We start from the raw sequence: 51,728 nt of genomic DNA, 5'->3' as shown, positions 1-51,728 counted from the left end.
TTGATTATTTGGGAAGTGGCCACAGCACAGAAAAACCCTGCCTACAATATTCTTTCTTCCAGCTCTGCTGTCACCTGGTGTTTAGGCTTTCTCACAGGTGTGTGTGGTGGTTTGAAAGAGAAAGGTCCCCAAAGGGAATGACACCATTAGGAAGTGTAACCTTGTTGGAGGGAGTGTGCTATTGTGGAGGTGGGCTTTGAGGTCTCATATATGCCCAAGCTATCATCCAGCATCTCAGACCACTTCCTGTTGATGCAAATCAAGATCTCTTAACACCTACATGCCACCATGTCAATAATGGGCTAAACGTCTGAAAATGTAAGCCACCCAAATTAAATGTTTTGCTTCATAAGAGTTGCCATGGTCATGGTCTCTTCACAGCAATTGAAACCCTAAGATAGTGTGTGTTGGACTCCTTCAGTCAGCTTCTGCCCAAGTGTTCCCCCTTGAAAGCTACAGCCAGGTGGCACACATCTGTAATCTCAGCACTCTGGAGGCAGAGGCAGGAGAATCTCTGTCTTAGTATCCTATTGCTGTGAAGAGACACCATGGCCACGACAACTCATAAAAGAAAGCATTTACTGGGGGCTGGCTTACAGTGCCAGAGTTTAGTCTATCCTCGTCATGGCCTAAAGCATAGTAGCATGCAGGCAGACATGGTGCTGGAGAAGCAGCTGTGAGTTCTGCATCTGAATCCTCAGGCAGCAGAAAGAGAGTCAGTGGCCTGGATTGGGCTTTTGAAACCTCAGAGTCCACCTCCTCCTAGTGACACACTTCCTCAACAAGGCCACACCTAATCCCTCTCAAACATTGCCACACCCTGATGACCAGGCATTCAAATATAAGGGGGGGGGGCAGGCATTCTTATTCAAATCACCATAATCTATCAATAAATCCTCTCTCTCTTCTTCTTCTTATTCCTCCTTCTTCTTCCTCCTCCTCCTTCTCCCTCCTCCTTCCTCCTCCTCCTCCTTCTTTTGGTTTTTCAAGATAGCTTTGGAGCCTGTCCTGGAACTCGCTCTGTAGACCAGGCTGGCCTTGAACTCACGGAGATCCGCCTGCCTCTGCCTCCCCAGTGCTGGGATTAAAGGCGTGTGCCACCTCCCTGCTCTCTCTCTTAATTTATAAAATGTGATTATTTTTATGTTATGTTTATGGGTGCTTGCCTGCCTGTATGTCTGTTTACCACATGCATACCTGGTACCCACAGAGGCCAGAAGAGAGCACTGGATTCTCTGGAACTGGAGTTACAGTCATGAGCTGCTGTGTAGATTCTGGGAATTGAACCTGGGTCCTCTGGAAGAGCAGCCAGTGCTGTTTACCACTGAGCCATCTCCCCAATCCAGGGTCTCGCTCTCTCTTTTGCTTTTTGCTGTTCCTTGTCTACAGAACTCACTCTGTAGACAAGGCTGGCCTTAAACTCAAGGGATCCACCTCCCTCTGCCTCCCGAGTGCATCACCTGCCAGACTCCAACCCAGGGTCTCCTAACCAAGCTCAGTTTGGAGTGCTTAGGGTCTTTCTGGGACTTAATTGCTTTGCTTTATTTACATACATGCTACCCACCTCAAATTTCATTCACACTTACCTTCAGGTAAATTGCTGCCCCCTTGTCCCCAACTCCCACAGCCAGGCATCCCCATACACATGGGAGATGGCCACTCCCTGGCAGTCACTGTCTTTTCACATGCCTTCCTCTAAAATTGTGGCCAATCTTAGCTCTGTTTTCTAAATTTATGTAAAATAAAGCACTTGCCTAGCGTGAGGCCTCAGATGGATACCCAACACCACAAATAAGCAAAAACTGATGCAGTAATTGCCCACATCTTGGTCATCCTCACCTGGAATTGCATCAGGCTCCACAGGAGTGTCCTGGCTTTCATTTTGCCTCATTAAATCTTATCAGGTGAGTTGTAGCCAGAGGTGTTATCATTTTAAAATAATTATTGAGGGGCTGGAGAGATGGCTCAGTGATTAAGAGTGCATACTATTCTTGCAGAGAATCCAAGTTGTTCTTGCATAGGGCCCAAGTTCAATTCCCAACACACATGATGTTTCACAACTGTCTATAAATCCAGCTTTCCTGTGCACAAGTGGCATACACACTGGGTACATAATTTTAAAATAGCAAGATAATTTTGAAAGATTCATATATTTCTGTGTGTAGACGGCAGTGTCTTTATGTATAGGTATGTGTAGTACGTGAAAGCTAGAGGTCATTGGATCCCTTGACTCTGGAGTCTCAGGCAATTGCGAGCTGCTTGATCTGAGTGCAGGGAAGCACATAGGGCTTCTCCGGAAGAGCAGCATGTGCTCTCACAGAAATAGGAATCTTCCCAGGGAGTAGAGCATGTTTTCATTTTGTGCCTTGACTCTGTTCTTTCTTTAAGCTGTTAGTCCACTGAGAAGCTATCACCTGACATCACATCTGGACCACTCAGACAACTCTTGGAGTCTAAAGCCTTGTCTTCCTGTGTTCATCACTGGCCTGGCCTCCCAAGGTTTGATGCCCTGTTTTTAGCATAAGTTTGTGCTAGGAGAGGGTGGTGACTTAGTAACCAGTGCCCTAAATCTAACCAGGCACCATTTGGGTGCCTAGTAATTCAGTCCTTCCTCAGACCCCAGAGGTCAAAGACTTAGTCCTCCAGGACTGTCCCCAATTCAGGTTTCAAGGGGAAAGTCAAGTCACACTGAAGAGTGGCTGGCTATGAATCTTGGGTACCCACACCCCCTCCACAATTTCTGTGACTCATCAGAGCAATTCACGGGACTCCGGAACTTAAGACTATAGAGGGTGTGACTCAGAAAGAGGCTGGCTCTTTTGTACATCCCTTCTTTCTTCCCTCTCTCCCTCTCTCCCCCTCCCTCCTGGTATTGGCAGGAAGAAAGCTATTCTAAAGTGACCCCTGTGTCCCTCCCATCTGGCTATCAAACTACGGAAACAATGGACCCCAGATAACTACAGTTTCCCAGGGAGAAGTAAAGGGCTGAATGAAGGCTGGTCCTGGCCAGAGGAAGGGATTTCTCTCAGTTCCTTCTGACAACTTGTCATAGCATGTGGCAAGACAGACTTGGGTTGGGTACAACAACTTGGGCTGGACCCCACTCCTTTTGGCCTGTTTAACCCAAGCCTCTTGTTGGTACCCTGAAGATGGATTTGGGGATGATGGCCCCTGGACTTCTTTATTTATTCCAATTCCCAACAGAAAAGAGTAAATCTTTTCTGACTTCAATGAATAATTTTAGTCTAACCGTAAAAACTGGTCACATGCTTTTTTCTAAAAAACCAAACTGAACCTAACAACCCGTGGCAGCTACTGGGGCTGGAGGCAAATGCCTTTACCCACACCCCTTCTTTCTTTCTGGGAGGACTTGAACCCAGGCCTTGCACACAGCTCTACCATGAAGCAGTGTCCCAGTCTCCAAGTGAATCGTTGAGAAAGCGGTGGCTTCCAAACCATTTTATCTTGGTAACAGGAGACTCCAGTCTGTCAGTGGAGAACACAACACTCTTTTTGCAGGCTTTTGGCCTCCTCATTTTTCTTTTAAAGATTTATTTATTATTATGTATACAATATTCTACCTGTATGCCAGATGGTTGTGAGCCACCATGAGGTTGCTGGGAATTGAACTCAGGACTCCTGGAAGAGCAGTCACTGCTCTTAACCACTGAGCCATCTCTCTAGCCCCAGGCTTCCTAGATTCGAGGAAAAAAAAAAAAAAAAAAAAACTGGGAAGGTAACTAGAAGATTGTGTGTGTGTGTGTGTGTGTGTGTGTGTGTGTGTGTGAGAGAGAGTGAGTAGGAAAAGGCAAGCTGGATCTCAGCAGCTGCCAGGAAGAGGGAGATGGGCATGTGGAGGAGAAAAGGCTATCCTCTTTTGAGTGAAGAAATCAGACAGGCTGAGTAAGGAAGGGTAGGCAGCCACGGGGTGTGTGTGTGTGTGGTTCCCCAAAGAGAAACGGTAAGAATTTCAGATGTCTGGGCAAGTGGGTTGAGGATGTGAGCTGGAATCTGAAAAAGGGACATAGAGGAAAGAGAAGCCAGAAGGCAGGCTTCACAGGCAGCACCAGTAAACCCCCTGTCGCGGAACTTGCTTTGGTGGTAAGAAGTAACTCCCTGGGGAGACAGTTGTTCCTCCCATCTTCAGCATTTTTTTCTAGACTCCATCATGCGACCCCATGAGCAGGCGGTCAGACTTGAATTAGCTACAGGTAATTACCCAGGGCTTTACTGAGCCTTTGAATATCGCTCCAGCTGTATCACATTTCTTTCCATCCTCTGGCAGTTCCCATGAGGTTGGGAAACAGGAATTTTCTTCTTAGCATGGGAGGCCTGGGCACGGAAGGAAGGGTATTATCAACAGAGCCATGTGTGAAGGGTGAACACAGCTGGTTAGCTGCTGGGGCTTCAGAGTCTAAGAAGCAAGTGGGATATTTCCCCTTTCTTCAAGGTTATCCGGGACACAGGAGGTGGAGCCCAAAGATGAATGGAGAGGGGCCTAGCCTTGTTGACCTCCAAGTCTATTGACACCTGACTAAGTACCCAACACCGCCCTCTATCATACTGATGTGTCTGAGGGTACAGCTCATTGGCTGAGCCTGTAGCAGAAGCGCAGTGGATGCTGAGGAAGGGGTGTTTGACTGACCAGCATCCAAAATGGATGTAAGGGGCCCAGGTGCTGGGTGAGAAGAACAAGGCCATATCCAGACACGCCCACCCTGTCTGAGCCTTCTGAGCATCACTGGGTATTGTTCTGGCTGCCAGGCCCATGTACCGTTCAAAGATACAAATTGTACATTTTAGAAAATGTATGTGTGTAAGTGTTTGCCTCCACATACATATGTGTACCATGTGTGTGCTTGGTGACCACAGAGGTCAGAAGAGGTCATGGACTCCCCCGACACTGCAGCTGCAGATGGTTGTGAGCCACCATGTGAGTGCTGGGAACCAACCCAGCTCCTCCACAAGAGCAACTGGTGTTTTTAACTGCTGTGCCGCCTGCATCCCTGGAACAGTTATTCTAATTGAGTTGGTGATGCCATCCAGGCATCCAATTTAAGAATTAAAAGATGGGCTGGAGAGAGGACTCAGTGGTTAAGAGCAGTGGCTGCTCTTCCAGAGGACCTGGGTTCAATTCCCAGCACCCACATGATAGCTCACCACTGTTTGTACCTCCAGCTCCAGGGGATCCCCGCATATATTGCAAAACACAAATGCATATAAAATAAAAATAAACAAAAAAGAATTAAAAGGCAGGAAAAGTTGGAAAGTCAAGCAATGCCCAAATTAATCCAAAGAGGACAATTTTTTATTATAGTTTAAAAGCAAAACCTGGTCCGGTGATGGTGGTGAATGCCTTTCATCCCAGCACTCAGGAGGCAGAGGCAGGCAGAGCTCTCTAAGTTCAGGGCCAGGCAGGTCTGTCTACATAGTGAGACCCTTATCAAAAACAAACAAAACAAAACCCCTTCTGCATCTGAAGAAAGGGAATAAGAGAAGGGGAAAACACCATATTCCCTTTGAGTTAAACCAACATGGGGTAGGAGGCAGATGCTCGCAGCCTTATAGGAGAGAGTGGAATTTTAGAAGAAACTCAAAGTATTAGCAAAAGCACACTTACAATCTGACAGGCATCCAGAAGGACTAAACAAGGGGAAAGAGAAAGACAGACTTGACGGAAGCTCATGGCAGCTTGTAGGAACAGTTCATGGTGTTCAGGAATCCTGGGAAGGAAACGTACAGTATCTCATCAAAGGGGTAATTAGTCTGTCTATCCTTGAGCACAGCTTAGGCGAGCCTGTCTTCCTAGGGATGGCCCTACCTTGCTGACAGGGTAACCCTGTGGCCTGGCTGACCAGGTTACCTCTTTCACATTTTTCATAGTTTAGGATTCCATCTTCTTGACCAGAAGGAACTAGTGTTTCCTTAAGAGCTTGTTGCTTCCTTTCCTGGCTCGCCCTAATCCTACAGGCTGGGTAACTGCTGGGGACCTCCCAGATTCTTCTCTGGGCTTGATCTTTGTCTACAGCAGTGGTCCAGTCTCAGATGAGAAACGTGTGAGGGGACAGTGAGAACATATTGGCTCGAGTGGTCCACTAGCGGACTCATGGGTTCAGCCTTGAGTAGACAATACTAGCTGTTCCCGGTGCTGGGCAGTGACACCATACCTTCCTTTGCTGGCGGTGCTAGGAACTTTGCCCCACACTGAGGGAAAGAGGCAGCCTGTCAGAATGTTGTCAGGAGGTGGCCTGTAAGTGCCCTGGGAACTGTTAGTTCTTACCCTCAGGATAGGCCCCCTGGGCGAGTGAGCAGCTGCCTGGGCTGGAGTCTGGGTCACTGGGAGATGGAGGTATCGTCTCAGGGCTGTCCCCAGATTGAGGTCCTGGGAGTCTACTAGAAGTTACTTGAATTTATTGAGCACTGTCCTCCGCCTCACTCCTTACGGTCCTCAGGTGGACCTGTCCATTAAGGGTCCATTAAGTCAGGAGAAAATCGCAGCTGCCCTGAGGGCAAAGTTGGGACGCATGTACCAGTTGCTCACACTGGCGCTCAGGTGTTGGGATAACGTTGCCACGGGGATCCTCTCCCCGCCCCTAAGTCAGCTGCAAGGGGGTCTCCCCACTAAAGTACCCCCTGAGCACAAAGCAATTTGGGTGTACCAATCCCTCCTTCTGAGTCTGGGAAACCTGTCTCAAGTTTTCACCGACGGGATCGGAGAGCAGCGGTCAGGATGGGTGGGGCGACCGCTTCCCTTCCCTCCCACCTCCTCCCCACTGGGGCGGGGGTTCCGGGAACCGGCCGGGGCGGGGCAAGGAGGCTAGGGCCCCGCGGGTCGCTGAGGTTGCGGAGGCACCGCGGCCCTGTGCTGGGTCAGTCTGCTCGTCGGTCTGTCTGTCTCGCCATGGCTGTGCCGGTGCCCTCTCTGCGGACCCTGTTGCTGCTGCTGCTGTTGCTGCCGCCGCCTCCGAGTGGTGAGCCTGGAAGGAGGGGGCGGTGTGCGCTGCCCAGGGACCGGGTAGGGTCAGTCACTTCCTTTAGCTGTCTATGGAACGAGCCAGACAGTGCCAGCCCTGGAGTGCTCCGACTTGACCCCCTGATAGCCGAGGGGGCGTCTGCGAACCCTACCACTGATTTCATCCTGTCACCTTACCTTCCTGAACTGATACTGCCCCGGAAAAATGCCACCTTTGTCGAGTCCATAGTGGTTAGGCCCTACATGTTCCAGGGGCTGGAGCAGGATTCCACACATGCGGTTAAGCTCCAGGTGGGGCCTCAAGGCTGCCTGGCCCCTCCTGCAGAGGTTGTCCCTAGCAGCCTGCTTCCTGGCTGGCAGCCCTCCATCCACTGCCTCTGTAGCCCTGGAGAAGATGGGCCCTGAGGCTGGCCTCTCATGGGGAGGAGACACCGCTTTCCCTTGCTACCCTAAAGGCTCACAGGCTTGGGAGGGTGGGCTGGGGCCTATTGTGATGGGAAATGGAACAACCCTCTTGCCCAGGCACGGGAAGCTAATGATTCCGTTGGGATGGTGGCTTCCTGAGGGAAAGTGGCTGTGTTTCCTGAAGGCTGACACGAATTTGGAGAATCTAGGGTAGGGAGATGAGAAGGGGGACTCCTGCACCCAAAGTCAGCCTACCCCTGGAGTGGGCCTGTGGAAGGCCGGGTCTCCAGTCTAGAGAGCCTTGCTCTGTCTGGAGTTCTGAATAGCGTTTATACCTGGGACCCAGACATTGATACTTGTACTTAGTCTCAGCAATCCACAGGCAGAGGCAGGAGGATTCCCTGTGAGTTTCCCAGCCAGCCAGGGCTACATAGCAAGACCCTGTCCTAAAGGCAAAAGGAAAAGTCCCCTTGGTGTACCTGTTCAGGCTGACTCAGGTACAGCCTGGCTTGTGGCTGTGGCTGTACTCACTTGCAGGTGGCCGGTGGCTGAACAGGGCCTGCAATGGTCAAAAATACCCATTCTACAGTTTTGCCCAGAGCAAGGTTCTGCTTGGTGCTACCACAACAAAGCAACAAAGATGCAGCCCTCCTTACCTCCAAGTTATCTTTTCTTAGGGTCTCATTCTGACAGCCCCAGGGAGCATGCTCAGTTACTGATCTGGCTGGACCAGGACTGCATCCAGACAGATACTTAAGCAATTGCCTGCAGATGCCGCCTGATGCACTGGGTGTTTGATGTGGGGGTCTCCAGGCTTGCTAGTGTAACCTAAGGACACACGGGTAAAGCTTGTGGGTGGCCAAAGCCCTTTGCCCTTCTGCACATCCCTCAACATGACTTCATTTGTTCAGGTTTGCAAGGGTACCACTTGCCCTTAGGCTGAGAGCTTTGTGATGGTTCCAGAGTGTCACATGGTGGTACCGAGAGCACAGAAATGTTCTAATGCCTCGCCTAGGGACAGGTGCTTCATGGATGCTTATGTGTGGAATGTCACTGCATTGGTTAGGGTTCAGCCTGCTGGTAGGGGGTGCTCTATGAGGCAAGGGCCCCCCCCCACTGCATTTGTGCCCAGCAGGTGAGGCTGCTATGGAGGTAATGAGGATTAAATATTGGACAGTCCTGTGCCTGCAAGTGCTCAGGTGTGTTCTGTTCAGCCATACACCTTCTAGGCTTGGCAGCTTCTGGGACCTTGAAAGACCTTGAAAGAAGAGTGGAGTCATGCCTGGCATTGGTGATGCACGCCTTGAGTCCCAGCACTCCGGAGGTAGAGGCAGGCAGATCTCTGTGAGTTCGAGGCCAGCCTGGTCCACAGAGCTAGTTCCAGGACAGCCTCCAATACAGAGAAACCCTGTCTCAGAAAAAAAAAAAAAAAAAGTGGAGTCACAGGCTTGGGGGGAGGGGCAAGAATGGTTGGTGTAATCGCCTTGGGCCTTTGCAGTTGACACTCTCTGCCTTGAGGTCTTGACCATAAAGTAGGGGATTCTGAGAACAGCAAGTAGCCCAGTGAGACTCACAAGTAGAAAAGTCAGCCTTCTACCAGGAAACCAACAGACTGCCAAGGGACGGAGGGTATCTTTTAGAGTGCCCTGCTGTGGGAAAGGGCAAAGGCTTGGTAGGAAGTGTGGTCTACTGAGGTGGCCTAACACATGCTTGTGCCTGGAAGCTGCAGCGGGCAAGTCACTGTCATTGGCTGGGGTATGGATGAGACCTGGTCTATGGGACACAGGGGAACAGTGTGTTTTTGCTTCAGCCCAGGGTGAGCTGTGCAGGCCTGTTGGTGAAGACAACCTGATCCCAGCATCCTGCCCTGATTTTTGCTGTGGTTCCTGTTCCAGCCAGTATTGCTGCTCTGATGTGCTGAAGAAAGTCCAGTGGAATGAGAATATATGTACTGAGCCAGAGGCCAGGTGGGTGCGGGACGGGGTGCAGAATGTGGTCCATCTCCTGGAGAGCGAGTGCCCTGCCCTCATTGAGCCAGTGTGTGAGGACCTCAAGCCTTGAGAGGGGCCCAGTGGCCTCAGCTGGCTTTGGCTGTGGGTGTGTACTTTGACCCACAGGTCCTGAGGGTGGGCACCTGGTTACGAGCATGCCCCACACTATGTCTGTGCTGTGGTCACGTGTATGCTGTGCAAGGCACAGGGTGTGGATGTGTGCCCAGAGTGGGCTGGGCTGTGTCCTCCTGGCAGAACGTTCGTGTTTATATTCTATCTTTGGTATAGACTGTTGTCATTGGTGAGGACCAAGATGCGTCTCAAATCATCAGGTTGAATTTTTCTTCACGATTGGCCACAGAGTTACAGTTTTCGTGGTCATACTTGGTTCCTAGCACGTTGTCATCATTGTTTTGCACAAGGCCAGAGCATGCCATCTGTGTCCACTTCAATGTCTGGTGGCCATTCTATTCCCCTCCCATCCCACGGGCATCCTAGTCTACTGTGTTTGAGGTATATTCTTAAAAATCTGTATTGTTTGGAGGATGTTCCAATGAATGCCCTCACTCTCTGAGCTCAATACAGTGTTAATAAGGTGGTTGTCTTTCTTGTCAGTCCTTCTTTGGGACCACCAGCCCCCTCCCCAGTAATGACACTGAAACTTTTAATTATGAAAGCTTGGCCTTTAGCTTAGACTTGTTTTCAACCAGCTCCTGTAACCTAATTAGTCCCTATTTTTCCATCTACTCTCTGCCACGTGGCTCTTTACCTTTCTTCAGTATGGCATGTCTGACTTACTTGGAGTCTGCTGGCAAAATCTGAGCACCTAGATTCCTCGTCCTGGTTCTTCTCTCTGCCTATCCTCTCCTGCCTACCTATTGGTCATACAGCCTTTTATTTATTTATTTATTTATTTATTTATTTATTTATTTATTTAGGTTTTTCGAGACAGGGTCTCTCTGTGACTTTGGAGTCTGTCTTGGAACTAGCTCTTGTAAACCAGGCTGGTCTTGAACTCACAGAGACCCGCCTGCCTCTGCCTCCCGAGTGCTGGGATCAAAGGTGTGTACCACCACCACCCAGCCCATACAGCTTTTTATTAAACCAATTAGAGGGCACCTTAGGCAGAGACACATCTTTAGAAGGTACAAAAATAATAATGTCAGGCGGTTGTGGCTCATGACTTTGATCCCAGCATTCAGGAGGCAGAGGTAAGTGAATCTCTGTGAGTTCAAGGCCAACCTGGTCTACAGAGCAAGTTTCAGGACAGGCTCCAAAGCTACAGAGAAACCCTCAAAATAACTGATCCAAAAAAAAAAAAAAAAAAAAAAAAAAAAAGGAATCAAAACTATTATCCCACAAGAGTTGTCACAGCTGTGTCATTCTTTGGTGTGAGTCCAAAATTGTTACCATCAGAGGCGAGGCGGCAGCAGTGGGCATCCATTCTTGTACCCCTTCCTCCTGATTTCATGAATCTATAAGAAGTTCTTGGGGTATGCATGGAATTGGCTGTCTTTATATATATTTTTTTTTTTTTTTTTTTTTTTTGAGAGAGAGGTCTCACAATGTAGCCCTGACTGGCCTCAGATTCACAGAGATCTACCTGCCTTTTCATCTAACGTGCTGGGTTTTAGGTTATGTGTCACCACGCTTGGCATAGAGATGTTGTATTTTAAATTTTTTTCATTATGTTAATTTTATTACTTTAAAAAAAAAAACTTGTTATAGAGTTTCTCTGTGTAGCCCTGGCTGTCCTGTGTCCTGGAACTCCCTCCGTAGACTAGGCTGTCTCTGCTTACTGCCCCCAATGCTGGGATTAAGGTATGCAACAACAATGCCTGGCTTAAAAACTTATTTTAAGATAGATGTTGCCCACACTGGTTTCAAACAACCTTCCCATCTCAGATTACTTAGTAGTTGATATTGTAGGTACATGCATTAAACCCAGTTTTTAGTAATTTTTTTTAAAAAATCTGGTGCATTTATTCCATTTAGATGGCATGACTCACCTAGGGTGTAGTTCAATAGAACACTGAGCCCTGGGTTCTGTGTAAATGGAAGTTTCTGTCCCTCCCAGTCCCACAGCTGTTTAGTCCCAAATAAACACACAGAGGCTTACATTAATTATAAACTGTTAGCCTATTGCTCAGGCTTATTACTAACAAGCTCTTAAATTAACCCACAAGTTTTATCCCTATTTAGCCACATGGCTTGGTACCTTTTCTGAGTAAGGCATTCTCATCTTGCATTCTCTGCATCTGGCTGGCGACTGCTCTCTGCCTTCCTCTTCCCAGAATTCTCCTGGTCTGGTAGCCCCGCCTATAATTGCTGACTGGCTGCCAGCCAATCAGCATTTTATTAAACCAATTTGACAAATCTTTACAGTGTACAAAAACATCTCACATCAGGGTTCAATTGCTAGTACCTCAAAAAGGGCCATCAAATGTATTGTAGTTGTTAATATTATGAAATTATATTTGCCATTTTACTTAGCTTTCTGTTAGTCTCTTATTTTGTACTTTTAAATTTCTTACATTATTTTAGCTTGGTTTTATTCCCTTTATTTTACTTTTAAAAACTTATTACTTTATTTCTTTTTCTTACCTATTGCATTGATGAGATGTATAGATACCCATGTTCTTAATTTTTTTTTTTTTTTTTTTTTTACTTTTATGTGTATCTGTGTTTGCCTGTGTGTGTGTGTATCATGTATGTGCAGTGTCCTCAAGAGGCCAGAAGAGGGTGTCAGGTCCTCTGGAGATGAAGTTGCAGGTAGTTAGGAGCTGCCTTGTGAGTGATGGAACAGAACTCTATCCTCTGCATGTGGAGCTAGTGTTCATAAGTGCTGAGCCATCTCTCCAGCCTTACACCCATGTTTTATTTCCAATTTTAGGAATAGAATGCTAGCTTTTTGGAGTTACCCTCTTTTCATGTGGAGAGTTCCTTGTTAGTCCTACTTTTCTTGGAGTTTTAATGATGGAGGGGTTTGAATTTTTCAAGATGCCCTCCTGCTGTTTCCTGAGATGGTCCTGAGCTTTCTGGTTTTATTCTGTTGATGTGGTAAATAATGCATATCTCACTCTAAAGTAATGTTTATTTTTATTTTGTGTGTGTGAGTGTTTTGCCTGCATGTGTGTCTGCCATCTGCATACCTAGTGTTTGTGGAATTCAGAAGAAGGCATTATTGGATCCCTTGGAATTGGAGTTAGCACACAGTTGTGAGCTGCCATATTGGTGCTGGGAATTGAATCCAGGTCCTCTGGAAGAGCAGCCAGTGCTCTTACTTGCTGAGGCATTGGTCCAGCTCCTAAAGTAATATTTTATATGGGGCTGTTGACATGATTCAGTGGGCAAAGGTGCTTGCCATCAAGCCTGACAACCTGAGTCCAATCCCTGGGACCCACATTGTGGAAGGAAAGAACTGACTCCTGTAAATTGCTCCCTGACCACATATGTGTGCATACTAAATGTAAAATAGGCCTGGTGGTGGTGGTGCATGCCTTTAGTCCCAGCACTCAGGAGGCAGAGGCAGTCGGATCTCTGTGAGTTCAAGGTCAGCCTGGTCTACAAAGCTACACATAGAAGCCCTGTCTCAAAAAACCAAATAAATAAAGTAGGTTGGTAACTTTTTTTCTCTTGGCATATAGAAAGTTCCATTTCACTGCCTCTCTGTTTCTGTTATTTCCATTGAGATATGAGCTTGAAAATCAGTTCAGCTTTCATTTTAATCTCTCAAGAAACGAGAGGGTAAGGGATTCTTTTTCTTGTGTGGCGCTAGGAAGCCAACACAGACAGGGCCTTGGACACATTCCTGAATGAACTTCATGCTTGCCTAATCTTATCCTTCCTTTACATATTTTTCCAGACAGGATCTCTCTTGTAGCCCCTGGCTGGCTTGGAGCTCATGCAGACCAGGCTAGCTAGCCTCTGACTTGTGGTAATCTGCCTGCCTTTGCCTACTGAGTGTTGGAATTAAAGGCATGCACCACCATGCCTGGTTTACAGATTTCTCTTTATCTTTATTTGTGTAGATTTGTTGAACTTCTAAAATTTGTGGCTTAGCATACTCATTAGTTCTGGACAGTTGTCTGACATTTCAAAATATTGCTCCTCACTTCGCCTTTTCCCTCTGGAACTCCCAACTCAACATGAGCTGCATGTGTTCCCTCCAGTGTCCACGACTCTTAGCTTCTTTTCCATGCTCGTGTCTGTATCTTGCTGTCTGGATGCTGGTTTATAGCGATTCAGATTACACAATTCTTTCTTTTGAAGAACGATTATTTATTGTGTATGAGTGTGTGTGAGCACACGCCAATGCCCGGTGTGGATGGGCGCCTCAGTTCACCGGTGGCCGAAAGAGGACAACGTGCAGCAGTCTGTTCGTTTCCTACTACCAGGTTTGTTCCAGGGATTGAACTCAGGTTGTCAGGCGTGGCAGCAAGTACCTTACTGTTGCGGACTATCTCACTACACCTTACTCACTGATCACCTCGTTGCCCCTTTTGTTTGTTTGAGACAGAGTCTTGCTATGTAGTTGTTGCTGGCCTGACACTTGCTCTCTCTCTCTCTCTCTATATATATATATATATATATATATATATAGACCAAGGTGGGTTAGAGCTTGCGGCAATCCGCTTGCCTCTGCCTCCTGAGCGCTGGGGTTAAAGGTATGTACCATGCCTAGCTTTTCATTAATGTTTTTGTTAATGGTTTTTTTGGGGGGTGGGGAGATATTTATTTATTTTTACACAGTGGCCTTGATCTTTATTTTCCTGTACCTGGAATTCTACAAATTCCAAAATTGGTCAATTGATTTATCTTGTTTAATAAACATCACCAGTCGTGCCCACTGATACAATTCAAACCTGACTTTCTCAGTTCTCGAGTTTATTATGAAAACACTGCGTTGACTTGTGCAGTAACATCATCTTACAGGAGGGAAACAGTTCTGTTCAAACCAGCTCACCAGGTTTCCTGACAATAACAAAGAACCACGTGGAGCTGAGACGTGAGAAGGGGAAAAACTTGAGTGCAGACAAATCATACAATTAAATTAAATGGAATCCCTGAAAAGAACAAAACAAGAGGGGAGGCCGTGGTGCTTATTTAAAAATGTTCATTAAGCTCCGGTGATTGTTTGCTGTCCTCACCTACGGTACGGTCATGCTGAGCACGCTACAGCCAGGTGGAAGTCAGCTGGGCTCCCAGGTGTTAATGTTTGCATCCGATTTCTGCAGTCTCTCAAGAAAGCAAAAGTAACTACAAACAGCACAATGCCAGAAACTGGATTCTCGACCAACAATGTCGCATCGGCATGCAATGAACTGGTTCATTCTAACGTGGTCACGGCTGTTGATGACAAAAGGCTTTGTATTTTTACATGGCTCATCTTTTTTTTTTTTTTTTTTTTTTTTTTTTCGTTAGGAGAGAATTTTATTTTAAAAGTGTCACCTTAAACTGCAAGGATGTCTGTTAAACATCACAATTAAACATGCCAAAGGAGAAGCCATGTTGTCACAATCATGGCTCATCTTTTGGTCCGTGTGAAAACAAGGTTTTTGAATGTTAACTGTGTCCGGACACTTTGGAATTACTGTTGCTCCTTCCCATTTCCATTAGGCCAATATATGGTTCACGGCAACACTGTACAAGTTTACATTTTCATTATAGGAAGTAGTCTGGGGTATGACCAGTGAGTGACATGTGGCTTGCCTCTATGAGGTGCTGGAACAAACTGCAAGAAAGAATACTTAAGAGTATCGTCAAGTTCCATGATTGCAGCTTGGTTACCACAACGATTGCAAGTTCGGAGCGCTGAAAAGGGTTACTAATTACAGTCACAGTTATACCTCTCATCACCAGCTGGCAAGCTCTGGACACCAACGTGGGGCCATTGGCATGATTAAATGTCTCAGAAATATCTTGGACAAAGGTATAGGCAGCTCCTCAAGGAGATATCCCCCAGCCACCACAGTCATCTGGATCTGACCACAGTACGTCACACATTGAACCCTCATGAGTAACTTCTTATAGGTGACCAAGTGCTTGGATGTGATCCAGTGTGTAGACAGACCACCATGTAGACAGAAGAGCTGCCCATCCACCAAGGCAGTGAGAGGAAGATAGTCAAAAAGGTCTGTGAAGTATTTCCAAACATTTGCATTTCTGTATTTTCTTCAACACTCATCGTAGAAACCATAAACTTGTGTGATCTGTCTGCTCTCATGATTCCCTGGGAGTATGGTGATACGCTCATGGTAACCAACCTTAAGAGCTGTAAGCAGTGTAACTGTTTTAACTGAGTAATATCCCCTGTCCACATAGTCTCCCATAAACAAGTAATTTGTAAATGGCGATTTACCACCGATTCTAAAGAGTTCCATGAGGTCATGAAATTGTCCATGAACATCTTCACACACAGTAGCTGGACATTGAGCCTCTTGCACGTTGGATTCTTTTGTCGGGATTCCTTCTCCCAGAGGCTCTTGACCTGGGACTCGGAGAGCTGCTTGCACTCATTCAGCTGCTCCATCCACTGGTCCAGCTCCTTGGTGAACAACTTCCCGTGCGTGGACTGCTCTCATCACCCCGGCCCACGCACAGCCGCCGCAGCTCCCCTGGGTGCTTCCTGTGGCGGCTGCTGGGCGCTGGTGCCCACCCACTGGCTCGCTCCGCAGTGCTGGGCCGCCGGCTACTGTGCCTCCTCCTCAGCTCGCCCTAGCTCAGGACTCGGCTTTCCGTAATGGCGGCTGTCCTATTTATTTGTTTATTTATTTGTCTGTCTGTCTATCTATCTATCTATCTATCTATCTATCTATCTATCTATCTATCTAGCTATTATCACGGTTTAATAAGGATCAGGATGAACAAATAGGCCGAACAGATGTTTATTCAGGGGGAAATAACTTACAACCTAGACAGATGAATACCAGCAGGTTTCACTGGATGCTCTCCTCTCTGTGTCTGCCAGCAAGAGAGTGTTCCCTGGCTCCTCCTCAGACCTAGTTCCACAGGTCACTTCCGCCCCTGGCTCCACCCCCCAATGGGCATGGTCAGTGCCACAGAAGCACACAAAGTGAATATCTCACTACAATTCCCCTCTTAGTCTAAAGAAAAGATTTAGGCTTGATACAAAACTATATACAAAACAGTGAACAACAAGTGTGCTCTAAGAAAAGGAAAATTGAGAACAAAACGACCTAGTCCTAGAGTGAAGGCATAACAGAGCTTACAATAGAGTTGTCCTAGGCTGGAAAGCTTAAGTCTAGTACCTAATATATCTAACTAGGAAGAGAGAATGATAGTTGTGATCGTTTAATTTTCAACCTCATCAAGACCTGAGAAGGAAAATAATACTAGAGTAGATAGGAAGTGCAGATGGGCAACTTCCAAAAGGTGCAGCGAGGACAGAAACAGCAAGCTACCTGGACAGTCACCCAAGATCTCACAGCAATGTTGGTACAGCCAGTTTTGGCTAGGGCCTAGAGTACTTTATAGACCACAACAACAGCAGGGAGGTAGAAAGGCTGTCTCACCCTGACTTGGCAAGGTTCAGCAGTCTTCTATGTTTGTCTCCTGCAAGTGCATAGGACCCCATGTCCAAAACAGTGGTCAAGGTGGGGGGCAGTTCTTTGCCCAACAGGCCATTAGCTGAGGCGAGATTGAACTCCAGCAGGAGCAACAACAGTGTCCAACATATTTTCGAGAAAGTGCACGGTGCTGTCAGGAGCAATAGTGTCTCATGTCAACGGAGTACTAATATTAAAACATTTAAATGCCATGTTCTGCAGGTCTATGAAGTGATTGAAGATTAAGCATCTATGTCTGACTAATCTCCTAGGTATAGGAAACATGGGTGAAGATAATCTGTAAAACTCAGGAACTTAGCTAAAAAACTGATTGAAACTTCCCTGAGTAAAGCAGGAACACATACTATGTACTTATATATACATGTAAATCGCTAAAACAGAGGTAGAGTAGAAATGTCTAGGCAAGAGGTAGAACTATAAAGGGCAGCATAATAAAAATATCCCAAATTGTATCAATGTACAAAATGTCTTGAACATAAGTAAAAGTATACATACATAGAATATGGTAAGAATAATGTGCATAAGACATCAGTGGAAAGATTTCATACAATATGACAAAATATAATATACAATTCTTCCAGGAAGGGAATATAAACTTAATTTTACATAGGTTACCACAAATAAGAATATATAACAATGTAAGCTGTATAATACTAATATCTCACCCTTACTAAATAATTCACAAGAAGATAGGCTAATCTACCTATATCCCATCTAAACCATACCTTTCCCAACCATACCCTATTCCTGTCTAAAAGACCCAAGTCTAAGCATCACCTTCCATACCCAACCCTAAGTAACTAAAACCAACCCTAAGAAGATGAATATTATCCCAAAATTCTGAGAGTAAGGAAAGGGGCGCCGTTATCTTAAGATTACTTCCTGCTGAAATGGGACGATGATTGTTCCATGGGATCCTGTAGGAAGAAAATTTTTAGCAACCAAATTTCTCAACAGGACTGGCTGTGACATATGTAGCTAGTCACTGTGTGGCAGAAAATGCTTGACTGTAGTTCTATTTGAAACTCTGGCCAGGGCGTGGTAAGAAGGTGCACCATTACAGCTAGCTAGCTAGTCATGAGTTGTCTCAAGCAAAACAGTCTCAAACTGGTTTTAGGGTGGTGTTTGTAGTCCAGATGCATCAGATTGAGTTGAGTGGAAATGTCGAAGTGGAGCCACATCTTCTTTCCGGAGAGTTCAAAGACTGCTGTCAGGAATTGTTATTATTCCTTGTGGAAAACTTAAACATAAATTTCAAATTAAAATTTTCAAGTTTTAAGGTATGCATTAGGGAAAGGCAACAATAAGCATTAAAATGTATTTGAGAAAATTAGGATTTCAGAGAGAAAATTGTGTATAAGTGAATGAGTCCCCAGATTTTGTTTTCTTCTGCCTTACACCAATTGGCTTCTTGATATAAGGCAGAAACTATAAATTTAATCTTAACAACATACTTGAATTTAGAGAAGGAAAGCCAAATCCAACTCCAATGCCAGCATTGATTTACATGAATTGGGACTACAGGAATACTAGATAGTAAAGAGAAATAGATTTCTGTATAGAAATAGTTTACTAGAATTAAATATTTTTACCATAAATCAGATTCCTCTTCATTAAGAGATTCTTTCTGGAAAGCTGTCTTCGGTAGGTACTTACATGTTCAGTGTCTTTTGGCTGTTTAAAGATGGGTGTTCTCTGTTTCCCTGTAAGAACAAGAACAGAACACTTCCCCTACCTTTGAGAGGTTTCCGCACATCTCATGGGACCTAATTTGTTGGATGACTTGTCATTTCTCTTCATTAAAATGTTTCTCTTGTTCAGCTTGGATCTTGATCAACTTAGATGGTATCCATAGTTTTTCTTCTCCTGTAGATACAAATGCGAAACCCCTACCCCAACGTAACACATATCCTGGTTTCCATTCTGAGGTCAATACATCCTTGAAGTATAGTGGCTGATTTAGTTCAGAAGTTTTTTTCTATTGTCCAGTGTCTTTCTGCAGCTGTTTTTCCTTTTTCATCAGCATTAAGAAAGTTTAATGTTAAAAGAGCATTATGTAATCTGTGTTTAGGTGTCTTGGTTCCTCCTGCTGTTTATGGAGCATTTCTTTTAAAGTACAATTGGATCTCTCAACTACTGCTTGTCCTGTAGGATTGTGTGGTATACCAGTTATGTGCTTTATGTTATAATACTCAAAAAACTTTCATTGTCAGTTTTTATTTGTGCAGGTATGCACATAATGTCCATTACCTCTAATAGGTGTGTGATAACAGAATCAGCCTTTTCAGAGCTCAGAGCAGTGGCCCATTGAAACCCTGAAAAATGTATTTATAGTGTGATGTATGTATTTTAATTCTCCAAATTCTGCAAAATGAAACACATCCATTTGCCATATTTCATTCCTATTTATACTGTTAGGGTTATTGCCTGGTGGTAAAGGAGTTTGGTTATAGAATGAGCAAGAAGGACATTTCCTTACTATTTCCCTGGCTTGTTGCCAAGTGATAGAAACATCCTTTTTTAAACCTTTGCTGTTCATGTGGTGTTTCTTGTGAAACTCTGAGGCTTCTAGCACACTTCCTATCAATAATTGATCAATTTCATCATTGCCTTGTGCTAGAGGACCTGGCAGACCCAGGGATCTGATATGTGTTATATATATGTGTATATATATATATATAAGATGAGTCCTCTTTCTGATAGTATCTTGTAGCTGTATAAACAACGAAGTTAATTCTGTATCGTCAGGAATAAATTCTGCAGTCTCAATGTGTGTAAGACGACTCTCTCTGCGTATTGAGAGTCAGTAACTATACTGAGGGGTTCTGTAAAATCCATAAGTACCGTGAGAATGGCATACAATTCTGCCTTTTGTATAGAATTGTAAGGGCTTTGAACCACTTATTTTTCCTGATTTATATCCTGCCTTACCTAATTTGTTTGCATCAGTGTAGAATGTATGAACTCCAGAGATAGGTGATTTTCTTACAATGCGTGGAAGGATCCAAATCGTTTTCTTTATGAATTTGATTCACTTTTGGGATAATTGTTGCTAATCATTCCCAAAAAATTACTACATGCTCTCTGCCAATATTCATTATCTTTCCATAAGGAGGAAATTTCCTCATTAGTTAAAGGTACTATAATTTCTGCTAGGTCCCTTCCTGTTAGTTGACGAAGTCTTAATTTACCTTTTATAATCAAGTCAGAGATCTTTTCTGTATGTTTTTAGTTTTTTATTCTGTTTATATGATAGAAATATCCATTCTAATATGATATCTTCTCTCTGCATTAAAATCCCTGAAGGATATTCTCTAAATGGTAATATAACCAGAATACAGTCTAGTTTTGGATCCACATGGTCCACATGTGCTTCTAGTATCCTCTTTTCTACCCATTCTAATTCCTTTTCAGCTTCAGCTGATAGTATCCATGGACTATTCAAGTCCTTGTCCCCTTTTATGGCTATTTTCAAGTTTTTCAAATCATGCCCTTCTACTCCAGTAATGGTTTGCAGTTGAGAAATCTCTCCTAGTAATTTTTGAAGATCATTAAGAGTCTGGTAGCGATCTCTCCTGATCTGTACTTTTTGTGGTCTAATTTTCTGTAGACCTATTTTATATCCTAAGTAGTTGATAGAATCTCCTTTTTGTATTTTTTCAGGTGCAATTTGTAATCCCCAGCGAGGTAAAACTTCCTTTACTTTCTCAAACATTTTTTTCTAATATTTCTATTTTAGAATCAGCTAACAATATATCATCCATGTAATGATAGATCATGGATGTGGAAACTGTTTACGAATTATTTCCAGAGGTTTTTGTAGAAAATAATGGCACAGGGTGGGGATATTTAGCATTCCCTGTGGCAAAACCTTCCACTGATATCTCTTCACCGGTTGAGAATTATTGTAATTAGGTACCGTGAAGGCAAATTTCTCTTTATCTTGTTCTTGTAAAGGTATAGTGAAGAAGCAATCCTTTAAATCAATAACTATAATAGGCCATTCTTTAGGTATCAAAGAAGGCAAAGGCATTCCAGGCTGTAGAGAGCCCATTGGCTGAATAACTTTATTGATGGCTCTCAGATTTGTAAGCATTCTCCATTTACCAGATTTCTTTTTGATAACAAATACAGGAGAGTTCCAAGGGCTGGGTGATTCCTCAATATGTCCAGCATCTAGCTGTTCCTGAACCAGGTTTTCTAAAGCCTCTAACTTCTCAGAGGTCATAGGCCATTGCCCTACCCAGACAGGTTCCTCTGTTAGCCATTTTAAGGGTAGGGCTTTTGGTTCCTCTGTTTGTTCAGCACTTGAATTCTGTTTTTGTACTGCCTGGATATTTGGTATCTGTCTTGTATAGTACTTTATAATATTTTTTTTCACAATCATGAGGTCGTTTATGGTTCCTATCTAATACTGGAGGAATGTTAATCTGTGTATTCCATTGCTGTAATAGTTCACGACCCCATAAATTTATCACTACATCAGCCACATATGGTCTCAACCTCCCACTCTGTCCTTCTGGTCCTATACATTCAATCCATCTCGTGCTCTGTTTTACCTGAGAAAGGGTTCCAATCCCTAAGAATTGAACATTTACCTCGCGCAGGGGCCATCTATCATCTGTCTGTCTGTCTGTCTGTCTGTCTGTCTGTCTATCTGTCTATCTGTCTATCATCTATCTGTTTTTGAGACAGGATTTCTCAGTGTAGCCCTAGCTGTCTTGGAACTCGAATCCAGAGATCTGCTTGCCTCTGCCTCCTGAGTACTTGGATTAAAGACACGTACCACTATTGCTTGACTGATTTTTTTCTTAATTGTTTTTTTTAAGATTTATGTATTATGTGTACAGTGTTCTGCCTGCATGTATGCCTGCTCGCCAAAAGAGGGCGCCAGATCTCATTATAGATGGTTGTCAGTTGCTAGGAATTGAACTCAGGACCTCTGGAAGAACAAACATGCTCTTGGTGTTGAGCTGAGCCATCTCTCTAGCCCATGACTGAAGTTTTTATATGGTTATATTGTACTTAACATACTATGTACAAAATAAATGTGCAACCCAGTAATCTGTCATTGGATCAAGACTAGAATCTTTAGAACATTTCAGAGGCTCCTTTAAGTCCACTCATATTTTCTCAACCCAAACAGTAGCTGTTATCCTAACTTTGATTTTATCAGTTCATTTCGTGTGTATGAGTGTTTCGCCTACTTGTGTGTCTATACCATGTGCTATACATGCTCTTGGATGCCAAAAGAGGGCGCCAGATTCTCTAGGATTGGGGTTACAGACTGTGACAGACTGTGTGAGCCACCATATGAGGGTTGTAAACTGAACCCAGATCATCGGGAAAGACAGTGCTGAGCCATTCCTCCAGCCCTAACTTTGATTTTTCTTTGCATGTACGCATACGCATACTCATGTACACACGCCTGCCTGTGAAGGTCAGCCCCAAAATACATTTCTTTATTTAAAAGAAATAGATGTAAATTTGAATCCGGGGTTTTTGTTATTATTGTATTCTATTCTGTTTATTTTATATGCATAAGTATTTTGCCTGCATGTCTGTGCACTATGTATGTATGCATCTCGTGCCTGTGGGGGTCAAGAGAGGTCATTGGATTACCATGGAACTGGAGTTGTGAGCTGCTGTGTGGGCTAAGAATCAAACCCAGGTCCTCCGCAAGAGCAGCAGGTACTCTTAACCGCTGAGCCCATTCCTCCAGCCCTGCTTTATAAATCTTTTAGTTGAGATATAATTGCATGTAGTAGCTTTTTTTTGTTGCTGCTGTTGGCTTTGGAGGGGTTCCCCCCTTTTTTTGAGATGGTCAGTGCAGGCTGGCCTTGAACTCACTATGTAGTGATGGTATCCCTGAGCTCCAGCCAATTCTCCTGCCTCAACCTCCCAAGTGTTGGGATTATAGGCATGGACCATCATGCTTGAAAAGATAAAAGACATTTTTTTGCATGTTCTTCTCACAGACAATGCTGTGTGTGAGGTAATGCATGTATCAATCAGTTCAGCTTAGCCACTCTGCAACATATACATTTCAGAACACCTTTTCATTAATTGATTAATTTATCAGCAATGGGCTCTGATGACTAAATTAACTAGCCACTATTTATCTATCTGTTTATTTATTAGGGGAGATTGATAAGTAACAGTTCCCAGCAAGAAAGCCCCAGACTTAGCAAGGCAAACCTCACTAAAGAGACAGAGAGAAAATACGTGTGCGAGTGGGTGTGTGCATGCATGCATACTGTTCAAGAATGTGTGGAGGGAACCTCAGATGTTGGCCCTCAGGTGCTGTCCACAGTGTTTATTTAAGACCTATTATTTTATGTGCACGGCTGGTTTTGCCTGTATGTATGTGTAGCGTGTATGTACAGTGGTCAAAGTGTACAGGAAAGGGTGTCAGACCCCCTGAAACTGGAGTTACAGACATCTGTGGGCCACCACGTGGGACCTGGGAACCAAACTCGGGTTCTGTGTAAGATCAGCGAGTACTCTTCACCACTGAGCCATTCACCACTCAGCTCCCACATTTATTTCTTTTGAGTTTTTGAGGCAGGGTCTCACTATGTAGCTCTAGCTGGCCTGGAACTCTCTTCGTAGACCAGGCTGGCCTCAGACTCACAGAGATCTGCCTCCCGAATGCTGGGATTGACGGCGTGTGCCATCAAGTTGGGACCACCAATAAGCTTTAAGGCTTGAAAATGATGTCTGACAGGCATGCTGCGACAAGCCTGCACATGGCACTCTGCCACGTGTGCAGTCCCAGCTGAGTGGGATGGCCATGTAGCCATCTTTGAGGTCTTTCCTTTGTCTTGGAGAGTGGTGAACAATGGCCTAGCACTATGGTCAGGTTCTGTGGGAGCTGAGTCCTGCAGTGTCCTTCAGATCTTTGTCTCTGCCTCCCTCAGTTCTGCCAGACTGCCTTTCTGCTGGGCTAACCTGGTGTACACCCATTCCAATCTCCATATCAGGTGGGTTTTGGACTGCAGTCTTCTTGCCTACAGTATAAATAGGCTGAGAATTGTCCACGTCTCTTTTCCTTTTATTGCTGCTGGCTATCAAACCTCTGAGCTACACTCCCAGCCTCGGCTTTTCTTGAAGTTTTGCTTTCTTTCTTTATAACCCCATCTTTGATTCTGTTCTCGCTCACATTTCCCATGCACAGTCAGGGGACTCACCGTGTTCTCACAATTCTTAGAAATCTCTTCAGTTGTCTTTCTAGGGTACCTCAAGTTCTCAGAGTTGTTGCTCGGTCTTTAACCTCTTTAAGTTCTTCTTGGTAGTTTCAGTTTATTCTTTTTATTACATTTACATTACATTTTATTATATTTTACTTACTACTTTTGGTGTGTGTGTGTGTGTGTGTGTGTGTGTGTGTGTTATGCGCAGCATGTGGATGGTAAATGTTAACTGTCAGCAAATACCTTTGCCCTCTGAACCATCTTCTTGGCCCAACCACACCTCTGCCAATCCCAGTGTTTGTTTATTCTTTCTAGGATTTCCCAGAGAGGGTTCTTCTGTGTGGCCTGGCTGTCCTAGAATTGCTCTGTAGACCAGGCTGGCCTCAAACTCAGAGATCCACCCGCCTCTGCCTCCTGAATGCTGGGATTAAAGGCATGCACCACCACTGCCCAGCCCATTGTTTGTTATTTAAATACTTTTTAAAATTACATTAATTTATTTTTATGTGCACCAGGCATGGGCACACGAATGCCAGGTGCGCGTGTGGAAGTCGGAGGACAACTTTCAGGAGCCAGGTCTTTCCCTCCATCACGCTGTTGGACCTGTACAGATAATCTCACTGGCCCCTGTGTATTCTCTAAACAGTGTGTTTTGTTGGGCTGGAGAGATGGTTAAGGGCACTTGTTATTATTTCAGAGGCCCTAAGTTCAATTCCCAGCAACTACATGGTAGCTCATAACCATTTATAGTGGTGCCCTCCTCTGGCATGTAGGCATAGGTGCAGGCTGTATACATAATAAATAAATGACCCTCCCACCCCCCACCTCTCCCTGCCCCCCACCCCAATGTGTCTTGTCATTTGATATCAGCATCTGCTAGTTTCATGCTCAGAGCTCTATGGACATTTTTTTTTTTTATCTTTTTTGTTTGTTTGTTTTTTGAGACGCTGTTTTTCTGTGTAGCTCTGGCTGTTCTGGAACTCATTTTGTAGATCAGGCTGACTTCGAACCCAGAGGTCCTCCTGCCTCTGCCTCCTGAGTTCAGATATTAGAAGTGTATGCCATGTACCTGACCCCTGGATATTTTTATTGCCATTTATTACTCTTGTTTTCTATTCATATTATCTACTTTTAGTGTTCCTGGAAGTTTTCAACTAACACTGCTGAGCCATCTCTCTGGCCCATTTCCTTCCTTTTAAAGTAGAACAAATGAAATTTATTAAGGAAGCCAGGTGGTGGTGGTACAGTCCTTTAGTCCCAACACTGGGGAGGTAGAGACAGGCATAGATCTCTGTGAGTTCGAGGCCAGCCTGTTCTACACAGTGAGTTCCAGGACAGCCAGGGCTGTTACACAGAGAAGCCCTGTCTAGAAAAACAAAAAGAAAAACCCTGATTGGAGGAATTTGGAGCCTAGAATTCTCTAGAGAACTAATGTTACCTCTGCTGGGACCTTAGCCCAAGCACTGAGGACTAGAAGGGAGGTTTGTCCTTCCCACCTCCTGTGAAGCTGTTTCTCAGCTCCTGGCCCAAGTGCACAGTACAGGATCGTCATGGCCTCCTCATTTTGTGGGATGTGGATCTATTTTTTCCTGCCTTGGTCTCTCAAAGATTCCTAAAATTCTGCCTCCCAGATGTCCTTTGGAGAAACTGTGGCAGTCACCAGGAAAAATGTTGGGTAGCAGCTTCATCTCCGCTATCTGTTCCCAGCTTTACTGTGCCCCAGACTCCATTATACTCTGCTCTCTGAAGACTTCCCCCTGGATTTTATTTATTTTATTTTTTTTAAGATAGGATCTGGAGTCAAGCATGGTGCTGTACACTCTTAACCCCAGCACTCAGGAGGAGGCAGAGGCAGGTGGAGCTCTGTGAGTTCAGGGCTAATCTGGTCTATATGGCAAGTTCTAGGAAAGTCAGGTTTATATAACAGAGAGACCCTGTCTCCAAACAAACAAATGGGGTTTAGGGAACTCCTCTCTTTGAGTCCTTTCTACTCCTTGGAGTGTTCTCTTCTTTTCATTAATAAATTCTCTCTCTCTCTCTCTCTCTCTCTCTCTCTCTCTCTCTCTCTCTCTCTCTCTCTCTCTCTCTCTCTCTCCCTCTCTCTTGTTTTTTGAGACGGTTTCTCTGTGTAGCCCTGGCTGTCCTGGAATTCACTATGTAGACCAGGCTGACCTCGAACTCACAGAGACCTCTTGCCTCTGCCTCTCGAGTGCTGGGACTAAAGGCATGCGCCACCACCTCCCAGCCTCCTTAATAAAATTTCATCTGCTCTACTTTAAAAGAAAGGAAGTGGGGCTGGAGAGATGACTGGGTAGTTAAGCGCACTGGCTGCTCTTCCAGAGGACCGGGGTTCAATTCCCAGTACTCACATGGAAATTCAACCATCTGTAACTCCAGTCCTAGAGGGCTAGTGCCCCCTTCTGACCTCTGCAGGCACTACACATGTGTGCGTGCATAACACTTATATACATGACTTAAGTTGCCTGCTTTAGGGACCCTTTCCTCTTACTGGGTTGCCTTGTCCAGCCCTAGTGGGAGAGGAGGTGCCCAGTCTCACTGCGACTTGCTATGCCTTGGCTGGCTAACATCCACAAGAGGCCTGTGCTTTTCTGAAGAGAAAGGAGGAGGGGATGGGGTGGGGGACTGGAGGATGTGGAACTGGGGGAAAAAATTTTAAAAAACACAAAATAAGTAAATAAATGTAATTAAGAGCCTGTTTAAAATTCTTTTTTTATAAATTATTTATCCTATGTGTGTTGCTGTTTGCCTGCATGTTTGCCTGTGTGAGGGTATGGAATCCCCTGGAACTAGAGTGACAGTTGTGAACCACCAGGTGGATGCTGAGATTTGAACCCGAGTCCACTAGAACAGCAAACAGTACTCTTAACCACCGAGCCATCTCTCCAACCCCAAGATTAATTTTGTTTAAAGATTTGTTATGTATACGGTGTTCTGCCTGCATATATCCTTGCAGGCCAGAAGAGGGCACCAGCTCTCATTACAGATGATCGTGAGCCACCATGTGGTTTCTAGGAATTGAATTCAGGACCTCTGGAAGATCAGTCACTGCTCTTAATCTCTGGGTGTTCTCTCCAGGACCCCCAAAATTAATTCTTTAAGAAAAAGAGAATAAAGAAAGAGAAGATGGGTTTTATTTTGTAGCCCAGAATGGCCTTGAACTCCAAATCATCCTCAGGCTCCCCCATGTAGGCATGAACGCCTACACTGGCTTCCCTTGAGTTTTGGGGTGTGTGTGTGTGTGTGTGTGTGTGTGTGTGTGTGTGTGTGTGTGTGGCCTGAGCGTGTGTGCATGCGCACACACACATTTGTGGATTTTTCTCTTTGTTTTGTTTTGTGAAATGGTCTGCTATTGCCTAGTTCAGGCTGGCTTTGAACTTGCTAAGTAGCCAAGGATAATCTTGAACTCTGATCTTCTTTCCTCTGTGTGCTAGGATTCTAAGCATGCATTACTCTGCCTAGCTTGCTCCCCTGCTCCCCTGCTCCCCTGCCCCCCAAACTCCCCTGTAGCCTAAAAGGAGCTTGAATTTTAGGGAGCCCTCTGTCTGCCTCAGCCTCCTGGGTGCTGGGATTATGGGTTACCATGCCCAGCTGTGGCTTGCTTATCTTTTGTCCTTGACATATTGTAGTAATGAAGTTCATTTCCTTCTGTGAACTGATTAAGCTTTTTCATGGCTGTGGTCTGTTTGTTTGGCATGGGGTCTCCTGTGGCACAGGCTAACCCTAACTGCTGATTCTCCTGTCTGCTTCCTGAGCACAGGGTTGCAGGTTCTTGGCACCATGGCTCTGCTGAATAAATTCCATTCCGTCTAACGCCTCTCTGTGTGTCTCCTTTCTCCTCTTCCCTCCCCTCTTCCCTCACATTTCCTCCCTCCCTCCATTTCCCTCCTCAGAAAACATCTTGTCATGCAGTCCAGGCTGGCTTCAACTTGTGACTCTCCCTGCCTCGGTTTCCAATGGAAAGAGTTGGTGGCGGTCATTTTCCCCTGCGTTGTTTTTCTTTTTCTTTTTTTTTTTTTTTTTTTAAACTTTGTGGCAACGCAGCTCTCTGTTTTTGATTTCTGCCTCCATCCTGTTGTGGTTAGGGGCATGTACGTTGCAGATCTTAAGTATGAGATATGCTGTTTCCTGGCCTCATAAGCACCCTGGAGACTGCCGTTGGTGTGTCGGAGAAGAGTGAACGGCTCTCGGTGTGTACGCCATCCATTCTTGGAATGTCGTGTGTGCCTTGAGGCGGTGTGATGCGGGATGCGGGTTGGGATCCAGTGTGTCCCTCAGGAGCTTTCTCTTTTCTGTTAGCAGATCCTCCACTCCCCCGGAGACTCTGGAGCAGCTGGGTTCCGCGCTGAGATTTCGATCCAGTTTTGACAGTGACCCCATGCCAGGGTAAATAAAGCCTTTAGGTTGTGTCTGTTTTCCTGGCAAAAGTGACGAGGGCTCAGGTAGGCTTGGGGTGGCCTCTGCATACTAAAATGGCACGGAATAATTGGGATGGTGTCCCAGTGATGGGACCTTTGGAGCTCCGGGGAGCTGGGTTTCCTCTGTGTTCTGAGAAGGGAAATGGGGGGGGGGTACCTGGTTGTGGACTGGCAGTTGAAGGTTCAGGGGTGGGATCCATATTAACCTGGGTGATGAAGTGCAGTGTCCAATGAGTAGAGGTAACAGAGGAGGGAATGGCATTTGGTGGAGACAGCAGTGGTAGTCGGGCGGTCCATGGCAGTGACATAATGATGGCCGTGTTGATGTTGGGTCAATGTTGAGTCAAGGTGCTGAGACAGCAGAAGTCTCAGTGCCTCCATCGGTATGGGAAGGCGTGTGGGTACAGCCACTGTGCTGGCATCTGGGTCTCAGGGTCAGGGAGAGCCCTCCATGAAGGAGAGGTGCACTGTAGCTCTTCTTTCCCACACTCCCAGAGACCTCTCACTCTCCTAGCCCTCAACTTCTTGGCCAGGCTCCTACCCTACTTTCTTCCTTTTCTTCCCCCTCCCTTCCTGAGACAAAGTCTCATGTGGCCCAGGCTAACCTTGAACTTGGTATGTAGTTGAGAATGACCTTGAACTTCTGATCCTGCTCAGTGCTTGAGTTACAAGTGTGCGTCACCCCTGGCCTCCTGCATGGTAGGCGGGAGAGACAAGACCCTCACTTTATAATAACAAACTGGAGAGACTAGAGAAAGTACAACCGTTTTTAATGTGTGATTCTGCAGAATAGGGTACCAGCATAGAGAAGAGGCTAACATGTCCGCCTTCCAGTTCAGAATGTAAGGCCTTATCTAGTAATATCTGGGGCTTGTCGAAAAGCTAATGCTTGCAGCTTTCCAAGTCTCAGAGTTCTGAGACTAGCAGGCCAGCTGCCAGCCTGGGGAGAGAGACGCCTCGCACCCCCTGCCCATTGTGACTCTTGGCACCCAAAGCACACCGCATTCTGAAAATGGACCAGAATAATTTACCTCTTACACAGGCAAGCACTCTGTCAACTGAGCTGTAGCTCCTGCATGTTTGTTTTAGAACAGGCTCTTGCTCTGTAGCCCAGGCGAGCTTGCAACTCACAATGTTGCTTGCGCTGGCTGGGGATTTGTAGTCCTGCCTCAGCCTCCTGATTGTAGGAATTACAGGTATGAGCATCCATGTTACCTAACTGAATGTGTTTGGGGCCACCATCGGAGGAACAGAACACATGAGTCAGCGTGGCAGGCAGCTGTTAGGAGTGGCTATGACTTCCTGGCCAGGGATGCTGGGAGGTTAGGTTGGGGGTGGGCTGTTGGTATTGAACAGCTAGCTGCCTGGCAGCAAGGAGCAAGAGAAGAGAGTCTTCAGATGGAGGAACAGGCTTTCGCAGGGATGCTGGATAGACGCCGGCCATTAGTGGGGTTGGGGAGGAGGGGCCTTGTCTTGAAGGTTTAGGTAAGAAGGATTCATGTGTGGAAAATGGACAGCAGTATTTGAGGAACAGTGTCAAGGACAGCCAAGAGGGAGGACCGGGGTTGAGGGCAAGAGGGCAGCTGGTCCAAGGCAGTGTGGACTGCACTGGAGTGGGACGGGTACCCCACACCAGCATGGCATGCCTGGCAGGAGCCACCCAGCCCAGCTCATGAAATGTGAATTGGAAGCGTGGGATGAGTTAGACAGCTCCATAGAGACACTCAGGGGCCTGACAGTGTGCGGCCGTGGTAATGGCAGCTAGAAGTATTGGGGGCAGGGGATTGCTAGGAGGAAGAATGGGTTGATGGTATTTCTTTCTCTCCTCTTCTTCGGAGCCCCAGAAGTGTGCACAGCAGAGGAGGTTGAGGGTCAGGGCTGTCATGACACTTCTTTTGGGAACCTTCTTACGGAGACACTCCAATGGACACCTGGGTGCTGCCTCTGTGACTGAGGGTGCATTGTCCACAGAATGGCTTGGGACCACAGAGAAGCCCCCAGAGGAAAGATTCTGGGGCCTGAGATCTGCAAACTCTGTCCCCAAATTCCTCTTTGTTTCTCACCTTCAGAGCCACAGGTCAGAACAGAAGTCTAAAAGAGTACACTCCTACCAAGCCCCGAATGTCACATCCTGTATATGATGTGCCCTCCCTCAGAGCTCAGCCCTGCTTCCTCCCTCCCTCCCCTCCCTCCCTCTCCCTCCCTTTCTCCCTTCTTCCCTCTCTCCTCCCTTTCTTCCTTTCCTTCCTCCCTCCCTCCCTCCCTCTCTTTTTTCCTTTACTTTCTTGTTTTTCTGAGGCAGGATCTCACTTTGTAGTCCTGTCTGGCCTGGAACTCAGACATACACCAGGCTGGCCTTGAACTCAGAGATCTTCTACCTGTTTCTGCCAGGCAAGCGCCACCCACACATGGCCCACTAAGCCACGTAAGTGGACAGGACTTTAATTCTGTAGGAGCCAAGGAGTCCGGTGTTTTCGTGATTGGAAGTCTGAGCTGAGGTCTGAGAGATGAACAGGGATTATCAGCTGGGAGTGAGGGTTGTGGGAAGAGGGGCCTGCCAGGTGGGAAGACACTGAAGCAGAATGCAGCTTGGTGAGCTGGCTAGGACAGAGAGCATGAAGGAGGGGTGAGTCCTTGTCCCACTTGACTTTGGTGGCTTCTGAAAGGAGTTTTATCTAATTTTTTTTTTTTTTGTTGAGCTTTTGGGGGACAGGGTTTCTCAATATAGTTCAGGCCTGACTAGAATCTTCTATATAGCTCAGGCTTGCCCAGAACTCATAATCCTCCTGCCTCAATCAATAGCTTCCTGAATTCAAGTATTACCCTGTGTGCTAGCACACCTAGCAAAATTTCTAATTAAAGATTGAAATTGGGTTTTTTGTAAGTTTTACTATCTGGGGCTGGAGAGATGGCTCAGCCGTTAAAGGCTAGGCTCACAGCCAAAAATATAAGTTTTACTATCTGGTTAGACAAACCCTAGATTTTAGTTGTTAACTATCATTACACGGTACCACAGAAAGGTAGGTACACACAGTGCCACTAGTGATTATAAAAACATCCTGTGGTTTCAGGGGCTGGGGGAGTCTTTGGCCTTAGAACCAGGGAAACCTGATCAGACCTGGCCTGGTCACGCACAAACTTGGAAGCCGCAAACTGGAAGCCACTAGTGGGAGAGGAGGGACAATAGATGTCTTCTGCGCCTGAGCCCACTCAGGCTCAGGCCCCAGGGGTGGGTGAGGCAAGCAGAGTAGCTCAGGGGCTGGGCTGGGCTGGGCCGGGCTGCATTTAGAGGCCAGGATCCAGGGCTGGGAAAGTGATGTGGGGCCTCTGTTTCCCCTTCCAGCCCTCCTCAGCGCCTTTCTGGCTGCTGGGGCTGCAGATGGTGCTTGAGTCATGCTGTGTCTTTAAGTGGGTGGCTACAAGGCCTGTGAGTCTGTCCTTCCGGCCACTGACGTCAGGAATGGGAAAGACTACCACTGAGAAGATTCGATTTCCTTTTCTTTGAAAGGGGAGGAGATTGAAACTGAGTAGGCCCTGATGAAAAGAGGGGAAGTCCTGGGCTGCAGGAGCCCCTTGCATGAAGGTGGAGGCTAACATGGGGTGAGCAGAGCACATCCTGTAGAGAAGCAGAGAGACACTGCATGCCACCAGCCGTGTGATGTTTTTGTCTTTTCTGCCTCTCACTGCTCAGGGAGACACCTATGGTTCCATGGTCCTGGGTCACATTGTGGCAAAGGCTCCTGTTATGGAAGCCTGCAGTGGGGTGGGGGGTGGGGGGCTGCCCCTAAGTCTGTCCCTTGGCTTCAAGACCCTCCTGAGGCCTTGCTGCTCTTCTGGGCTGTGTGAGATGGAAGCCTCATGGTAGGGTGGGGTGACACCCTCCCTTTTGACCTCAGAGGGGCAGATGCTCTAGTGATTACAATTTCAATGTGTCTGTTGCATTTGCCAAACATTTGCCTCTTATTAGGATAGAGCATGGGCCCAGGGACCATGGGAGGATAATTGGGGGCTTTGTCTGCTTTTGGGAGTGTGGGGGGGGGATGATTTTCAGCCTATGCTGTTGCTGTCATCCTCTATTCTGTGGGTGCCTGGGTTGGGCAGGGAGGCAGCTTCTTCCAGAGTCCGGCTGCATCCATTTAGCCTCCGTGGGATGGACACATGGGGCAGTCTGGATGTCACACAGCCTGTAGTGAGCTGCAGTTCCTCAGCACTCAGCAGCCTGTTTTGACTCAGATCCCATCCTGCCTGGCTTGTGGCATATGCCTGACAACCACGTGCTGCTTGTTTGTTAGGAGAGGACGGGTGTATGGGTAGGTGCGAACGGGGAGGGGATGCATGAAACCGATTTATATCACACAACTTGCTGAGTGAGGTGGCCCTGGGAACAGGGGAGGGGAGGGTCGCAGGTCATAGAAAAGAGTAACACTTGGTTACAACTAGCTCTTTGGCAGGTTTGGAGCGCCCGTTGCCATTGGCCTGACCATCTTTGTGGTGTTCATCGCCACCATCATCATATGCTTTACCTGCTCCTGCTGCTGTCTGTATAAGATGTGCTGCCAACCACGCCGTAAGCTTGCCCTTCCCCACCCGCCCACCTGTGCCCTCCCTGTGTGAGATGCGGATCCTAGAGAGGGCAAGGGTTGCTGACCAGGAGCCTGTTTGGGCTAAGCTGAAGGGATTTTGAGGGGCAGGCCTGGCCTCTCCTGGCCTAGGGAGTCATAAGGTTTTGACTAATCAGGACTCTTCTTTGCAGCGGTTGTGACCAACACCACAACCACCACCGTGGTTCATACCCCTTACCCTCAGCCTTCAAGTGTGCCGCCCAGCTGCCCTGGACCAACCTACCAGGGCTACCACCCCATGCCCCCCCAGCCAGGAATGCCAGCAGCACCCTACCCGACGCAGTACCCACCACCCTACGTGGCCCAGCCCATGGGGCCACCAGCCTATCATGAGACCTTGGCTGGTGAGTACCACAGTGGGTACCCAATTCATGTCTCTGCTCCTAAGGTCCCTTCCTGCTAGCTTGCCTACCATTTATACTACAGCCCAATGTCCCCACAGCTAATCTATGTCCTCTTTACTTTCAGGAGGTTCAGCCGCACCCTACTCTGCCACTCAGCCTCCTTACAACCCAGCCTACATGGATCCCCCAAAGGCAGTTCACTGAGCCTGCCCCCACACCTCTCTGGCTGCCATTTGATTATGTCATGTGTGAGTGGCATGTGTGGGTGGCATGCAGTTCTTTACTGCTCTCTGTGGTATATGTGCCTTGTCTAAACATGTGACTTCTGATGCTGACCAGGTAGGCACAAATCCTTACCAGTGTGGGTTGGGATCAACCTGTTTTCTTCCTCACTTGAAATTCTACTTTCTGAAATCCCCAGTAAACTAGAAACATTGGGGTAGGAGCTTTTTCACCCCAAGGTGACCAGCCATGGCCTGTCACACTTAGGAGAATAAGTTTTTTGTGGGCACATGTCCTGCTCTTGGAAGTAAGCAGCTAGCTGCTGCTCAGGGCCATGGCTTGTCCCCAGGGCTTGACTTCCTTTTGCAGTGAGGCAGGTAGGTGGGCAGAACAAGGGGCCTGGCTGAAGCTTAGTGCTGTGGGTCAGCTCCCAACGTTAGCACACACCAGGCAGAGCCCCGTCTGCCTACGACCAGTTGGGACTGTCAGTATCTTTCCTAGAACTATGTAGAGGGCCACATGCACTCAACATTCAGGCTTCAGTGAGGAAACTTTTCTACCTTTGCTGCCTGGTTCCTGCCACTAGGCAAGGTGCCAGTCCGCCACACGCTCCTGTTTCTCCTTGCAATCTTGTTTTACTTTTAGCCAAACATTTTGCCTGTTTTCTGTCTCCATATGTGTGATGGTGTGTGGTTGAGATCCCTGGTTCCTGGAGGACAACCTGACCTCTGGTAATGTTTCCTTGACGCCAGCCTTACAGAATTACCCGACTCCTGTATAGTAGTCCAGTTTGTCCTGGCAGCAGGGATGCCAGGGCCAAGGGGCTACCTGGACCAAAGGTGTGGATGGAGGGCCCAGATGGTAGCCCAGACATGAATACCTTACCTCCGTGTTCCTGTTGGTTCCTATTTCACCAGCTACCCTAGCTTTGTGTCTGTTGGTGTGTTTCTGAGCATCCAGACTCTGCACCTTTGTTTATAATAAATACAAACATTTGGACCACCCATGTCCTCTTTCTTCAGAGCCTGGGCTGCTAGCCTTGGCTATACACCAAATACTTTTTCTATCTAGCTCTTGAACTTGGTTTTCGCTACTTTTATTATCAGCCTAATAGGTTTGATCATCCTGTTAAGAGAGCAAGGGGCAGGGGCTGTGCCTTGTCCCCAGGGCCCTGAATAAGAACAGGGGCCCAGGCTGTGAAGAAGTGGAGGCAGCCAGTACCAGTCAGTGCTGTGGGGTCTTTATTAGTCAGATTTTTCTTACTGGTTTATTTACTGCCCAGGTGAGGCCAAGGAGAGTCCATACAGTATGGCTACTGCCACGGTCAGGAAGGCAAGCAGGCTCAGTGGGGCCAGCAGCTCCTGAGATGGGGTTTCTGGAACCTTTGCTGGGGGAAGAGTCTTGGGTCGCTTGCCTCTGCCATGGCTGGGACTCGTGTTGGTTGAGGCCAGGGATGCAGTGGCTGTGGCAGCGTATGGCCTTGGCTTGGCTGTTCCAGCAGCAGCTGGAACATCATACATGGGCTTGATGGTGCTAAAGGGCCGGGCATGTTTATCCACCCACTGCAACAGGGCCCGTGGCTTCCACTGACAGATGCTGAGCAGGGCTAGAACGTCACCTTCAGCGGTGTGTGAGTCTGTGGGTTCTTGCCCATACAGGCGGGTGTAGATGCTGCCCAGGCTGTAGCTCTTCCTTGGACCGTGCTCTGAGGAGCTGCTAGGTTGTTCCAGTGCCTTTAGGGCAGCAATACTATCCACACAGAAGGTACCATCTAGAGGACTTCTAATGCTCAGCATAGCAAGCTCTGCCTGGAGCAAGGGAAAGTCATAACGGTCGCCATTGTGTGCCACAAGACAGCAGGGCTGTGGCTGACGCTGTAGGAAGGCTTGGAGCAGGTTGGCCAAGTTGTCATCGAAGCACTGACGTCCATTTACTTGTAGCTCGGCTGTGTTCAGACCTGTGATCTCACTGGCTGCAGGGCTACAGGCTTTCCCTGGAGCAATGCACACAGAGAGCTTGTCCACCACACGGGGTGGTTTGGGCACTGGAGGTGGCTGTCCCCCAGAGATGGAGGTGTTTTCCAGGGCACGTCTGTGAACAGCCAGCAGGCACAGCTCTGTGACCTTGGGCTGAGAGAAAGGCAGGCCAGTGGCTTCCAGGTCCAAGAAGATGAGGGTCTGCATGGGACCGTGGGGCAGGGCCTGTGAGCCCATGCTGAGCCTGGGAAGGAGCATGGGGTGGATAAGTGCCAGCAAAGTCTAAAGTGAGCCAGGGCAGGGGTGGGGATAGGGTGTGGGCAAGCGCAGCTCACACCTTCCCTTCAGCCAGGCGCTAACCCAGGCCCTTTTCAGAGCAGGAACTAGAAGGCAGGGTTGTTTCCTAGTGGGCTGGGCACACTACTGTCATTTGAGGCATGAGCCCTTCCCCTAGTGCTGACCACCCTCAGGGTGAGGAAACCTTTTCTTTCCTTACCCCATACCCTCAGGGTCCACACTCACCAGAAGCAGGGCGTGAGACAAGTGTTGGTTCTGCTGCTGGCGGTGGTGGTTCAGGAAGTGAAACTGCCTGGGTCTGCACACAGGCCTGCCTCTGAACAGCGCCCGCCCAGCTAGTCATCCCAGGCCTGCCCTAGGCTCAAGCCCTCCCTCTCGCCAAGTAACCCGAAGGCCTTAGACCCCTAGCTCTGATCCTGTTGGCTGATAAAACAAGGCTAGTGCTGCCACACTGACAACCCACTGAACCCGGATTGTCTCCAGGATTCATGCGTGCCTTCAAGTCTCTACCGTGACTTTCCTTGCCTTTCCTAGTCCTTGGGACACTTTCCCGGGCCTTCCTAGGGAAGGGCTGCCTTCCCTGCTACACAACAAAGTTTTTTTTTTTTTTTTTTGCCATGGCCCCAGCCCAAAGCTATGACTCAGGGTAATTCCCGAAGAGGGGCAGGGCTTTTCCTCAAGGCAGATTAGTTACCATGGGGACCATCTCAACTCCAGCAGTGGAGATAGTTCCTAGTCTGCTCTATCCCTCCCTCTCAGCCACACAAATTGGACTCAGGAAACAAAGCAGTTGTTCTCGGCAGGAACTACAGTTTTAATCAGTGGATATGGCAGACAGTGGTGGGAGCTGGTGCCACCTTGCGGCTGGCTGCTCAGGCTCTCAGTTACAGTCCATTTCAGAGTCTTCCAAATCTGTCTCCGCACCACAGAGGTCATCCAGGGCTGCCTCTGAGACAAAAGGAAGAGGGTTCTGAGGTTAAGCCTGATGGTGTGAGGCCGGGAGGTCTCCCCATCCTCCCCTGGCAGCACAGGAACTAACCAGTCCCTTCCATGCCCAGGCTTTGCTCCCTCAGCTACTATGAGCAAAAGTGATACAAAAGCAGTTCAGACAGATATTTCTGGAAAAACCATGGCTCAGCTAGGCCAATTCAATGGACCCGATCAAAGGACAACCTAGCATACTCAAAGAACCAGAGCGGCAAGGTAATGTCCACAGTGCTCTGGTGGTGGTGGTGGTGGGGGCCCACTGAGGTCCAGCAAGGGAGCCTGACATTTCATGAGTCTCAGGCAGAGGCACTTAAAGGCTAGGACAGGGTACTCTTGCTGGCTTACCTTCACAGTCGGTCACATCAGGAAGGGCTCGAATCAGCATACTGACCCCTGGCATCACCTGATCATACTGATGTAGGACCTCTACACAATGCACAGTAAAGAGCTTGTCCTTCTGAGATAGGCTATGCAGCAGCAGCACAGTGTCCCGCAGACAGCGTATTGTCTGTTTCTGCTGGTGAGTCCTTGGACCCCCTGCCCGCCGCACAGTCAGCCACTGTCTGTGCAACATAACGGTGAGCACTCTGACCGCCTGGGTAAGAGAGGGCACAGACTGAGTCTAAGGACTTATGCAACCTAGCCACTTCAGGGAAGCAGGACTGCCCTTACCCAAATGAGCTACCACATTGTTGGCCCCTGGCCACTCACCTCTACGTTGCATTGGCAGTCAGAACCAATGCCTGGGGAGGAAGGGCTCTGCACACTCAGCTTGGCCAAGAGCCATACCACCTGGAATGAGAAGAGATGGTTCGTCACTTGTAGAACGGACACTTGTCACCAGGGCTTTTGCAGGCATTTCTAAGAAGCTCTAGCTACTTCTCCAACTGCTTGTTTACACAAGTGGGGGCTGAGTAGTGGTGGTTTGAGGCTTTCAGATCTGAGTCTCATCAACAGCTTACCTACTTCTGGGGCCAGGATCAGGTCGCAAAACCCAGGCAGCATTATCAGGCAACTCTGCTGAGCTCATTGTAACCCTGGGTACATTTGTATTGCATCTGTGTGAGGAACCCTAAATCTTACCTGTTGCTGTTGGACAAACTAATCAAAATTAAGTGTAGCTCCCGTTTTCCCCAGGAGGAAAGGAGAGACCCTCGGCTCTGAGGGAGGGGGTGAAGGATGCACATCTTACCTCTTGTTCCAGCTGAAGCCATTGTGTCTCTGAGGCCACTTTGTCAGGCCTTGACGTGATGTACATGTACAGCCTCAGGAGTAGGCAGCCCTCTGAAAAGGATGCCCGGCCTTACTCAGAGTCTCCCTTTTCCCTGCAGCCTGGGGTCCAAGTGCAGAAGCCATTGAGAGGCTCTGAACCTGTCCCTGTGCCAATCCCTCCCTCCCATTACAGCAAAGATGAGACGAGCTGGTCTGCTTTACCTGAGTGGGAGCACAGCTGCTGTGCAAGGCTGTCATGGTCCACCAGAACGGAGAGCAGCTCAACAGCCAGCAGTACACATGGCAGTGGCGGCTCTGAGCGGAGGCATTGTGGCAACATCCGCAGCACACAGGAGAACCTGAATGATGGGCACAGTTATGACCCTCTCCAAAAGGACCTTAATGAAGTGAGACATGGGTTCAAATGCTGGCTTGACCATGGCCTACTTGCTTCACGATCATCACAGGTAGACCGGTATTAACCTTTACTACAGGACTGCCATGACTTGAAAATGACAGGCCCTCAGTGGGGGGTACGTGCCTATCATCTCAGCACTTGGGAGCCAGAGGCAGGATCCACCACACAGTGAGTTGAAGCATGCCACCAGAGTCTCACCACCATATCACAACCCCTCATTCACCCTAAAAAAAACGACAGGCCTTTACATGGCTTTGTACCAAGTAAATGGGACAGGACTCCCTGGATATGGGCTGCATGACCAACCCTTAGGCCTCTTCCTGCATCCGCTCTCAAACAGATGCAGATCCGTATCTTCCGCATGAGAAACATTCTTTGTCTAATACACAGGATGGGCTCTCAGAGTAACAGGCATGACCTGGCGACAGCTTTGTCTCATGAGGTCACTCACAGAACAAGGAAATCCATTTTTCTCCACTTGTCAGAAAACACTGGTCTCTGTTATCAGTATGAAAAGGCACCCATGGGGCATGTAGTATGTGGGTGCATGCACACTCAACACACATAGAGAAAGGTGCAGGGGGAGGGAGGGAATATGAGTGTTACTTCCCCCTCAGGCCTCAGAGACAGGGATGGCTGCAGCCACGGAACCGGGTCCCAAGGCTAGATTTGCTCTATCCACACTACCTACATCAGCACGAGGGGGAACTGGTAGGTGTGAGAGAGGCCACCTAAAAGACTCTGAGGCTGTATGTATGTAGCAATTTGTACGTGTATGGTGTCTCAGCACAGAGCATGGAGATGGAGACTGTCCATCACTGTGACATGGGGAAGCAAAGGCTTAATACCAGGGGTAAACCTGGTTTACAGCACATTATTTTTTTTTTTCTATGTGCATTGGTGTTTGCCTGCACGCATATCTGTATAAAGATGTTTGACCCCCCCTGAAACTTGAGTCTCAAAGAGTTGTGAGCTGCCATGCTAGGAACTGAACCCTGGACCTCTGTAAGAACAAGTACTCTTTGTTTGTTTGCCTGGTTTTGGTTTTTTGAGACAGGGTTTCTCTGTGTAGCCTTTGCTGGCCTAACTCGGCGCTACACCTGCCTCTACCTCTGGAGTGCTGGGATTAAAGATGGGCACCACCACCACCCTGCGCAGCTAGTGCTCTTAACCACTGAGTCATCTCTCCAACTCCTGTTTTTCAGAATATTCTAGAAACAGGGAGAGAATAGGCATTCTTTAGTTGCCAGGTACTGTGGATCTCTGGGGAAAAGCGTTTAACTTAGTTGCTCTCTGGCCTAACTACACCTACCCAGCCTAGCTCGAGAGAGTGTTGTCTTTTCCTCCCATGGCTGTGAGGCCTTCTTTTACAGGGTTATGCCAGACAAGGGAGTGCACACCTGTATTCCCAGGACTCAGGAAGCAGCGGCGGGTAGATCTATGTACTAGGCCAGACTAGTCTACATAGTGAGTTCCAGGCCAAGTAGGGAGGGCTAAGTATTGATACCCTGTCTCAAAAGGTAAACAGATAGTACCAGTACACAGAAGTTTCAGGGTTCTCAAGCCTGGAAGGCAATGACACTGAGCAGACTACAAGTTTTCACCAGAAGGTGAAGAAGCTGTACAGTTCATCTCAAGCACATAAATATGATGAAATCTGCAGAGCAGTGTTTTGTGGGGGGGCTGTGTCTAAAAGCAATGAAACTGTCCTAACCAGTTCCCTATGGCATTTTAAACAAGTTTTCCTACTTCAACGTAGGGTTTATTTAACGAACACCGACTGAGCATTTAGACTAAGCCCGGCTCTGTGTGAAGTAGAGTGTACACTCACCCGAGCCACTGAATGAAGCACTTGTATCTGACCTACCCATTCCACAAGAGTTCTGAATACCCTGTAGGTCAACAGAACAGGAACAGGGCGTGGAGGGGGGGGGAAGGTGGTGGTGGTGGTGGTGTGGTGTCTGCTAACAGAACTGGGAAGCATGGTTTCTGGTACTCATTAAGAACACAGGAAATAGGCAACTAGCCAATATAAGTCAGGCCTGTGGATGGCAATACTGCCCCTATGTATTGTTTACACTGCACTGAAGTGCTGTGTTCAGTTTTATACAGCACTTTAGGATAAATAGAACTGGCCAGAAAATATTATGTGCAAACATGATCCAGAAGCACCTTCAAGAAATTTGGGTGGGCAGTGGTGGTGCACACCTTTAATCCCAGCACTTAGGAGACAGAGACAGGCAAATCTCTGAGTTCAAGGCCAGCCTGATTTCATGATGACAAACCCTGTCTCAAACAACCAAAAAAAAAAAAAAAAAAAAAAAAAAAAATGTTGAGCTCAAAAGACTTTGTTTTTTTGAGACAGAGTTTCACTGTACAGCTCTAGCTGGTCTCAAACTCGAAGATCCACCTGACTCTGCCTCCCAAGTGCTGGACTAAAGGCATGCACCATGATGCGTAGCAGACACTCGGCAGCTGTATTATTGTAACATAAGAATTGGCCTCTTGCTGGGAAGTGGTGGCACAGGCTTTTAATCCCAGTACTCAGGAGGCAGAAGAAGCAGATGGATCTCTGGTTTACAGACAGGCTCCAAAAGCTACATAGGGAAACCCTGTCTCAAAAACAAAAACAAATAAAAAGAATTAGCCTCTAACAAACATGCTTTGAGAGAAACAAATGGATGGCTGGATGGAGGGGCAGGCAGGACAGGGTTTATAATTCACCCTATCTTGCCACTGATGATCTCAACTCCCATGTTAGGAATTTATAATCTTTTTCTAAAGATTTATGTACTAATTTATGTGTATGAAAGCTTTGCCTATATGCATGTACGTGCACCACATGTATGCCTACTGGTTGTGAGCTACTATGTGGGTACTGGGAAACTGAACCCAGGTCCTCTGCAAGAAAAACAAGAGCTCTTAGTTGCTGTCTCTCCAGCACCCTAAATTAGTAATTTGTAACAACTGTTCTTTGTGTGTGTGTGAGAGAGAGAGCTAGATTCACTATACTATCACTTTCAACAAACTCCTCTTAAGAAGCAAGTGACCTGTGACTGATAATACAGGTGGATACAAGGTTGACAGATTCCCAGCAAGGTCAGCTCATGGCTGTACACACTCCTGGTAGGTACTTTCTGCTTCCTTACAGAACTCTACACAAATTATGTTGTGACATGTTCTTCATCTGACCCACGTGTCAGGTTCAAAGGCCTCTTAACTGAGCCTTTGTTGGGGGCGGGACAATTATGATAGTCTTATTGCATGTGTTTGCTTACTTGGCCCCCTTCCCATTGTTTCAACTCCCTCAATCAAGCCATAGCTGAGTAACAGAATTAAGATGTGAACAAAGTGCAAGAGCCACAGGTTAGACCTCGAGAGGTCAGGGCAGACCCCTAGGGAATCATGTCTCCTGTGAGTCTTTATACCTGGGCAAGAAATCAGAGGAAGCGTTTTCCGCTAATTTCACCAAAACTTTGAGGCACTGGCTCAGGACACGGGCTTGAAAATGACCTGATGCTGTAGAAGAGAAAGCCACCAGTTGAAGAAGCATCTTCAATAGTGGATGCTGTTCTTGGTCATGAGCATCCTCCCTGGAGGCTGAGGTCGGATCTGCACAAGTCTGAACTGGGTTTCCTTCCCTGGCAGCAGCATCTGTCCCCAAGCCTGACAGTAACAGGCAGACGACTGCTCCACTGTGGCACACCAGGTGCTGAAGGACACTAAGTGAAGTCACAGAGAAGCTTTCCAGGTGATAAACTGAGTCCTCCAGGCTAGTCTCTACCCCAGAGCTCACACAGGAAGTATGTGTCGGAGAGTCCTCGGGCGCCACACTCTTCTTAGCTGGGGCTAAATCTTGTAGAGCCTGGCAGTGTAAGCCAATAAAAAACTGTACAAGCGGTAGGAGGTGTACAGCTCCAGGGAGCTCGCAGAGAGGGAAGACTCTTCCGCTTCCCTTTGCTAGGTCTCCATCACGTGAGCTCTCACTCCTGGCGACCAGATTTAATCCAGTGAATGCCAAGTTCTGGGCTTCTCTCAGGGTACAGGGAGAAAATGACCCATCACGGGAACTGATGGTCCTGAGGCCTGAAATCCCAGCCAAGGTGCTGGAAACAAAAGAAAATAGATAGGTCAAGGACCCAAAATTGCCTATCTGCCAAGTTCTCATGCCATTAATCTCCCATGTTGGCCAACCAAAAAAGGCATATACTTCATGGAGACTGTTTCCCAAACAAGCTTCTCAGGAGTGTCAAGCTTACCTACTGAGCCCTGGTGGCTGCAAGAGGGTGCCAGTAGGAACCTCAGAACAACTGCTCAGGAGGTGACAAAGACCTAGAGATGACCCTGGGGCCAGAGGTTGCTTCAGGAGCAGATTGATCAAAATAGAACCTGCAAAAGATAAGGTGACTCCAGAATGTTCTGACATGGGAGAGTTCTTTCCTCCCTCCTTTTGTTTTTTCCTCTTTGGCTTTTCGAGACAAGATTTCTCTGTGTAGCCCTGACCTGGAACTTGCCTCAAAGTCAGACTGCCTGCCTCTTCCTCCTGAGTGCTGGGATTAAAGGCGTGGGCCACCACTTGCCTGCCCTGCTCTTCCTTTGGTTCCCCCCCCCCCCAAGACAGAGTCTCACCATGTTGCCTTTTCTGCCGTGAACTCATGATCTTCTTGCCTCAGCCTCTAAGGTGCTGGGATTATAGGCCTATATTGTCAAGCCTGACTACTGGAGATCTTTTCTACGTCCTTAGGAGAAAGGAGTGAAGGACCTTTAGATAACCATCCTTTAAGCTACTAAGCTCTGTTATGATGCTTGTGGGGTACAGAAGGCTTTGGATTCTGTTCTTAACCTTTTTTTTTTTTTTTTTAATGTTTCTTCCCTTTACATAACTCTACCCCAAAATAGTTATATGTTTTTTTAAGTATACAGATGCTTGCCTGCAAACTAGGAAAGGGTGTCATATCATGAGCTGCCATGTGGGCACTGGGAATTGAACCCAGGACCTATGAAGAGCAGCCAGTGCTCTTAATTACTCAGCCATCTCTCCAGCCCCCTTTCCTTCCTTCCTTATATTTTTAAACTATTTATTTATGTATGAGTGCTGTATTTGCATGTATGCCCTTAAGCCAGAAAAGGGGATCAGATCCCACTAGGGATGCTTGTGAGCTGGAAACTGAACTCAGGATCTTTGGAAAAACAGCCAGTGCTCTTAACCACTGAGCCATCTCTCCATCCCCCACCCCTCACCCCCTTTTTAAAAAATGTCTTTTTTCCTTCCTTCCTTCCTTCCTTCCTTCCTTCCTTCCTTCCTTCCTTCCCTCCCTCTCTTTCTTTCTTCCTTTATAGTCTCACTGTAGTTATAGCTTGCCTGGAACTCACTACATAGATCAAACTGGCCTCAAGCTCATAGACAGCCCCCTGCCTTTACTTCCAGAGTATTAGGATTAAGGACACCACATCTAACTAAAATTAATTATATTTATTTTATTTTATGGGCATGGGGGAAGTGTGCCACAGTGCACATGTGGAGGTCAGAAGAAAACTTTTGGGAACTGGTCCCTCCTTTTATCACAGGGGATCCCAGGGATTGCACTCAGGTTGTCAGGCCTGAGGAGACACCTTTAAGCCATCTCACCAGATCATGCTGTTGTGGTTTTTTTGTTGTTTTCCTCCTCCCTCCCTCTCTCTCTTTCTCTCTCTTTCTCTAAAGACAGGGTTTCACTGTATAGCCCTGGCTGTCCTGGAACTCACGTTGTAGACCAGGCTGGCCTCGAACTCAGAGATTGCCTGTCTTTGCCTCCCAAGTGTTAGGATTAAAGGCCTGGGCTACCACTGCCCAGCTCCTTTCTTTTTTTTTCTTCCCAAGACAGGGTTGCTCTGTGCAGCTCTGGAACTTGCTCTGTAAACCAGGCTGGCCTTGAACACACAGAGATCCGCCTGCCTCTGCCTCCTGAGTGCTAGGATTAAATGTGTGCACCACCACCCAGCTTTGTTCTTCTTTGTAAGTTGCACTCTAAAGGACTGCCTGGGATGGGATTTTCAGACAGCTCCCCTAGGCAATACTGGGCATCACAGAAGAAAATGGCAGCTATGAAGACTTCTACAGAAAAGCAGGTATTCTGGTACCTTGAGTGTTTGATCTCTGTGTCCAGCTATCAGCAAGAATTTTCTGCTGAACATCTTGCTTCATGGGGTTATCTCTTAGATTTTGGGTTTTATTATCTGAAACTAGAAAAAAATATGAATCAAAAGCTGAACATAAAAGAACAGGTGTTCCAGAAACTCTTACACATAATATTTAAAAGACTGGATACTCTCTTCTTCAAATTTAGTCAAAACCAGAGCCAAAGTACCTCCTGATCCCTAAAAAGAAAATTTGTTTGCCTCACTATAAATGAATTGATTTAGTGAAAACAGCAATCACTAACTTTATACAAAGGAGCCCATTAGTTTCATAGAGCAATCCTACAATTAGAGATCATAATAGCTATTTTATGTATAAAGAACTGAAGCACAGAGGTAATACACTTTCCCAGATCACATAAGCTAGTAAGTAGAGTGGCTGGGACCTATACCCAGATTGCTGTGCTCTGCCTGCTTGCAATAGGCAGAATCCTGCTCTTGCCTAGAGTGTGGTGCCCTGCTAGTTGCAGACACCAAAAATGTGGTTGCAGTTTCTTAGGACAGCAGTGGCAGTGATTAAAAGGCTGATGGTGGGAGAGGGGCAAAGTATCTCATTATACAATACAGTAACACAGTAGACTCTCAGAGCCACCTTAAAAGACTCCACACTCAAGAGGCAGAGGCAGATGTGTATCTGTAAGGCTAAGGCCAGCATGGTCTACTGAGCAAGTTCCAAGACAGCCAGGACTACACAGAGAAACACTGGAAAAACAAAACAAAAAAACAACAAAGACTCTCCAACCTCAATATAGTCTCCATGTGTCAAACTGCTAATGCACAGAAATTTTGAAAAAGAAAGTAAATATTACTGTTTAGGTGACTAGTAGGGCCAGTCCATTATACAGCAATTGATTACTAATAGTTTGACTTACCCTCTTGTTCCACCAGAAATCTGAATCCTGCCTCGGTCTGGCAGGGATGGGAGAGTGGCATGTTAGCACTAAAAGACTCCTTTGTAGGGAAAGTTGATTTTCCGACATGTGGAGAGCATGCGTCTGACTTTATAACCACAGCAGAGCCTTTCCTAGGACTGGAAAGAGTTAACAATAAGAGCAGAGTTATGGCTCTGTTAAAAACCACTTAAAATACCTGGTTAGAAAATGTCTAACATAAACTTCATGTCTAGACATTTTGACTAGAGGTTTTATATATTATGGATATGTTAGTCTGTGTTGAAGGTAGCATTTATTTTCATATTCTCGTAGGCATCCAAAACTACCGGCTGTTAGTCTTTACTCCAATTCCACAATATGAAAAAGAAAAAAAAAAAAAAGGTTTTAAAAGAACAACCCAATTTTTAGTAATCAGTGCGTGGATCCAAAAATTTCCAAAAGAGTCTATCTTGGGGCTGGAGAGAGCTCAGCATTAAGAGTGAAAACCACTCTTGCAGAGAACCTAAGTTCTGTTCCTGGTACCCATGTCTAGCAGCTCATAAATGTCTATAACTCCAGTTCTAGGGAACCCAATGCCCTCTTCTGGCCTCTGCAGGTACTTGCATTCACAAATGCATACTCATACACAAACATATACAGATGTACATAATTTAAAAAAAAAACTTTAAAAACACAAAGAGGGCCTATTAGCAAGTGTATTATACAACACCCAGGCCTTCTTCCTATGACTGATGGGTAAAGAGGTAAGGACAGACTTCCTCATCTCTCCTGTCTCACCTGAAGCATGCAAGGCAAGGCAAGGCAAGTTCATTGTCACACTCTGCCCAACATGACCAAAGACAGGAGAATGTTCCATACCAGAAAGAGTTCAAATTTCAAGGCTGATACTGACACATGACTGCTGTGGGAGGCAGAGGGCAGGACACAGATCATTAACAAGCTGAGTGCATCTGGCAGCAAGGGAGGGGCTGTAAGACAAAGGCCCAGATAGCAAATGAGAAAAAATATTTTAATCAGCCAGAACTAAAATACATTCATGCTTCTTTCTTTCTTTTTTTTTATTTGGTGGTGGTGGGGGTTATTAGATAAATTACAAGAAAGTGAAGGCTGGTCTGTTTTCAAAATTTGAAGGCAGGCCTTCCCATACCATAGACTGGGAAAGTGAGGAAACCAGCTGAGCACTCATCTCTCTGCTTCCTGATCTGCTCAGCTGTGAGTTCCTGCTGTCATGCCTTCCCCAACATGAGAGAGTGTACTCCCTGAATGGTAAGCCAAAGCAAACCTTTTTTCCCTTTAAAAAAAAAAAAAACCAGAAATTATCTTTCCGTTATTAGTGCCCCACTCAGGATAAGCACTCCTGGAATGAGAACATTTATACTGAATGGCTCAGACCATTTAGCCTCATCCAGCCACCTTTGCATCCTTCAGGAAAGAGGGCCTCAGAAAAATGCCTGTCATTCAAAACCACCCAGATAATCAGGCTTTTTGCAAAACAATGCCAAACTAAACTAACCGGCCAGCACCCTCCTTACCTGACATGGGAAATGGAGGGAGCAGCTAGTTTATTTGTTCGTTCATTGCTCTGAAGCTTTGTCCTTAATTCATTCATTTCTGCATCTTTAAACTGGAGTTCAGACTGCAATGATTGAAGCTGAAAAAGCCAAAGATATTTGTAGTAGCACTATAATGCACATACTCCAAAATGTATCTTTAATCCCTTGCTGGAGCAGAGCTGCTATTACCCTGAAGCTGGAAAACCCTCTCCTGCCAGAGTAGAGCTGTCATACTGAGGAAGCCTTTCCCTGGAGCAGGGCTGTAAGCTGCTATGCTTACTATGACCTGGGGTATTCGGTGGCTCCCGAGTGCCAGAATACTTTCCCATCCATGCTGTAATGCTTACAGGTAGATACTGGATACTACCATTTCCTTTTCTTTTTTGGGTTTTTGAGACAGGTCTCTCTGTAGCTTTGGAGTCTGTCCTGGAACTAGCCCTGTAGACCGGGCTGGTCTCAAACTCACAGAGATCTGTCTGCATCTGCCTCCGGAGTGCTGGGATTAAAGGTCTGTGCCACCACTGTCCAGGCCAGGAATACTACCATTTTCTTTGCAGAACATAACCTCCCTTTCCTACCTCTGACTGGAATATAAATGACAGTCATCCTTTGGTTTTAGAACTAGTCTAGAAACAGGTACCTGGCTTAATACCAGTCAGCTGCTTCTTTAAAAATCTTAAGTTAGAGATGAGGGAACCTCCGCCCTCTTCCTTCCTTCCTTCCTGCTTTTCTCCCTTCCTTCCTTCCTTTCTCTTGTTTGCTTATTTGGCTTTTTGAACAGGATCTCACCATATAGCCCAAGCTGGTCTTGGACTTATAGTCCAAGTATCATACCAGCCTCCTAAATACTAGTATTACAAACATGTATTCACGATGCCTGGCTGAGGAAGCCCACGTCTTAACTATGCTCTGGAGTTTTGAAATGTATGTACATGAGCTTGGGAGTCAGAACACACTACTGACAGAACAGTGAGTCTCTATAACAGAGGATCAAAACATATCCTGGTAAGGTTAAGTCATTTGAAGCCCTAGCACATCTCTGTCTTCTTCGACTTGAATATGGTGCCAATATATTTCCTTTTTGGTAAGCCAAGAGACTGAATTTCTTATCTACCAAAGCCCTAATTCAAGCCTATTCCTAAAAACTAAAGTTAGTGATATTTTTCCTGCCAAGACTAACAACCACAGCAAAGCAGAGTTTCATCTTAGTCCTTTTCCAAACCAAATGCAGACCTGGGAAGGAAGGTACATGCCATTTAATAAGTGCAGGACAAATGGTGGTTGAATATTTCCAGGCAACACTGGTTATTGCTTCTACTTTGTTTCATTTTTTTAAGAGACATTGTCTCACTATGGAGCCTTAACTGGCCTAGCATTCACTATATAGACTAAACTGACCTAGAGCTCATGGAGATCCATCTACCTCTACCTCCTGTGATTAGAGGCACGCCCCACCACACCCAGCCTTGGTTATTGCTTCTATTGGAATTTAGTGACTAGGCAAAACTACTGTCCATAGCATGCAAAACAAATTATCTGGGTCACCTTTTTAAAGAACTCCTTTTCTTTTTCACTGAGTGCTTGAGTCTTTTCTTGCTCAAGAAGGAAATGTGATCTTCTCTGTTCTTCTAGAACGGATTCTGTCTGATGCAGTGAGTCACGCAAAATTTTAATTTCTCCATTCTTAATTAGGACTTCTTCTTCCATTGCTTTCAGCTGTAAATTATGTCCAACCAGTTGGCATTCAGCAAGAACAGTTTCAGAATACCCTTGCCACACATATATGGATTCTTTCAACTTTGTTTAACACTATGGGCCACACACTCCAGAACTAACATTCCCACAGATGGCCATATGAAAGATGACTGATGGCTCACAAACTAATGAAATAGCAACCACTATGAGGATGTGTTCCTCAAATAAAGATACAGGTGATGGGAGCTAAAAGTACTTACTGCTCTTGCAGAGGACCCAATACCCTCTGACCATTATGGGCACTTGCATGCATGTGGTGCATGTAAACTCACATAGGCTTACATGCATACACAGAGCAAATAAAAAATTCAGACATTCTTCCCCCAGTCTTTCATTTCAGGGGGATGAATCTACATTCTTGTTTTAAAACTTTTATATTTTTTTACACAATGCTTTTTAATACCTAAATGAATGAATTAGCTACAAATACAAGAAGTTAGGGCTGGAAGTATAGCTTAGCAGTAGAGCACCCCTGTTTATAGCATGTGTAAAGGTGAAGTCCTGGGTTCAATTCTCAGCATTAGACCAAATGAACAAGGTAAGAAACCTCATAAGTTACATACCTTTTCTTTAAGTTCTTTGTATTGTGTCTGAAGTACTTCTAATTCAAAATTATCTTTAACTGGAGCATTTTCTCTGTTTTTCCTCATAGGACTATTTGATAACCCATCTAATTGGCGAACCTTATGAGCACCTGTACAAAAAAGTTTCCATTAAGTTGAGCATGGTGGCACAGAACTGTAATCCCAGCACTTGGGAGGCTGAGGCAGGGGGATCTCAGGTTCAAGGCTAGCCTAATGATAGAGTGAGAATGTCTTGGGGGGAAAAAAGTTCCATATATACTTCAGGATTCAGTATGTACCCCCCTTTGTCATAAAATGCTTATCTTGAAAGTCAACTTAAGAACCAGTAAACAATACTTTCCAATCTCAGAGCATGATGTAAACTCAAAGGATTCTTATGAAATAGCATGTCTGAATACTCTCCCTTTGCACCTAATTTCAAGAGTTAATGGCTGAGCTATTACTGGCTATTACTATGATGTATCATTAATATTTACTGCAATATGCTAGGCATAGGATCTGCTAGTCTTTAAAGACACAATGGTGAACAAAAATTCCACGGGGGAGGTAGGGCTTCAAGGATGGATTCAGGTAAAGTCATGTAGGGCCAAGGAAAGAGGAGGAGTTGCCTGTGCCACTGGGTGAAGAGCGGTGCTAACCATTGCCATAGAAAATCTCTGGTCAGCAATGAATGTTTTCTAATGCCTGCTTTTCAGGCAATATTGCTGGAGAGATGGAGGTCTACGTTTCCAGGAATAATCCCATTTTTCAGATGCTTTAGGTGTTAAGTACAGATGCAAAGGGGCCATCAGATCCTCCTGACAATTCATGAGATTTCACTTTGTAAGTAAAATGTAAACTCTAGGAAACTTTTGGTATTTCTTGCTCATTGCCTGTGGCTGTTGCCATTCCTAACCTTTGGGTAACTAGTATAGATTACTGGTTGTATAAGAATCATTTCTTGGGGGCTGGAGAGATGGCTCAGAGGTTAAGAGCACTGGCTGTTCTTCCAAAGGTCCGGAGTTCAATTTCCAGCAACCACATGGTGGCTCACAACCATCTGTAATGAGATCTGGTACCCTCTTCCGGCCTGCAGGCACACATGCAGGCAGAACACTGTATGCATAATTAATAAATAAAACTTAAAATAATTTCTTGCCTCTGTCAGATGCTTCCTATGCTCATGTTGTCCAAGGGTTACAGTGAGCTGCATAAATCCTCTCACATGGGTTATGACAGTCCTGATGTGGTCGTAGTCATGTTTCAAGGAAAATAAATAATAATCTAGCTATCTATATTTCAAAACCGGGTATGCGAGGCCTTTTGGCATTCTGAATGTTTTACCACCAAATCAAAGGGCCGCTTGAAACAGAACCGCGCTTCGATGGGGGTCCTTCTTTATAAAGAGAAAGGGAAGCGGTGCAAGACACCAGTGCCAACGCCACCGCGTTGAAGAGGTATGCACCACCCCCGGGGAAAGGCCCCCCATAAGCACTCACTGGACAGGTTCCGAGGCGCGACCGGACACTGGCTCAGGGCCTGTGACGCGAGGATGTCGAGTTCCTCTAGGTCGTCCGCGGTGAACTCCGCGTGCGCGCCGAATGGGTCTTCGGGGTCCGGGTCCGCAGTCTCAGAGAAGCTCCGGGCCCGCTTGCTCGGAGCGCTGTCGAAGGCCCGCGATAGACCAGGGAGAGGCGCCGGGCCGCCGCTCTGCTTCCTGTGGCTGTTCGGTGCGGGTGTCCCAGCCATGACTCCTTCGGTCCGCAGCGTCCGAGGACGCCAGGCACAGCCCAGTCCGCGGAAAGCCCGACTTGGCCCAACCGCTCGCGCGCCGCCGCTCACTTCAGCTACTAGCGTCTCCCCAGCCTACGGGCCAATCAGCTGTCAGCTAGCGGGCGCAGATGGATGACGTATACTGAGCGCGCTGTTACACCTGACAGGTTCCTGCCGTCTGGACTCAGTCCGGCTAAGTCGCGGGTTGTGCCTGGGCTCTGTGCAGTGCTAACGGGGCTATCGGGGATCGAGGAGCGTCCGCACCTGTGGCTGTCCCCCCGGTATTGCGCAGAATGCAGGGCATTAGAGGAGCAGTTCGCCTTGAGTCGAGACAGGCAGCCTTCAGGAG

General features: G+C 46.7%; 3 protein-coding genes and 1 pseudogene across 4 annotated transcripts; 1 reads left to right on the top strand and 3 right to left on the bottom strand.

Annotated features, from left to right (window-relative positions):
* The first annotated feature begins 6,789 nt into the window (after positions 1-6,789).
* Positions 6,790-34,774, top strand: Shisa5 (shisa family member 5). 2 transcript variants are annotated; one of them, XM_051203881.1, is made up of 6 exons: positions 6,790-6,971; positions 9,189-9,345; positions 28,469-28,555; positions 33,039-33,154; positions 33,341-33,553; positions 33,678-34,774. In XM_051203881.1, exons 1-6 carry the CDS (start codon positions 6,902-6,904, stop codon positions 33,755-33,757), a joined length of 723 nt encoding a protein of 240 aa, XP_051059838.1. In that variant the 5' UTR covers positions 6,790-6,901; the 3' UTR covers positions 33,758-34,774. The 2 variants fall into 2 exon arrangements, with proteins under 2 accessions (XP_051059838.1, XP_051059841.1); XM_051203884.1 differs by having other exon boundaries at positions 6,791-6,971; positions 28,472-28,555.
* LOC127236290 (serine/threonine-protein phosphatase 2A catalytic subunit alpha isoform-like) lies at positions 15,034-15,925 on the bottom strand (annotated as a pseudogene).
* Positions 34,775-34,999: 225 nt separating the features above from the next.
* Trex1 (three prime repair exonuclease 1) lies at positions 35,000-36,695 on the bottom strand. The gene is made up of 2 exons (XM_051203875.1): positions 36,274-36,695; positions 35,000-35,995 (listed from the first exon to the last, which is right to left on the bottom strand). The coding sequence occupies exon 2, from the start codon at positions 35,986-35,988 to the stop codon at positions 35,047-35,049; it is 942 nt and encodes a 313-aa protein (XP_051059832.1). The 5' UTR covers positions 35,989-35,995; positions 36,274-36,695; the 3' UTR covers positions 35,000-35,046.
* Positions 36,696-36,838: 143 nt separating this feature from the next.
* Atrip (ATR interacting protein) lies at positions 36,839-51,491 on the bottom strand. Its single transcript, XM_051203799.1, has 13 exons — positions 51,106-51,491; positions 49,607-49,737; positions 48,834-49,004; positions 47,268-47,386; positions 45,715-45,872; positions 44,786-44,887; positions 42,925-43,054; positions 42,094-42,771; positions 38,470-38,606; positions 38,228-38,319; positions 37,747-37,827; positions 37,381-37,630; positions 36,839-36,996 (listed from the first exon to the last, which is right to left on the bottom strand). The coding sequence occupies exons 1-13, from the start codon at positions 51,353-51,355 to the stop codon at positions 36,929-36,931; spliced, it is 2,367 nt and encodes a 788-aa protein (XP_051059756.1). The 5' UTR covers positions 51,356-51,491; the 3' UTR covers positions 36,839-36,928.
* Positions 51,492-51,728: the final 237 nt, after the last annotated feature.

This window comes from Phodopus roborovskii, unplaced genomic scaffold (assembly GCF_943737965.1).
Source record: "Phodopus roborovskii unplaced genomic scaffold, PHOROB, whole genome shotgun sequence".
NCBI lineage: Eukaryota > Metazoa > Chordata > Mammalia > Rodentia > Cricetidae > Phodopus > Phodopus roborovskii.
Note: the sequence above shows the minus strand (reverse complement) of the source record. Positions and strands in the feature narration are given on the sequence as shown.

Coding starts and splice junctions, on each gene's coding strand:
- Shisa5 (XM_051203881.1), top strand. CDS start 6,902: ATGGCTGTGCCGGTGCCCTCTCTGCGGACCCTGTTGCTGCTGCTGCTG. Junction 33,155..33,340: donor GATGTGCTGCCAACCACGCC/GTAAGCTTGCCC, acceptor TCTTCTTTGCAG/CGGTTGTGACCAACACCACA. Junction 33,554..33,677: donor CTATCATGAGACCTTGGCTG/GTGAGTACCACA, acceptor CTTTACTTTCAG/GAGGTTCAGCCGCACCCTAC.
- Trex1 (XM_051203875.1), bottom strand. CDS start 35,988: ATGGGCTCACAGGCCCTGCCCCACGGTCCCATGCAGACCCTCATCTTC.
- Atrip (XM_051203799.1), bottom strand. CDS start 51,355: ATGGCTGGGACACCCGCACCGAACAGCCACAGGAAGCAGAGCGGCGGC. Junction 38,607..42,093: donor TCCTCTGATTTCTTGCCCAG/GTATAAAGACTC, acceptor CCCATCATTCAG/GTTCTCCTGTGTGCTGCGGA. Junction 37,631..37,746: donor ACTGCCAATGCAACGTAGAG/GTGAGTGGCCAG, acceptor TCTCTTACCCAG/GCGGTCAGAGTGCTCACCGT.